Here is a 72,089-nt window from a genome sequence, read left to right on the forward strand (position 1 = left end):
AGTCAAAGAAAAGAAGGAAGCGTAATAAGTGGAAATTGACAAAAAAGAGTCAAAAAAATCCAAAAAGGAAAAGAAGAAAGCAAGAAGAAGAGTGAGATGGTGAAATTAGTGGAAGAAAATCTTAAGATTTTGGGAGCTTCTAAGTCAGCATCCTAGTTTAGGTGTGCGATTTGCATGAAAAACCATCCAATAGAGGTTTTCTGGTACAACCCATATGGCTGAATGAATTTGACAGAACAAGTACCCGGACGTTGACAATAGGAGCCAATCAAGTAATGATTGATCTAGCAGGCGGTAAGAAATGTGTCACAGATCTAGCAGAGAAACAATTGAAATTAGTGAAGCAATTGGAATCAGAGAGGTAATCAGAATTTGCAAGCAGTAAGGAGCCACCAGAATTTGGGAATAAATAACTTGATTGTAAGTATTGTTTGGAGAATGGGCACCGTCAAGGCCCGGATTGGACATTGTGTGAATATCGTGAGGACTAGAAATTACACGTTGCACCAAGATGTGAACTACCTCATTAAAAGAAACCATCATTGCAAATGAATGAGGTGTTGATTGAAGAATGGGGGACACATAAGTATGTCGGACCAAGTGAACTGCTCACTGATACAAGTTATAATGATGTGATTGCTTAATGAGTGCCATGAAGGGAAAGGTACAATATATGGAGCTAGAGAACTATAATGTGTATGCAGTGCAGTGATGTGGTCTAAAGGCATCCTCTAGGAAGTTGTAATGGAGGCGCTACCAAAGAAAGAAAAATGTTTGAAGTGGAAGGACTAGAAAGATGTTTGAATGACATCCTTGAAGCAGATTGAGAAGATGCAAGCATCCAGCAACCAACAAGAGAAAGGGCGACAAGTCACACCAAAGTTACGAGAAGCTCAACCAAATTCTCCTAGAATGGTTGTAGTACTAGCCTAGGATATAGAGGTAATACCTATGGTCCATGTTCATGATTAAAATCCTGTATTAGAAAGCTTTTCAGAAGGGCTATTGACAGCCTTGAAGAAGGCAAAAGTAAATATCCTAGTAGATCGCCCGTTACAAAAAGTGCAAAAATTGAAAAACAAAGTCTATGCATTAAATGTAAAGTTGGTAAAGATAGAGGAATTAGAGCCAATAGGATTTTTAGTTCAAGGGGAGTTAGAACATTTGATTAAAGAGGAACCTAAAACTTGCTCTGCACATTTTTTGTCTCCTGTTAAATATTTTTCTACTTTTACAACCCTTTGTTAGGGGAGAATTGGGGTCTCCAAAGGGTCCCCAATTAGTGTTTCCTAATTTCAAGGGATTAGTGAGGTATTTGAGGTGTACCAATGGGAGTGCTCCTTTTTGTGGGGCGATGCCATGTTGAGGTGGAGGGTGGGTAGACCTGCAAACAGCCCCTATTGGCTACTCCTCTTACACCGGGGACCACTCAAACCATCCCCCCCCCTCAACCCCTGCTTGACCCTCCTCCCATATGCACCTCCCCCAAACAACCCTACAAGTCATTCAAGAGGCGGTGGGCCCTTCTGGGTGAATTTCCCCCCCCTCTCAGTGCATTACAAGACTGCCCCCTCTGAGAGTGCTCTCAACGGAAGCAAGAACGGAAGAAGGAGAGAGAGAGACAGAGAGCCACATAAGTTTTGGTGGATACAGAACCACCCTAATCTTCTTTTTCATTCATTTATATATGTGTTTGAGTATTGTACATAATCGGGGTAAAGGCATAGTGGCCTTTAACCCCCACAACCTCCCACTTAAAGGACAATGTGCCTTTAAGGGAGAACAACCAGTGAGCATACTATCCAATGCCCATCAATACACGACAATACTCAAACCGCTGACTAGGTAGACTCTTCGTCAGCATATCTGCAGGGTTATCATCTGTATGAACCTTGACAAGCTCTATGCGCTTGTCCTCAAGTACCTCCCTGATGAAATGGTACCTGACCTCAATGTGTTTGGTCTTTGCATGAAAGACCGGATTCCGTGCTAGCTGAATAACACTCATGGAATCACTATGCAATGTCGGTACACTTGTATGAATCCCCAAATCTCCCACTAGCCGATCAAGCCATATAGCCTCCTTGCAACCCTCTGTGGCTGCAACATACTCAGCCTCTGTGGTAGACAAAGCAACGCACTTCTGTGCGTGAGACATCCACGACATTGCACCACCTGCAAAGGTGAACACATAACCAGAAGTGGATCTCCTACTATCCACATGCCCTGCATAGTCTGAATCTGTGTACCCAAGTACATGCATGTCTCCTTTACCAAAGCAGATGCACATCTCCTTGGTACCCTTCATGTACCTCATGATGCACTTAACTGCCTCCCAATGCCTCTTTCCTGGATTAGCCATATACCGGCTAACAACTCCCATTGCAAATGCAATGTCTGGTCTAGTAGCTATCATAGCATACATAAGACTCCCAACCGCTGATGCATAAGGAACCTTGGCCATCATGGCCCTCTCCTCATCTGATTTGGGACTATCTGTATGACTCAGTTTCACATATGGAGGCAATGGAGTACTCACTGCCTTCCCCCCCTCCATATTGAAACGCTGTGATACTTTTGTAACATACTCCTTGTGTGAAAGCCAAAGGAGTTTCCTACTCCGATCACGCGTGATGCGCATACCAAGAATATGACCTGCAAGTCCCAAATCCTTCATATCAAAGGCCTCATGCAACGTGGCCTTTAATGCATCTAGCTCATAAGTATTCTTGCTAGCCAATAGCATATCATCCACATATAGTGCCAAGATTATCAGGCTATTATCCTTAGCCCTTTTAGTGTAGAGGCAGTGATCAATTTTACTCCTTCTAAAACCATGGGACCAAATGAAAGCATCAAAATTCTGATACCATTCTCTAGGTGCTTGCTTAAGACCATAGAGACTCTTCTTCAGCTTGCAAACTAAATGCTCTTTGCCCTTTTCTTCAAAGCCTTCTGGCTGCACCATGTAAATTTCCTCATGCAAATCCCCATGCAAGAAAGCTGTCTTGACATCCATCTGCATAAGCTCCATATCCTCTGCTGCCACTAGTCCAAGCATGCATCTAAGTGTGGTGATCTTCACAACCGGAGAGAATATCTCATCAAAGTCCACACCCTTCTCTTGCTTGAACCCTTTAGCAACCAAACGGGCCTTGTATGTAGGCACATCATCACCTGTGACCTTCATCTTGTAGACCCATTTACATGGCAATGCTTTCTTTCCATGTGGCAAAGAAACCAAGTCCCAAGTCTTATTCTTCATAAGTGAACTCATCTCTGATTGCATAGCATACTCCCACTTGCGTTGATCCTCACGCATCATAGCCTCTCTGTAGCAAGAAGGCTCCCCGCAATCAGTAAGCATCACATAGTCTACCCCTGGAACAAACCTATCAGGCGGTCTAGACACTCTAGATGATTTTCTCAAGGGCATTTCAGCTTGCTGTCCCACTTGCATATTAGCCACATTTGGCTCATCATTTCCACCAATAGATGACCGATCATCTACCCTTGATTGTATACCTGTGGGAGTACTTGGTGGTACCATTTCTTACACATTTGGTGCATGGACAGCTTGTTGTCTATCAACATATGCAGGTGGATTCACATCCTGGAAAGTGATTCTCCTCATTTCCACATCCCTCATGGGTGCCTTATGCATCTTCTTCTCATTGAAGACTACATCATGGTTGCGTATGATCTTCTTTGCTTCTGGATCCCAGAGACGATAGCCCATCTCTCCACTTTCACCATAACCCAGAAAGATGCATTTCCTAGACTTAGGATCTAGCTTCTTTCGAAGCTCTTTTAGCACATGTACATATGCCTCACACCCAAATATACACAAATGAGAGTAAGAGGGCTTCTTGCCACTCCATGCCTCTTCAGGAATACCACCATCCAAACTCTTACTAGGTGATCTATTGATCACATGCACTGCAGTCTTCATTGCCTCAGCCCAAAAACCACCAGAAAGACTTGCATTGCAACCTTTCTTGAATGGTACGGTTCATCTTTTCTGCAACAGGATTTTGCTTTGGAGTACGAGGGGATGTGAGCTCCCTCTTAATCCCATGTGTATCACAGAAATGCTGAAAGTCATGAGAGAGATACTCTCCACCATTGTCAGTCCGTAGGCATTTAAGAGTTATACCTGACTGATTCTCAACCAAGGCCAGCCATTTCTGAAATACCTGGAACACATCACTCTTCCGAGCTATAGCATAAGCCCACACTTTCCTAGTTGCATCATCAATGAATGTCACATAGTATTCAGCCCCGCCTAATGACTGTGTAGGCATGGAACCACATACATCTGAATGCACCAAATCAAGTTTTTCAAACTCTTTCTTTCCCCTTCTTTTATGGGCTGATTTAGTGTGCTTCCCATAGAGACAGTGCTCACAAAATTCAAAATCAGAGAAACTCAAATGCGGTACATAACCCAAATGGCATAAAAGTTTCATTCCATTCTGGCTCATGTGCCCCAACCTGCAATGCCACAAAGAAGTGCTTGGCTGCTCGGTTATTGCAACAACATGATCGAATACCCCTGATACATGTAAGGGATACAAAGTCCCACACTTGGCACCCCTGGCCAAAAGCATAGAGCCCTTCTGAATTTTCCAAGTCTGAAAGCCAAAAGTGGTGTGAAAACCAGCATCATCTAGCTGACCCACTGAAATAAGACTCTTGGTCAACTTAGGCACATGTCTCACATGTTTCAAAACAAATGCAGACCCATTTGCAAAAGAAAACTTTATGTCACCTGCTCCCACTATGTCGCATGCATAGTCATTTCCAAGATGCACACAACTTGTCTTTCCACTGTCATAAGTGGAGAACCATTCCCTATGGGGAGTACATGGAATGAAGCACCAGAATCCAAAATCCAATCCTGGGAATATGCTCGGAATATGCATCATCTGAAGTGGTAAGCAACTCTGCAGATAAACTAGACATGAAGAGAACGTCATTGTCACTATCATGTGTAGTCGCATTGATCTCCTCGATCTTCACTTTTCCTTTGTCCTCCCTTGGACTCTCTTTCTTTTGATTTGCACCCCAATTTGCATTCTTTTTCTTATCCTTTTGCTCTCTTTTTAGCTTGTAGCAATCCTTTTTCATATGGCCCTTCTTGCCACAGTGGTAACACTCAATGTTCCATGCCCTGGATTTGCTACGAGACTTCCCTCTTTCTTGGGACTTCCCCCTGAACTGTGATCTGCCCCTTTGCACATTTAAGGCTGCATCCTGCTTGTTGCCATCCATAGACTTCCGTCTAATCTCCTCGGCCAACAAGCTACCCACAACATCATCAAATTTCAGTACTCCACCAGGTGCAGAGTTACTGACAGCTGTACAGAAGGTATCCCATGAGGATGGCAATGAACATAAGAGAAATATTGCCTTAGTCTCCGCATCAAAATTCATCTTCTGAGCCTGAAGCTAGCTGAAAATAATATTGAATTCATTCAAGTGAGAAGCAATGGAGACCCCTTCCTTCATCTGCAGCTCAAACAACCTCTTCATGAGGTAAACTTTATTAGAGGCAGTTTCCTTCTCATAAGTGGCACACAGTTTCTTCCACAAATCTTCCGTAGTCTGCTCATTTACTACTGTGAAATAAACTGAATCTGCAAGATGAAGTCTAATAGTAGACTTTGCTAATGCATCCAACTCATTCCAATCATCCTCAGACATATTTGCAGGCTTAGCTTCAATCCCTGCCAAGGGTTTAATCTGCTTCTTTTGAATAAGCACATCCCTTATTTGTTCTTTCCACAAAGAAAAGTTTGTCCCATCAAACTTTTTAATGCTGAAAAACTCCTTTTCAGACATGGAAGAGGATGCCATGATGCAAATGAAACAAAATCCCAAATGCTAGTACCTGCAAGAGAGAATCACACCAAATACGAGGTGCACCCAAATGTGTATGCCACAATAGAGTGAAATATCACCAAAACTCAAAGCTCAAAACATCAAAAGATGCATCTGACTCATGTGCATATACTATGCATCCATATGAGCAAATCTGGCCCAAAAGAAAATGCCAACTGCAATGGCAATCCAAAATGCCAATAAGTGCCAAATGACTCAAGCATAAACACCGTCCACTGGCATATGCATCAATAATGTCTCATCCAAGAGAGCATAGCACTATCGGTGCATCACCTGCAATGTGTCAAAGCTGTCCCTCAGCATAAAATAGCATCCATGTGCAAAGCGTCCATAAAAATAGCATCCCACAAGGCAATTTGGGCCTATCAGCGCATCCAATAAGGACCGCAATGCATCCAAATGGCCTATAAATCATCCACTGCAACCCAATGCACACCACAAATGAGCGCACACTGCTCAAACTGCAACCAAAGTGATCTGCATAAGGTATGCTCAAGAAATCATGGTCCCACGGTAATGACCGCTACTGAAAATAGAACCTGAGATGCCTCAAAACATGGGCGCCATTGCATAATCGGACTCAGCAAGGAAATATGCAAATATCTCTCTTCTGCCGGAACTCCAAAATCCCAACCGATGGGAGTCAACACTTATCCACTGCCATGTGGCATAAATCTAAGGTTTCAAAACCTTAGAATGAAAAATGCATAACAGAGAGACGAAATGGAATACACAGAGATCTATAACTCTGAAAATCCTCCACCGAATTGCGCAAGAACTGACAAGTAGGGGTTTTTGGGCATCCGAAACGCAATGGGACAGATGGTTTTGGAAACCGTGGTCTCAATCACTGGGTCCAACACACGGACTGAAAAACGTTTTTGGAAACAGAGCTGTTTGTAAACTCCACCGGAGTGCGAATGATGAGCAACATAGAAGTTTTGGGACCTCCTGAGTCCACCGGAACTGACAGATCTGCAAATGGTTGCTCCAAACTTGAGTTCCAACACCCGGGCAAAAAACGTAGAAACTGACACAGTGAGTCAGAAATCCGATGAAATGATCCCAGATTCAAGAATGAAGGTGTTTCCAAGCTCTTGAAGTGAAGTGGACACCAAAAGCAAGCAATAGTTGCCTCTACAAGTCAATAGAGAGTCTCTATTGAACGGAACAGGGAAAAGCTCAAAAAACGACTTTTTCTTTGAAAACACTTAACAGGCTCTCAAAACCACTTCGCGAAACCAAAGTGACTTTTCCAAAGGTTCCTCCAAGGTCTCTACACACTCGGATGCAAGTAAAGTCACCCACAAAGCTTCCCACAGAGCTTCTCCTTCCTCCCACAGAGTTGCTAAGCTTCAAGCATTCACACACGCTCAGCTAGATCACCCGAGCTCTGATACCAGTTGAGAGTGCTCTCAACGGAAGCAAGAACGGAAGAAGGAGAGAGAGAGACAAAGAGCCACACAAGTTTTGGTGGGTGCAGAACCACCCTAATCTTCTTTTTCATTCATTTATATATGTGTTTGAGTATTGTACATAACCGGGGTAAAGGCACAGTGACCTTTAACCCCTACACCCTCCTCTTCTCTGGTCCACCTCCATTCTCCCTCCATTTTTCAAATGTGGGAACTCATTTGGCAACTTCTCTACCCCCTCCTGATCTGGTCCACTATCTTTCTCCCTCTCCAGCACCTCCTGTAGCAGCTGCTCATTCTCTCTCCCATTCCTAGCTACAACACCTCCTATAGTAGCATCTGCATCTGCTCATCCCCCTTTGCTCTTTCTCCTTCCATTCCTAGCTACATTACCTCCTGTAGTGGTTTCTCATCCCCCTCTTCTCTTTGTCCCTCCATTCCTAGCTACAATACCTCCTGGAGTAGCTGCTCATCCCCCTCTGCTCTTTCTCCCTCCATTCCTAGCTACAACACCTCTTGGAGCTTCTCTCAACCTTCAGCTGCACCCTCTATACCTTCTCCCTCCCTCTCCCTCTATTGGAGCTACTCTCTCCCTCCAAGCTGCACTTTCTAGTCCACTATTGTTGTTGTGACATCTGTACAAGCATGGTGAGGAGACCATACATGTACTCTATGTCCCACAGGGGCAAAAGTACACTGGGTGAATGGGTGCCTTGCACCTACAGCTTGAATGATTGTATAGTCATGAGAGGATCTGCCAAGGGTCCACATAAGCTTCCCAAGAGCAAAAGAGAAGATCCTTTGCATGAATGGAAGGGCTGCATCATGAAGTTCAAGCTTGGGAAGAAAGGATGGCTTGCAAAGGTGCAACACATCTATACGGGGAAGGACACATGCCTTCCTCCATCAAGCAATCAATCGACAATACGATCGAATTGTAAGTCTACATTTTGTGTAAGATTTCTAAGTGTAATGAGTCAGTTTGAAATTGTATTTTGAAATAGCACTTGTGCATAGCAGATGTATTTCCTTGAGACTGATGAGAGTGGGAACTAGTTGATTGCTTCTTAGGTAAGTTTACTGCCATTCATGAGGATTTAGGAAGGCAAATGCATGTTGGAGAGAAGTCCTCTGCTTTGAAACAGAGAAATATCTATTGGTATAATGCCAAGTGCATTACTCCAAGGACGGCATCAGGCTATGGCCATCTTCAATGCATTTCTACACCATAACTTGAAGACATGGATTGCAGCATGGTGGACACAAGAACAGTGCAATCATACAAGGAAAATATTGCAAAGGATGTGGGCATGGCCATGAAGTTTACATTTGGCTCTAAATGGGTAAGGTTTTCTTGGTTTAAGCCTCTGCACATTTTTTCTTTTTGTTTTCAGAATATGCAGATGCATAGAACAAAAACCATGTGGTCATGCAAGTGCCTACATGAGAATGCCCTTGAGGAATTGCTTGGGGTGAATTGGGGAAGCAGGTCAAGTGAACAAAAGGGTGATCTGTTTCAATGCCATGTATGTAAGAACAATGTGGTTGTCAAGTACCACATCTCCTGCCAAATGTTATATTTTTCTTTCCAATATAGGAGCTGGAAGAAAACAGGAGGCAATTGGCTCCCCCTTGACTCTAAAGACAATGATAATATAGGGGTAAGTTTATGTATTGATTCTCATTTAGGAGATGTCAAGAATGTGACTGTCATGTCACAATGGTCTCAGGGACATGCGGGAACACCTATTGGTCATGGAGGATGGCATGTCTGAGTCCTTTTACATTATCTTAAATGGTGAAAAGGTAGGAAAGCGTGCAGAGAAGCGCATGCATAGTGCCACTTTTATCCCTCCTGCAATATTGAAGATGGTAAACCATTAGGGGAGAATTGGGGTCTCAAAAGGGCCTCCAATTAGTGTTTCCTAATTTCAAGGGATTAGAGAGTGATTTGAGGTATACCAATGAGAGTGCTAGAAGGTGTGGGGCAATGGTATGTTGAGGTGGAGGGTGGGCAGGCTTGCAGAGAGCCCCTATTGGTTGCTCCCCTTACAGTAGGGACCACCCAAACCATCCCCTCCCCTCTTAACCCATGTTTGACCCTCCTACTAGGTGCACCTCCCCCACATGAGCCCAAAACTACCTTCAATGGGATGGTAGGGCCCTTGTGGAAAATTTTTCTTCTCCCCTCCCTCTTTCTAGGCCTCTGCCCCCCACTGTTTTGGTCCAACCTGCCAAATCACTCAAATTTGAACCAAATCCCATGCATTTTCCCTCTTCCCCCTCTTTCTCTGCTCCCTCTTGCTCTGGCCTGCTTGCTGCAGCTCCTCTCTCTCTCTCTCTCCCCTCTCCCTCTCCTGTGCGTCTTTTGGAGCTGCTCTATCCCTCTCCTTCTCCCTCTCCTGTGCCTCTATTGCTGTTGCTCTATCCCTCTCCTTCTCCCTCTTTTGTGCCTCTATTGGAGCTGCATTGCCTTGTGTAGGAGTCCCATTCTTGCTCTTGCAACCTCTGCAAGCATGGTGAGGAGAAAGGCTACAAGACCATGCAATGTTGTGACCTCTTGCGTCTTCCACAACACCAGAAATGCATTAAATGAGTGGATCTCTTGCACCTATAGCTTAAATGACTGGATAGTGATGAAAGGATCGGCCAAAGGTCCACATAAGCTTCCTAAGAGCAAGAGAGGTGACATCTTGCATGAGTGGAAGGGGCGCATCTTGAAGTTCAAGTTTGGGAAGAAAGGATGGCTCACAAAAGTGCGACATGTTTACATGGGAAAAGATATGTGCCTTCCTCCATCATTCAATCAATCTAGGATACCATCACAATGTGAGCCTTTCTATCTATGTATCTTTTTCACCTGTAAGTGTAATGAGTCCATTTGGAAATTTTGTGTTTGGTTTCTAAGAGCTCTTATTCATGGTGGCAGATGTTTTCACTTCGGGCCTTGAGGAGTGGGAACCAGTTGCATCATTCATAGGCAAGTTCAGTGATTCATGAGGATTTAGGTAAGCAAATGCATGCCGGGGAGAAGTTGGCCTCTTACAAATGAAGAATGTGTATTGGTATAATGCAACATACATCACTCCAACGACATCATCAAGCTATGGCCATCTGCAAACCATTGCACCACCACAACTTCAAGACATGGATTGTAGCAATGTGGACTCAAGGACATTGCAATCGTACAAGGACAAGATTGCAAATGATGTGGGCATGGCCATGAAGTTTACATTTGGATCCAAATGGGCAAGGTTATCTTGGTTTATGCCTCTGCACATTTTTGCTTCTTTATTTCAGAATATACATATGCATAGAACAAAAACTATGTGGTCCTGCAAGCGTGTAGATGAAAATGCTCTTGAAGATTTACTTGGGATGAATTGGGGAATTAGGTTAGGCGACCAAAAGGGTGATGTGTTTCAATGTCACGCATGTAAAGACAATGTGTTTATTAGATTCCATTTGTCACACCAAATGTTGTATTTAGCTTCTCAGTACAGGCGCTGGAAGAAAACAAATGGCCGGTGGCTTCCCTTAGACTCTAATGATGAAGACAATACGGGGGTAAGTTTGTCTATTGATGTTGAAGAGGGAGATGTCAAGAATGTGAATGTCACATCGCAATGGACTCTAAGGGATGTGCGAGAACACCTATTGGTCATGGAGGACGGCATGTCAGAGTCGTTCTACTTTACCTTAAATGGTGGTAAGATCAGCCATCATGTGGAGAAGTGCATGCATAGTGCCAATTTCATTCCTCCTGCAACTTTGAAGATTGCTAACAATGTGTTTGACTAGTGCAGCATTTAATTTTTTGTCTGTCAAATCCTAGTTATTGCTTCAAAATGTTATTTCTTTTAATGTTTTCTCCTTTCAGTTCATGGTAAATGTTTTTCAAAAAATTTGGGGATTTTATGATTAATTTACAATTTTAGGGTTTTGATATATATTAAGGGGTAAGAGCCCTTTTTACATCACATTCTCACTTTCACATTTAGAGAGCCATAGAAACTCCCGTCCTTAGAAGTTACTCCCTCCATCAACTGCTAATTGCCATGGATTCAGCTAGAACTACGTTTCATGACTTCATCTCACGAATTGCATTTGCAAGTCGTGAGGAAGAGCTATTTTTAATGTTTGATAGGACTTTAGATGTCCTAGGCACATATATGCAATGATTTCTCAGATCTCATTTCTCAAATTTTGCCTATACACTTGACCACACTTCAAAGAGATGGGTTCCCATAGATTACATAAAGTATCTGTTCATAGAGGAACCCAAATTTGTAAAGCACTTGGACCGCTTTTGTGACAACCTTACAGATGAAGGGTTTAGGATAGTCGAAGTTCAAGACATCCTAGATGTAGGGATCACAGGAAATACAGGCACCAAATTCCTTTCATGGGAGATGACATTCATCTTCCTTCTCCAAGAAGGAAATTTAGAGGAAGAAGCCTCATCGTCTAGAACCCCCTCTAGTAGAACTGCTGATCTGGTCATCCCTAGACTAGACTCAGACATCTACATGGAAGAGAGTCTTGATGATCCAAAAGAGGGGATGGAAGCAGCTCAAGCATTGAGCCTACTTCAAGAGCCCCCAGTAGAGCAAGAATCTGCATCGGAGACCGTTGACCCAGACTCAGAATTATGGTCCTTGTCCCCCCTCATCATCGATGGAGAAGAGTACGTATTCCTCCATGACATAGAGATTCTTTTTGGACTATGAGAGGATGAGGAAATCGGAGTCCTATCGGGGTTCGATGTTGATACAAGTGTCAAAGATCCCAGGGTTTTAGGTACCGAAGACTAGACAATGGAAGACTTTCTCTTAACGACGCTGGTTTCAATGAGGGATGCAGACATGTCCATATACGACGCACAACCCTCTCATGCAGAAGCTTCCACCTCCAACACAGGTCAGGAAAAAGCGTCCACCTCCCAAATGGAACATCACACAGCACCTAGTTCCATCAACATTGCAAATGAGGAAGGGATAGAAGCCGACGACGTTGTAGTGGTAAGTTCGAACAATATTTTTTATTTTGATGTTCTTTTAGTATAATTTGTTTTGTCAGTCTTCTAATTTTTGTTGAATTGTTGTAGGATGCATTTGAGCTTGATGAATTCTCATCTCGACAGGGTAACGTTCACAGCACATTTGGGAGAGATCATTCTTTGGCCCATTACCTTGGCAAAGTTGCAGAGCATATTGTGGTCTTTCACAACAAATTTTCTCCTAGAGGTCCTTTGGAGTTGCTGAAGTGCAATGCATTGTCGCGTGCTACTGGATACTCCAACATTACTCGGAATGCTGACAAAGTCATTTTGGTACACCGCTTGGCTGCTATCAATGCCTTTGGATCAAACGTTCATGACATGGCATTGACGGCAACGGCTATGTCTTTGGCAGCAGGAGAGGAGGATGTTAGTGCTATTGTGGTTAGATTTATATCTAGGAATCCACTAGGGGATTCAAAGACCCCTATTCTCGATGTACTCGAACTAGCCAAGAAGAAAGATAGCTTGTGAGGCCTTTTGTATATATAAACATATATTTAAATGGATACATGACTACATGTCTTTATTATTTGTTTTAAGTTATCATTGCTCGTCATGAATTCCATTGTATTTTGTTTAAGTCGTTGATGATATATTTTCTCCATCATTTTAATTGTGTAAATTTAATAAATTTCTAGCCAATTTGATATCATTTTTACCAATTCTGGGTATCGAGAGTTCGTTTCTATCAAATCCTGAAGGAATTCTTGGTCGCGCAGAAGGGAAAAGTGTTCAGCATGTCGCCAAGATCCAGATAGCCCAAAACCCGCCAATTGGGCAAATTCACGCCGTGGCGGGTTTTGGGCTTTCTGGGGTCCTGGCGACGTGCCGGACACTTTTCCCTTCTGCACGACGGTGAAATTCCTTCAGGATTTGATAAAATTCAAAACTTACATTAAAATTATTAGTTACTGTAGTCATAGAAATGGAAAATACACAACAATGCGATAGTGTAGAGAATGTCGATATATTTTATTAAAAAAAATGGGCCCTTGGGCCTTAGATACAAGATAGTGCCTTCAAGGGCAGGGGGTGGTCTAAGTCCTAAGAGTGGGCTACAAGAGAATCTAGGGCTTCAAACTTGGGTCACTCCGCTTCGCCAAAGCCATGTCCTTGTCCATGATCATGACACGCTTTGCATAGATGGCACACAAGTTGGCGTCCTCGAACAGAGTAGTGATCACTTGCTCTACAACCTCCTGGAGGGCCCCCATAGCTCCTGTACTGAAGTGCACGTCGTCCTTGTATCCTTGTGCTATCTCCCATACCACACGTTGGAAGGGAGCACGCGAGATCAAGTTGTCGGTGGTCTTCTACATTTGCCTGATCTCCCTCAGGGCCCGCACTCCTGGATTTGCTCTGTACAGCTTCCTGACTCTTGGTGGGGGCCTTACAGGTACCCAAACACCTTTCCACGGCCTCCTGTCTGCCTTGAACTTCTTTCACTGCTCTTGTTTGCGTTGGTCCTCCTTCGAGTCCTCCTCTCGCTGACGTCTGGAGCTTTGGCCTTCTTTGGGATGGGGCTTCCTCGGAGTCTGCTTTACCCTCCTCATGGGCATAGGGATCATCTCTGCGATGGGCTGTATCTCCAGAAGAGGGAAGATGGTGCTCTTCCTGGCAGTTTGTTGGCCCTCATGAAGCCTCTCTATGTTTGGGAGGTTATCGAACACATTTTGTTCGATCAGGAGAGGGCTCTCATGGGGAGGGGAAGGCCGAGGGGAAGGCTGAGAGGAAGGTTGAGGGGAAGGCTGAGGGGAAGGTTGAGGGTCAGGTTGAGGTTGAGGCTAAGGGGAAGGTTGAGGCTAAGGGGAAGGCTGGGGAGAAGGTTGAGGGGAAGGCTCATGCTCTTGGCGTTGGGGAGTGGGTTCACGAGACTAGGGAGTGGGCTCACGGGACTTGGGGGAGGGCTCACGACAATCGTGGGAGACCTCACAAGAGTTGGGGGAGGGCTCACGAGAGTCGAGGGAGGCACCACTAGACCCGAATAGGTTCATGTGTGCGGATGCCATGGAGGTGGTGGAGCTAGAGGAGGAAGGGTGGAGGCGATGTCCAAATGGTCTAGAAGTGTTCTTCACTCTTGCCATTGAATAATGAGAGTTAGGGTTTTTACAAACATTTTATAAGGGCCCATCATGTTTTGACATCCCTTTTAATTACATTTAGGGTTTCATCGTGCCCCCTGCCCCCGCCCTAACCCCTCCAACCCCCCCCACCCTCATCGCCCTCCCCCCCCTTTGCCCTCCCCCTACTTGCCCCGCCCACACCTGTCGCCCTCCCCCATACCCCCCATCCCCCCCTCTCCCCACCTTTGCTACCACTCCCTATAGTATCCTGGAAACAACCAGGGTCGGGATTCCTCAATCTATAAGAGTGTAAAAAGTACCTGCAGGATTGGCCTCAATAGTTCATTCAAGAACAACTCATTAAATTGTTGGTGGTCGAATACAAAGATGCACTTGCATAGCACTATACAGACATGAAGGGTGTAGACCCAAAACTTTGCCAACATAGAATCAATGTCAAAAAATATGCAACCCCAATGATATAACATAGATACAGGATGCGCCCCAATTTTGCCAGACAAGTGAAGGAGGAACTAGACAAACTACTCAAAGTTGGATTCATATATCCCTTGGACCATGTAACATGGTTATCTTCACTTGTCATTGTATCAAGAAAGAATGGGAAACTTAGAATATGTGTGGATTATAGGAAATTGAATGCTTCCACAATCACTGATCCATTTCCACTCCCATTTTGTGACTCATTTATAGATGCTATTGCAGGCCATGAACTTTATACTTTCCTTGATGTATTTAGTGGCTACAATCATATCAGAATGACTCCTGAGTACAAAGACAAAACAACTTTTGTAATTGAGTGGGGAGTATTTGCATCTAATGTGATGACACTTGGACTAAAAAATGCACCACCTACTTTCCAAAAGTACATCCAAAATGTATTTGCAAAAGTACATCCAAAATGTATTTGCAAAATACATAACAACTTTTATGAGAGTTTTTTTGGATGATTTTTCAGTGTTTGGAAAAAGGCATGAACACCTTGATCAATTAAGGCTATGCTTTGAAAATTGCAGGTTGGCTAGGCCCCTACAAAATGTGCATTCGCTATCAAAAGAGGAGTCCTATTGGGACATATCATATCAGAGGAGGGGATGGAAATTGATCCTAAGAAAGTATGTGTCATTCAGAAGGCAAGTCCACCGAAGAATGTGAAACGATTACAAAGGTTTGTTGGGCAAGTCAAATGGCATTGCAGATTTTTGAGATACTTGGCTGAGATATGTTTTCCACTTACAAAGCTAACAAGAGAATCAGAGCCATATGTATGGGGGAAAGAACAAGATAAAGCCTTCAATATCCTAAAAAAGATTTTGGTTATAACACCCATCTTGCAACAACCTGATTGGAGTTTACCATTTGAGGTCTTTGTGGATGCATCAAACACAGCTGTTGGTGCAATATTAATGCAACAAAAGAAACACAAATGATTTAGATCAATGTACTATGCAAGTAGGATCCTCACAAAGCATGAGAGGAACTATGCTACCACATCGAAAGAGAAGCATTTGGGATGGTATATGCATTGCATAAGTTCAAACACTATCTGCTTGGCAGCAAGATTAATTTTCATGTAGACCACCAAGCACTAATATATTTGGTTAATAAACCACAACTCATAGCAAGACTTGCTAGATGGATCCTCCTACTAAAAGCATTTGACTATACAATTGTTCATAGACTTGGAAAATAGCATTCTATTGTAGATTATCTCAGCAGACTGACTATTGGAAGATACTGGCTAGTATTACTACTTAGTAGATCTAGAGGGCCAGATGCATAGATGCTATTTATGGTTCTGAGGTCCACCCTTCTCATACCTTGGTCAGTATTTGGGCTGATACCATTCACACTCTAGTGGCTAGTTGGATGGGCATGCAACTTAGGGTCCTCCAGGGCAACCTCTTCTAGGAGGGTTATATTCCTTACGGAATGGAGGGGCTCCCCTTTTTTCTTAGAGACTACATCAAGGTAGAGGTAGCATTTTCAGCCTCAACCTTAGTTTCTCTCTAGCTCTTTTTGAGTTTTTCTTGCTCTTCTAGAGTGTTTTTTCTCACGTCCATCATGATGTGTTTCCGAATTGAGCTTGCTCTCATGGGTTTTTTTCATACTCAATTGAAGTCTCTCTCATGAAGAAAAAAAGTTAAACACTCTCTGAGATTAATCTAGCTTTCAAATATCAATTATACTTTGTCACTATTTGAGCATCCAATTACTGAGACCAATAGATTACTTGTTCTCTTGGAGAGTGGTGTACATACCTTAGGTATCAAAATACTCCCTTCAGTGTAGCAATAAAGAGACTAATTACTTGTTCTCTTGGAGAGTGGTGTACATACCTTAGGTATCAAAATACTCCCTTAAGTGTAGCAATAAAAAGACTAATAATGCGAGTAATTCTATTCCTATAAACAATCTCTTGGAAAGGTGGTGTAGATATATAGTTTCTTGGTCTAAAAATAGTGTGCGATCAAGGGGTATTAAAAAAAACCCTACCTACAGATTTTTATAACCTTTATGTACCCCTTATGTAAATTTTGAGATGATTAAAGTATCCCTTGTGTATGAAATTTTTTTCTTTTTGAATAAAGAAACCTGTTGCGTATGTATATTTTCTTTAACTCCATAAAAATATAAAACCCTTTCCATTAATCGCATGTGATATCTTACATATTTCTTAGTGGCCCCCTTGGGGATCCTCTCCTACATCCTTCTCATTGCATTCCTGGAACACATTTATAGATGTGATACGTTGTCTAGTATCGGACTCAGCCACAAATATATTACATGTCAAAGGGTGGGGCTTCCACATTTGATGGTCAACCATCACAATTTTCTCATCTTTGCACAGATAGATTCTATTGGAGGACCAATCATACACTAGACCTATTGCATGCATAAAGGGTCTTCCTAGAATTATGTCATATCCATCCAACTATCCATCGAAATCCACCATGACAAACCTGACTTGTAGGTGAGGGAAAAAGTTTTAATCTTGATATGCCTCAAGACTCCTACTGGTAGGGCTATCGCTCTAGCCAATAGCTTGACCACCCAGATTGGTACTTTCAATCTCTTACACTCCCCACTTGACCAAGAAATATTTTGTGACAATGCTAACACCTCCTCCTCCGTCCAAGATTGTTGTGGCACTCTTGTTTTGATAGGTGATTCGGAGTACGAAATTAATGTCATCTCTTTTGAAGTACTAGTGTAGTGTATTGATCATCGTCAGTATCTTAAGGAGGTTTGGCACTTCTACAGGGGATTCAACTAACTTGGTGGGCATCTCATCAGGGGTGCCCATCTTTCCATTCATCCAATCCAAGAGATCTCTACAAAGTATGGGATTCCCTCTTAATAGGGCTGTTATATGCATTTTCACTTCCATGGACAAGAATGCGGCTAGCCTAGCCTTATCTTGAGGCTTGGTGATAGGATCTCTTCCTTTTGACTGTGGGTTTTCAAAGCCATAAAAGGACATAGGGTCCTCCTCTATAGCCTGATGCCATGTGCGATCCTATTCAAACATTTTGTGCCTTAAGAAAGATGTGGTACCCAATCCTTCCTCATCCACCATTTTCCAGGGTGGGAGAGCCTTATGGGCTCCATTTAGAGCATTGTAGTTTGGATGAGTAGTATCCATGCCCTTGCTGGTCTTGAGCCTTTTCTCAAATTTATCTTGACAATCACCGACCACAGCCTTGAGGAGTTCACTACACAATATGTAAGATAGCACATGAGTTCAACAGAATGGGTTTTATTTCTTTATGGAGTTAGAAGAACTTGTTACGTGGTGGGAGCCGTTTGGTACACCAGGATGTATTGTTTGTATTACATGATATAATGGCTTATTCATATTGACTCATATAGGGGATTGTCATATGATGAGTCATTTTTTTAAGGGGCATAATCTGGATCCTCCCACTCACTGGGTGGCTCCTCAATGATAAAGTGGCTCATTAGGGTGATCCAAGGTGGTGGAGGTTTCGGGCCTAAAATGGGTAGTTTCAATGGGAGGTTTGAGACCTATATTACCATTGGTTTGTCAAGAAGGATCCTTGAATATGTAATTATCCTTGATTATGTCCTTGATTAAATTGATTTGGGGGTGTGAGTAAGGTCAACGGTTGCCTCTGTTGGTGCATTAGCTGACGAATAACCTTAGGATATCGACACTAAGATATATCATGATTTCCCCATCTAGCACAATGAGCACAGTAGAGGTCCAGCCTAGCCCTAAGGCGAGGGCACTCATTTGTTGGGTGGTTTCCCATGCAAATACCACACCACAAATTATCTCTTTTGGGGACTAAATGAGGGTTTCTTGCACCCTCCCTGATCAATCGCCCCTTGAGTTGTTGGTCCACGCAGTTCAAGATATCAGTGGCCACCTCTTATATATTTGCTCCCTTGGAAAGTGGAGTTGCCTCCTTCTCTTCACCTGTGCTAATGGTTTGGCTTGTGTGAGACGCATCAGATGAAGCCACTTGCAATTGTTCCATTTGGGCCTTGTCTTTCATGTTGTCATCTAGGAGCACATAATTCTTGCTGCACAACTCAAATGATGTGGGTTTTAGGGTGAAAAGATCATATCATGAAGCTTAGTGTCCCTTCGACCAATGAGGAAGTGTGGCAACAATCATTCATCCTCTCGTGAGGTTTGGAGTAGTGGGAGATCAATGTTTGAACCTTGCAATATATTCTCATAAGGTCTTGTGGTCCTTCTAATTTACCTCTTACAATTGGTCGATAGGGATCCATTTGGGACCGGTAGGGGCGAATCCCACTATGAATGCTTTTCTAAGAGTTTCCCAATTGATATTCTCTTTTGTGCTCAAAGCCCTACCATCAAGGCTCAGGTTGAATGAATCTACTTTCTCCAAGTCACCTATATCACCAAAGGTCTCACAAATTTGCTCAAACCTCTCTACATGGGATACTAGATCTCCTTCTTCTAAACATTTTGTAATAAGGTTGGAAATGGTGACTGGTCTACTCTTTGATGTGCTGGTGTCCCTTCCAACAAAGGTTGGGCACATGGCCCCCCTTCCTAGTGCTTGCACTAGGATCCTGAAAGCCTCAGCTATGAGTATTGTTTGTGATGCATGAGGGGTTTCTTTTTTTTTTTGGGCAAAGAAAAGTTGATTATATGCTAATCATATGTTTTGTACAATGGTGTCAAACTTTGACAAGATGTTCTCATCTAGAGAGGAACGACTGTCGTGCATACAAGAAAACCACTGTCTAAAAGTGGGAGACATCAAAACTAGTACAAAAAATAGATATGAGCCTCAGTTTGACAGTTGTAAATAATAACATATGCTCAAGTGTTGATATGCTTGTTGAAGGCTGGCTTTGCCACATAATCTGAACCTAGGTTGCATCTTTGTCTATCCAAAAAAGAGACAATGTGCTGCAAATGACTTTATGCTCCACAAAACTACTGCTGTTCTGGCAGCCAGTTCTGGCAGCCAACAAGGCTGTAGCACTCGTGGTATCCAACATTACTGTAGAGGACCTGGGAATAGATGAGCAGCAGCGTTGACACAGCATCCAGTAGAGGAACTCTAATCAGTAAGTTCTGTTTTAATTGGAAAGAGGGATAGAAGGAGTTGAGCTTGCATATCCACTCTTGAGTTGGAGCATCTCCCTGCCTCCTATATGTGTTCTTCTAGCTCTACCTGGAGTTGAGATACTTGGTCATTGTAATTGTGATATTCTTGGTTCAATAAAAACTTGAAGAGACCTAGTAGCTAGCTAGGAACATAATGGAAATATGGAAAGCATAATGAAAGGCAAAATGGAAAGGAAAATGAAAGAACAAGTGTTAGGAAATGATAACCAAAATACTCACATGATATAAAGCTTGATGTTGATTGATTGTTATAGATAGTAGACAAGTACAACACTATATAGTGTGCCACTAGACTCTAGAAAGTCACAATGTCTATAGGATATCTCCCAATATGACACATGGCATGTCATCCTCGAACTCGGCCAGGCCTGATAACGAGACCTATTAAAGCCAATACATATGGTTCCCACAATACATCCCCCCTTGGCTTTATAACAGGACATGTTAGGAAGCCACACACCAAAATAGGAAAACCAATACATCTTTTTAGGAGGACTATCCAAGGCAAAGGACCTTTAGACTCAATGAAAATCGAACACTCATTCATATCATTTTAGGGGGACTACCCAAGGAAGACGACCCCAAAATACATCAAGTTGTGGGAATAATAAAAATAGATCTCTTAGGAGTAAGAGATGTCCTCCAAGTAGCTAATGCACATGTGTGCACATCCCTGCGAGTCGATGATGATGTCAATGAAGCACTAGGCATGGATGCCCCAAAATATGTGTCGGTGAAGTCCATGGGGTAGCTACATGGAGCAGTCACATGATGACTCTCAAAATGGGGTAGCTACATGGAGCACTCACATGATGACCATGGGGTAGCTACATGGAGCACTCACATGATGACTCTCAAAATGCTAGAAGGAGAGTCACCAATGTTGAAGTAGAAGCCTTAGGTACCACGACCAATTGGGAAGTCAATCTATGCGAAGTACCTTAGGCACCGATTGAATAAGCAATGTTGAAGAAGTCACTTGTTGATGTAGAGTGGTCTACATCAAGCTCGAGGTAATGCACTAATCGAAAAGATCACTGTAGTGGAGTGTGTTGGAGTAGGATCAAGGAACTCACATCTAGCTCGGGAAGTTTTCACCAATGTTGGAGTAGTCACGTGAAGGAGTCACCGCAATGTAATGTCAAGAGCTCATGTCAAGGTTGGAGAAGCCGACATGGGCGTTAACATTGGCGATGGAGAGGGTAATGATGAGGCAAGGGATGTGTACACTTGTTGACAAGGGAGAGGAGAATCAGCATAGCAGGAGCAGCATGGGCAGTAGCAGCTGTGTGGGCAGCAGCATCAAAGTGGCATAGATTTCGAGGTTGTTTGGTACGGGCCTGTTGTACTAGTGCATGCATTTTGAGGCTGGAGCAAGAGCAGCAAGTGTACATGCAAGCTGTACGGGCAAACTAGTATGGCACAGGACTGCAAGGCAATCTCTATGTATGGACATATGTACGGCAGGTACGGGCTATTGTACAGTGCACCAGTCCGTACAGTCCGTACAGCTGTATGACTGGCTGTAAGGCTGATGCTGAGGCTAAGGAAGTAGGTGATGGTGAGGCATGGGTAGGAAGAGAGGAGCTCAAGGTGGAGAGGCAAAGGAAGAAGAGAGAGTGCTCAAGGACAGAGAGGAGGAGAGGAGGAGAACTAGAGTGGAACGAGCTAGCCTCTCCATAGCTTTGAGATGGGCTTCAAGGCCTCCTCATTCCTTGAAGAAAGCTAGCTCTGATACCATATGAAGAGACCTAGTAGCTAGCTAGGAATGGAATGGAAATTTGGAAAGCATAATGAAAGGCAAAATGGAAAGGAAAATGAAAGAACAAGTGCTAGGCAATAATAACCAAAATACTCACATGATATAAAGCTTGATGTTGACTGATTGTTATAGAAAATAGACAAGTACAACACTATATAGTGTGCCACTAGACTCTAGAAAGTCGTAATGTCTACGAGATATCTCCCAATATGACACGTGGCATGTTTAGGATTCACTAGACTATAAAACTACACCTAGACCACCTAGAACACTCATTTTAGACTCACTTTGGCTTCATATTCCAACAAAACTTGGCTTGAACCATAGCACATATTGATCAGTTAGTAAGAACATAGAATTCATACCAATTAGCAAAGATATGTTCAGCATGCATGACCTCATCATTGAATTGAAAAGCATTTTTGGATATCCAAATAAACTATAGTGCATAAGCCCTGATGTGTGCCCATGTAGCATAAGGTATTTTGACTTTCAATTTATAGGTTTACCTATTCTTAATTGCACATATTTCCAAACTTTTCTTGCTCTGGTGCAAGCTATAAAAAGATGGAAGATGTCTTCCTTAGTGCCCACACAGTGTTTGCATGTGCCATCTCCCTTACCAATGCTGAAACTTCTACAATTGGTCCAGACAACCTTGTGTAGAGTTAACTATAACAATGTGGACATTTTCTCAGAGATTCTTCTATCCCAAAATCAGCTCAAACCTGATAACCCATTTTCTTTCATTGTCAGAACTGTTCCACCTAGAGTTAAGTTTAGCAACAATCTCCTCTATGTCTTCAGATGGAGTGGGTATAGGTAGGAGAGTTGAGTTGTCTACCCATCCAACTCTCTAGGGAAATTAAGAATTCTACCCCCTTTCCATGTGATGTCCCCCTCCCACAACTGAATTTTGCCCATTTTCAACTCTTGGATTGCATTGTGGAGTCTGAATTCTCTTCTTATCTCCAACCAATTCTTCCATCTGAAATTGGTCTTGTCCCCATAAATCCCCCCAACAAGATAGCCCTTTTTTCACCAAGTGCCATGCCCTTAAAAAGTCATTGTCACTTAGCTGTTGTTTTGATAAAAAAGTAGAAACCCAGATTGAATCTAAAGCCATATAGCATCCTTTCCCAAAGAGAGTGATGTGGCTTTTTATCTATTCAAAGGCCCCCCATAGGGTTTCCCATAGCTAGCTCCTTTTGGTAGTGCAAGGTTCTGGGTTCGCAATGGCTGCTAAAAGGGGATAATCCTACCATCTGGGAGCTCTGTGAGGCCTTACATATGGCTGCCAGTTGTATATTTATGACACCCAAGGCTCCTTCCTTCCTTGGTCTAGTGCAAAAAGCCCACTTAACCTTAGCTATCCTTCTTCTAGTGTCACTACCACCCCATATGAAGGATCTGCAGATCCTTATGAACTTTTCTAACCTTGTTCTGGAAGGACACCAGCATGAGAGATAAAATATGGCAATTGGATTTATGCAATGGTTTAGTACTACCCTTCTTCCTGCCAAGTTTGTCTGCAATCCCCTGAGACTGTCTATTTTCTTTTTGATATTTTCTAGGAACCACTCCCATCTATCTTTCATCTTAACATTGAAACCCATAGGGATACCTAGTAGTCTAAATATCTGCTCTAGGGGGTTCTCTCACAATCAAGCTGATCCAGAAGGTTTTGGTTGTCACCACATAACAATGCATAACCTATCTTGGAGTGATTTATTTTTGAACCAGATGCATTACATAATATATCCATACAGTCCATAGCTCTTTGTATGTCTACATGTGTGTTTCTAATGGGTAGTATCATCTACAAATTGTTGGTTTACAAGCTGCTTTCTTGAGGGGAGCTCTATACCATTGATTTCACCTATAGTCACTTGTTCTTTTATCAACCATCCCAAAGCATCAGCAACTATAGCAAATAAGAGAGGGGCTAGAGGGCAACCTTGTCTTATAGACCTTCTCAACCTCAGGGGGGTCACTCATCATATGTAACCCTATCACGTGAGTTCAACAGAAGGATTTTTTTTATTTCTAAAATTTACAGAAATTAATATACATAAGGGACCATTTAAAATAGTTGTCTGCAATCCCCTGAGACTGTCTATTTTCTTTTTGATATTTTCTAGGAACCACTCCCATCTATCTTTCATCTTAACATTGAAACCCATAGGGATACCTAGTAGTCTAAATATCTGCTCTAGGGGGTTCTCTCACAATCAAGCTGATCCAGAAGGTTTTGGTTGTCACCACATAACAATGCATAACCTATCTTGGAGTGATTTATTTTTGAACCAGATGCATTACATAATATATCCATATAGTCCATAGCTCTTTGTATGTCTACATGTGTGTTTCTAATGGGTAGTATCATCTACAAATTGTTGGTTTACAAGCTGCTTTCTTGAGGGGAGCTCTATACCATTGATTTTATCAACCATCCCAAAGCATAAGCAACTATAGCAAATAAGAGAGGGGCTAGAGGGCAACCTTGTCTTATAGACCTTCTCAACGAGTTCTCAACATGAAGCTTTGAGACATCTCTCCATTCACACACACCTTTGCAAAGGCATTAGATAGTAGAAGAGCTACATAAGATATGAACTTGTTTCCTAGTCCCAAACTGTTAAGTGACTGAAGCAAAAGATCCCAATTAAGCCTGTCATAAGCCTTATCAAAGTCTATCTTAATTAGACAGATCTCTTGATTGCTTTCTTCAGCATGATTGCACCCTTCCCATAAGTTGATGATTGCTTCTAGCAAATTCTTGTTCTTTATGACACCTTAATATTCCTCTAGAATCCACTTGTGCATTTTGCATCTTAGTCTCAGAGCAATTGCTTTGGCATATATCTTGTAGGAACAATTTAACATAGTGAGGGGCCTCCAATTTTTTAAAACTGTCCTGTCCCCTTCCTTAGGTATAAGATTAATGACCCCTCCATTTAAATGCTCTGGAACCCATCTTCCCTAGGTGTTTTGCCATTAGCCATTACAAAAGTAGCCTCTTTAAGTTCCTAAAGGGAGAGGTCTATTTCCAGATGGTTTCTTTCTAAGTTGGATATAGTGGTTTGTCTAGTTGAATGGCACCCATTTCTGGCCTCCAAGACATTATTATCTATTAAGTCCATTGTACTCAAAAGGTTTTTGAAGTGGCTGACTATGACGTCCATATTTTCTGCTTCTGATTTCACCAATTCCCCATCATCCTTCTGCAATCAAGGAATTTCCTTACTTCTAGCTCATTGTTCAAGTTCACCCATTTCTGGCCTCCAGGACATTATTATCTATTAAGTCCATTGTACTCAAAAGGTTTTTGAAGTGGCTGACTATGATGTCCATATTTTCTGCTTTTGATTTCACCAATTCCCCATCATCCTTCTGCAATCAAGGAATTTCCTTACTTCTAGCTCGTTGTTCAAGTTCTTCAATATCCTTCTTAAGCTTGTCCATTCTTCTTGCCTTGATGGCTGCTCTGCTTTTTCTGGCTTCCTTTAAGATTGTCTGGACCCTTTCAACAACATCCTTCCAAGCCTGGGACAGTGAGTCAGCTGCTACTGCTACAAAAGATAGGTTCCAATTTTCTATAACTATCTGCAACTTGAACAAGGAAAGGTCAGATTTAAACCATGAGTTTCCTTTATTCCCACTTCCCAAATTAATACAAGCTAACACTTGCTTGTGGTCTGATAAGGTGAGAGAGGAAAAGGTGGATTGCTTGACTTCTAGAGCTTGGCCAATCAGAGATTGAGCAATATACACTCTATTAGCTTGGATTCTCTCCTCAAATTACCTACCTGTCTGTTGCTCTAAGTGTAGCTACTGGGAGTCCCAATGTTAACAACTTGCATATTTTCTTTGAGGTCTTCCCAAATTTGTTGTTCAGGACCCCTGAGTACTGATCCCTTCTACATCCATCTGTCTTTCACATTCTCAACCATATTGAAATCCCCCATAATAATACATTCTCTTCCTAAATTCAGCATTGAATCCCAAGTGACTCTTCTTTCCATGGAACTTGTAGGGGCATAAACTAAAACAGTTGTGAAAGAAAACTTTTCATTTTGCATTCTAAAGCAAGCCATCTGTGATTTGAGTCCTACAAGCATCTGATGTGACAATATCCCAATTGCAATGCCACCTCTTCCTTCCTCATGATTTATGAAGTACCAAATTCTTTTACTGTCAACCGTTTTAAGTCTATTTTCCAGAGTGTCATTGGTTACTTTCACCTCTTGTAACACAAGAAATATAGGAGACAGAGAGCTATCTCTCAGCCACTTGACTAGTTTCTGACTCCTCCAAGGGTCAGTTAATCCATAGACATTAAGCGTAAGAAAAGTGAATGGCTTATTTACCATTATTCGTCTTCCCATTTTTAGCCTTAGGGGTTGGGCTTTTGGGTGGGGCACTCTGACCCTTTACTTGGGAGATCCTTCTCTTATTCAAAGTAGTGGCTTGGTTAGGCAGGGGGTCCAGTAGGAGTACTCTATTTTTGAGCCATAGGGAGCTCTTCCTCTAAGTCTCCCAACTCTCACTCATATTGGCATCTACTTGATTCACATCCTCCTCAAACTCTCTGGACCACAGCCAGGTTTGATTTTAGCTTCATCCATTTGTGCATCCTGTATCCACTTCTCAGTTTCTTGGTCAATAAGAGCCTCAAAAGTGTTGTTAGTTTCCAGAGGAAATGTTACCATCTCCTTTTCTTGCTATATAGCAGGCTTCTTCTGATCACCTGCCTTCTTGTTTGAACTATTATCTGCCACTATTTCTGCAATTTTCCCCAGGTCCTAGTTTTTTGGCCTGCCTTTGACAGTCCACTTTGGTTTGGGAGGGATATTGGCCTGTTGTTGAGCTGGATCCTGGATTGGTTTAGGACCATTTCTCTTTAAAGGGCAGCTTTTGACTATGTGAGTTGATAACTGACACAAAAAACATGAGTTAGGGAGGTTCTTGTAAGGTTCTTGTATAGCAGGGGCCGCTCCATATAAACACTCCCATTCCTGTTGACTATCACCAGAGTATTTGCTCAGTATTTGGGAGCTCCTTAGCAACATCCAATCTAACACACACTTGAGGGTGGCCTCTAGGATTAATGAATTGCTCCTTTTCAACATCTATCACTTGCCGTAAGCTTCTACAGAGATTAGGAGCTTGGTTCACTAAAGAAAAGGGAAGGTCGGGGAGCTCTACCCAAATAGGTACAAAGGTGGATTTGGGCTTATCAGGGTTGAAGTCTTGGGACCAAAACTCTAGATATAAAGGTTGATGCCTTATGGTCCAGAGGGCATGGTGAGGAGCCTTCTAGTCCATATCCTCAGTTTCAAAGAGGAAAAAGAAGAACCCTTTTCTTAAGAATCTAACACTAGTGACCATAAGCCCTTTCCTTATCTAGTTGTTTCTAAGCCATCTCTCTAGAAAAGCAGCTGGAGGTATAGGACCAAGAAGATATCCTATGAAGGCATGTAATTCAAGCCAATCTATGGATTTCTCAAGCCTATCCTCATCAAGAAAAGCAGCCACTTTACCGTTAGGAGATGGCTTCCCCTCAACGTCAAGCTGTTGAGTCTCCGATTGATGTTGTCGTGGGTCCTCTGGTGCAATGATTTTAGCTTCTCTTCTAAAGTCTAGTGTCTTGGTTCCTCCACTTGTGTTTGCTGCCTTGGGGCCTCTGCTTGTTCCATCCTTTGAGAATTGGGGGGCCTACCTCCTGCATCTCTGTCTGCATTGGGCCATCCGTGAAGTGGGGAGAGGTGCTCTTGATGGGCACCTGTATATTCTCTTTTTTTTGGCTTGAAAGAAGCCCATCAACCTCTGCATTGGCATCAAAACAACTTGACCTTCGTTCATGGAGGGTCTTGCAACTCCTCAGGAACTCTAGTTTTCCTTGCAAAGGGTTTAACCAAATCCAAACCCAAACCTTCCCATGAACTGGAGAGCAACCCTAGGGGGGTCAATCATAAACATCATGCTGGAAATAGATGTACAAGTCAATGGTTTTGTTGTAGATTGGGCATCAAGTGTTGATGAATGTGAGAATATGACATTCCAAGTTGCAAATGTAGTGGGTATATCTAGAGGTAATGTGGAAGATTCATGACATTAAAAGCAAATGGTATGAGACTAGGGGTAGGACAAAGTATATGGATAACAACATATTGTATACTAATTGTACTAAAACATAATGGGTCACAAAACAATCATAGTGTCATGGAAAGAAAAGAATAAGCAATCCAAGAATTTGAAAAAGAAGAAAGAAGTATGTGGTCAAAGAGAAAATAAGAATAGAAAAATAATACTAATTTTTTTGCATTAAAATCCATTATGTGGAAATACAATGATGCACCATCATGTGACAAGAATAGGTGATGAAATATTTCATCTTTTGTTTTAAGCTCTAGAAAGACATGGATTTACCAAGTTTCTTTCATGAACTTGTACTACTTATTCATATAGTATTCTGCATCAAAGAATATCAATATGTCATGTATACGTAAATATATAATTATAAGGACATTTCTTGTCTTTGGGAAAAGAAAGAGTCTTTAAACTTCTTTTTGTATGTTCTCCATGTGAATTTAAGACTTTGAGATAATTTATTTTTTATGTTAAAATTTCTATTGGGAGGACTTAATAATGTTGTGATTCTTTACATGTAAAATGCAATGTGATTCTTTAGAGAAATCCCTTGTGAATCTTTGAAGAGCTACAAGATATATGGGGTTTTTATATGTAAAATAGCAGTTATTGGGCATGGTTAGGCTAGTTAAAGAAATCAAACCACTATTCTTTATGCATACTTGTTTCTTTTCTTGAAACCTTCAGTGGCACAAACGAGTTTACTTTCATATCCTAATTTTTTACTTATTATTACAAAATTAATATGGCTTAAAAGTAATTTTTATATTTGGGAAGCATTTTAAGGATTTCTCCACTAGAAGCAAAAAAGAAGTCCAAAATTACTAAAATACATGTTTAATACAAAATGGTTCAAAATTATCTACATTGAGTGTTCAAAATTAACAAAGATACTTGTGGCTTTCTTTATCATACACTCATCCAGATTTTAGCTAAACAAAAGTGGTACTTTTGTTCATCTTAACCATGTGAATAATAAGTACCACTGTGAAATCAATTATTTAAAGCATCCCTTGTATGTTCATAAGTGTCCTACTTAATAAAAGCACAATGGTGCAATTTTTCATGCAATGGTCATATGTGGTCTAAGTTGTTGGCCAAAGTAAACCAAATTTTAAAGACAAATATGTGGACATAAAGATGCCAATGCTTCCAGTTGATGTGTCAAATGATGTAGAGGATGGTGATGATTGCCATTCATTACCTTTTGAGGAGACCACAGCTAGTACATCTTCTAATGCATTCAAAATATAACCATCACCATCAAAGGAGGATTTACCTTGTATACATTTTGATGATAAGGTTTATTTAAGCAAAGAACTACAAATATATTTGTTTGGCATATCGACTTAGTTGATGAGGATTCCCCATCATAAATGTGATTTCTAAATTAATTTATCATAGAGAACGATTTTAGTCCTTTTCCCTTTTAATTTATGTACATTATTAAAATTCATTTTTCAATTTGGTGACTAATACATTAATATATAATTTGAATGGTAAAGTGCATGTAGATGTGCTCAATATTTCAATCTTTGAAATGATTAAATTTTATGACACTATGATTTTGTAAGCTCCTAATTAATTCTTTGTATAAAATTTTCTACATTGCCAGTGTGTTAATAGTATTTGATATATTCATCGATATACATGTCAAAAATATATGATGATATGAATTTTGATAAACATGGTCCACCATTGAGTATTCTGACCTAAAATAGTATTTGTTGCTAACATAAATACCAATGGTAATACTAATAGGAAATTTTCGCTACACTTTTTAATGATTGAACATTATTTTTTATGCTATGCCATTGGATACAAAGAAACACTCTAAGTATTGGAAACCATCTTAGGAAAATGATAAAAGTGGCCCATGGGAAGTAGTGAATTAGTAGTAGGTAGCCAAGTATTTATTTCATGTTCAAGTGATTAAACATATGGAATTATTGGAAAGTGAATTTTTTGTGAGCTTTCATTATCACTTAAAGATGTTTTTGAATAGCCAAAACGTTTTCGATAGCATACCATTTTTAAGATCATAGTTTTAAAGGACTACAATTGACTTGAATATGACAGGTCAAAATGCACTAACATTGGACTCACATACATTCACAATAGGCAAGAAATGCACACCTCTACATTTTGATCAATGTAAATAAAACAATATATATTGAATGGTAATAAGGCACTTAAATATCCTAAGGGACTACTGGGAGGGTTCACCTCAGAAAATTTTAGTGTACAACATGAATCCAAAAGGAGGGGTATTTTAATTCAAGCTTTGCAAAAACTTTAACAGGATTACAATAACATGCTCAGTGTTATTAAATTCAACTTTAGAAAAAAACAAGTTAGTTCATAAGAAAAGCAGGGCAGTGTTATAAGGGAGAAAATTTTAGAGGGGTACTAAAAATACCCTTTGAATGCACGTGATTCATAGCGTTTCCATCAAAAGAAATTATGTCTATTTTTCCATTACGCCCTTCTACAATGAGACCCAAATAATTCACTACACTATGTTTCCATATAAAAAATAGAATATATATACATGGGACCAAAGAGACTGGTCAATTAGTATACATCAATATTTTCCCATCTCCTTTATTGAATGGTCAAAATATCGATAGATAAATAAATCTTTTAATTTTTACAATTGTCTCAAAGTGCGCATCTTGTAGGCCAATCTATCTGTGTGGGGGGAGGGGTAATGCATCCGAGTGCATGTGCCTGCATGTATATAAGCATGTGTGTGCATGTGTATGTGCAGATCCATGTTAGTGAATGTACACATGCACCTCCATCCTAGTGCCTATCAATGAAATAAACATGAAGACATAGGTGCCTCACACGTGCACACACACATGATACACCCACACCCACACACACACACACACACACACACACATAGAGAGAGAGAGAGAGAGAGAGAGAGAGAGAGAGAGAGAGAGAGAGAGAGAGTAGTTGAAGTCAGGCAACATGAGGTTGGAAACAAACTCATTCCTAGAATCTACAAGTACTAGACTTTTAGACTCTATACAATCAACATTCATAGATGTGATATATGTTGATTGATCCTAGTGTTTTATATAAAATGGAGCTTAGAGCAGGTATGATAGGAGCTCTATGTTATGTATTCCCTCCCCAAAAGGAATGGACCTTAGAGTGGGTATGATAAGTTATCTATGTTGTCTCATCCTAGCATTTTATATATGGATCTTAGAGTGGGTATGATAAGACCTCTATGTAGTGTATTTTTCATTCCAAGAAATAAGTTAGGGGAGCTAAATACTTCTCTATATGATTAGTCTATGTTTGGTTACAATGCCATCATACGTTGCATCACATCACTATTACTATATGGTGTGATAAGAACCATGTGCAATGAAACAATTTGAGACCAACAAGAGGTGTAACCTTTGGGGGTGCACTACTAAGAAACCCTATCTGTCATGTGCGTTCAAGGGGTATTTCAAAAACCCAACTAACATTTCCCCCCCAATAAAAGCACCCCTCTTTACTTGTGAACTAATGGATTCTTTTCTAAGATTCACAAAAAAAACTCCTTTTGTTATTTTTCCCAAACACTAAATTAGAATACCCTCCTCCAATATACTAAATTTTGTCAGGTGAACCCCTCAAACCTTCTATAGCGGCAAGGAAATTATAGCATCATAAGCCCTTAGGGCAAGAGTCCACTTAGCACATATGTCTTCTACCAATAAGGTTATATACACGACAAAGCTAAACATAGTTGATGCAATTTGGTGGCTATTTGATTAAATCCCATGTGGAGGAAGGAAATGCTTTTTAATGAAAAGAAGTTGGTGTCATGGCAACTTAGGTGCTATGTTATAGAAATATATGCACATGAATGCAAGATTGGAATCATTTAATAGACCTTTTATAATTCAAATAGATTTAATTCTACATTTCCATCTCTCTTTAAATACATGCATTATGCATTGGAATAACCATATATAGAATATATGAAAGAGCCCATAAATCATTGCATGAGTTTTACATGAAAGACTTAGAGCTTAACACTTGCCCTTCAATAAAGGATGCACTATGTTTCTAATAAGCAAAACTAGTGCAAGCCCACATCACTTTCTTGTTGTTAGTTCTTTTCATGAGTTTTGAATTTAAAATGACCCTATTAGCGCTATCCCATCTGGGGGGGTTGCTAAGCACATACAACCAATATACATACATAAGGGGTTTTTTGATTCAAAAAGTAAAAAATTTCATACATAAAAGGATACTATTATAATCTAAAATTTAGAAGGGTAGGCTAGTTTTAAATTTGTTTTGATTACATGTGCTATATGGGGTTTTCACATAGTGACCCTCCTAGTTGTCGCGTTAGAGGATTGTTTGGTGGTTTAGTATGTGTTTACTTCCTTCCCCTGAGTTACCACTCTCACTCTATCTCCCCACTATCTTCTTTCATATGTTAATCACACCTAGTTTCCACTCCCAATAAACCAGTTTAAGTGTGTCAATCACACCTAATTGTCAAAGTCATGGGGTTAATGATGTACTAATCATTGTCATCTAATCGGGTCACCATCAGAAGTGAAAGTCAAATCTACAAGCTTTCTTTGTCATTGTTAAGTCTAGTTATGGCTCCTAAAGCATGGAATTTATAGGGGTCTATCATTATCATGGGATTGCTGTTGTCATTCTTGACGCCCTCTCCTAGAGTCTGTTCCCCAGACATAAAAAATGGCTTGCGAACTCTTTTTGCTCACTATTTTCTAAGGCGAAAGGGCCTCCACCCTCCCTCATCTGCTCACCCGAGGGATGCACTACTAAGAGACCCTAGATACGATGTGCATTCAAGGGATATTTAAAAACCCCCTTATTTGTAAATCTTGTATGGATAGGAACCCCTTTGTCTATGTAAAGGTATGGTTTTTGTTTTAATGCAAGTAAAAAACCCCATATACATTTTTGTAAATTTACCTCAAATACTTCGTCAATGCCATGGGCCTCCACTAGGCTCATCACTACTCCAACAAACCCATGTGATGACCATATATACTCTCTTGTTTGACATGCAAGATCAATAGGTAAGCAACATTTTGATGGAACACTTTCCATCTTGAGTAGTTTTCAATGGCAGTAAAGACGGGCAAGCCAAACAAGCCAAACAGCTGCCCATGTAACGTGTGAACTACCGCTGCCTCCCCAATTCTTTCACAGTCACCGACAATCTTGCAGCTTTAGCATCCGCAAAGACTTTTCATTAGATCCAATGTGTAAGGATGATCCATTCGCCATTCACGCTTTGCAGGCATCTTTTTCGACTCCTGTGGGTGGCAATTCATCAGATCTATTTCTCGTTTTGAACAAGGCAAAGAGTGCCCAATTCAGATTTTTCGAGGTTGAGTGAATGTTTTTCATTCCGAGCGGAGAAGGACTAGCTCGGTAGGATGGAAAACAAGGAACAGGGGAAGGGGGGGGGGGGGGAGAGATACCGATGGGGTTCTGTTCAACTGATTGCATCGGAGTTCCGTTCAATTGGTTGCATCAGACGCTGGAGAAGATATAGGCTGTTGAACGGCTGTCGATTGGAAATGCAAGGCTTAGCGGAGATGAATCACCTGAACGATCTTATCTAGCTTATTAGCTGGTTGTGCAGGAGCTGCCAAACGTAGCGATATAGCTTGTAGATGTCGAAACACATTTACATGAATGCAACCTTGCGACTCCAATACATATATATTCACATTGATGCTCGCTGATTGCTTGCGGTGTAGTGATCAGACACCAATCCTACAGCATTACGAAGCCTAGCCCACGGCAAGCCATGCCACACCTTCTGCCTCTCTTTCTGTTTGCCCTGTTTGCTCTCAGTTGCGGCGCATCTGTTCCCCAGCCCACTTCAGATCATGGCCGTAGCATGCTGGGCAATGGACTCGCAATCACTCCTCAGATGGGGTAAGCTTCTCACAAATTTCCGTGCCACGCCTGTGAGATCATATTAGCAGTGTTCTTCTTGATTGGACGTGCATGTGCAAATAATATCTCGTCGATCGACCTCGACGTATTCTCTCTATAGACGACACAAACGCAGAATCTCCACTCTAACAGGCTCCCATTCACAGATGGAATAGCTGGAACTACTTTGGATGCGGTATCGACGAGCAATTGATTCGTGACACAGGCAATTGTATCGCCAATGCTTTGTATGGCCCCTTATTATTCTCGGCAAGGTATTTAATTCTTCGTATACCATTATTCCTGTTTCATCTATGCAGCTGCTGCAATAGTTTCATCTGGGCTGGCCGGACTGGGATACGAGTATGTTAACATAGGTATGCGATTTCTTTCGCGTTTTCGATACGTGAAGACCTCATTGCTTTTGAAGGCAAAGCAAAACTTTGTTAATCCAATTAACTATCGATTTCTCCCCGCAGATGACTGCTGGGCGGATACAAGCCTTGTTAATCCAATTAACTATCGATTTCTCCCCGCAGATGACTGCTGGGCGGATGCAAGCCGTGACAGTCAGGTGATTCTTTGTTACATGCTGGGGCTCTTCTTCTCCACAATCCTGAATTCCATTTCATAGAATTATTTTGTGCCAATCCCCTAGCTTGCGCTTCCAGCCGACGAGGACTACCTTTAATTTTGCAAATGATACCGATCCATCCAGCAGGGCAACCTTGTTCCGGACGCTTTTACATTTCCTTCCGGCATGAGTGCCCTTGCAGATTACGTGCATGGTTTGGGCCTGAAGCTTGGAATATATTCGGACGCGGGGTATATTGTCCTTGCTTGGCCATTTTGAAGTGGAACGTTCAACGTAGTTACTCTGGTCTGTGCTATGTTCAATCACTTCTCTAATCACATTTTCTTCTTTTGTTGGAGAGTTTTCCTTCTGCAGATATCAAACTTGCGCAGGGAGACCAGGTTCTCTCGGTTACAAACAACAAGATGCTGATACATTTGCTTCTTGGGTATAATCTCAGCTCCTGACTTCGAAAGTTTCCTCAGCCTGTGCAATTAACAAAACACCACGCAATTTCGAAATTTGTAACGTAAAAGACCAAATGGTTCAAAATCTGCCATGTCATATAAATTGTAGGGAATCGACTATTTGAAATATGACAACTGCGACAATGATGGCACATCACCCGAAGTAAGGTCAGTTATCTATATTGAGGCTTTCTTGCTTCCAAGCTCAAAAAATTGCACAACACCTGAGGCTACAACACCTGATAATGCTGCCTTTCACTACCTCAGATATCCAGTTATGCGCAACGCACTCCTTAACAGTGGTCGGGCTATTTTCTTTTCACTATGTGAATGGTGAGATGCCTTCCAGTCGAACTGCATTCTGTTCCAAGGTGTAGTCTTTTCATATGCACTAAACATAAGGACGTTTCAGGGGCCAAGATAGCCCAGCGACATGGGCTGCACCGGTCGGAAACAGTTGGCGTACAACAGGAGATATCAACGACACTTGGGTGAGGTGAGCAGAGATCCTTTGAGATTGCCGTGGCAATCCTGACACTGGGGTGGCATTTATTCTGCTTGGACATGCACTGAATCTTCTCCGGAGCTATCGCTTTGGACCACGAACGCCTGTGGTCTCCGTGGTTGAGAGGATGTAGATGGCTGCGAACTATGGAGGGGGTCCCGTGGTTGAGGCGGTGGGCTCTTTCTGCGCATCCTCTTTAGTGGCGACATCTTTTCTGAACCTGCATCCATGTACATGTAGTGTACCATTGATCATTACATGGATTGGCATGCCTGTATGACCTTTCTGTGTGTGTGTGGGAGAGAGATCCTTTTTTTTTTTTTTTAAAAATAAATATAAAATACATCTTTTGAGAGCGTGGAATGAAAGTGTGTGGTACAATTATTCATGCAATCATCTATGTGTCTAAGCGAAAGCGTGTGAGTGCACGTGACCTAGTAGCTAAGTAGGGACTAACTATATGCTTTTTTGCTGGGATTTTCATAGGGCAGCTAGAACTCATTCACCAATCCTGAGCTCTAGGTAAAATCGATTGAGGCTACCTATATGTGCGAAGACGTACATATGCAAGTGAGTGCTCGTGAGACAATCTAATCCTAACTAAGGAAGACTTGGTTTCCCAAATCTTCGTTTTTGTCGGGGATGGCTCGCGTGTTGATGTAGTAGCACTTCAGTCGGCTCCCGTTTATTGTTGTGTTGAATTGGACTCCATCTAGTGTCTCAAGTAGCACAGCTCCGATGGGATTCATTTTTCGTACTCAGTAGGGTCCTTGACCTAGATACTTCAGTTTTCCCTTGTGTACCTTAGCATTGTATAACAGGACTAAGTCGCCTTCCTTGATGTCTTTATCTTTCAGATTCCTGTCAAACCATGCCTTTCTTCGGCGTTTTTCTGTTGTCATGGCATGATAGGCAACGAGTCTTGTCTCTGTATGCTTTTCCAACTGACAGAGCCTTTCTTTCAAGGACGCATGATCACCCATGCGTTCCTGTATTGCGATGCGTAGACTTGGTATTACAAATTCGAGTGGAACCACGGCTTCAAGGCCGTACACCAATTGAAAAGGTGTGTTCCCTGTACTGATCTTGAATGTGGTTCTGTATGCCCATAAGGCTGCATTCAGTTTCTCTGCCCAATCAGAACGCTGTGGTTCTACTACCTTGGTGAGGATATTGCATATGATTTTGTTTGTGGATTCTGCTAGTCCATTCCCTTGGGTGTAGTAGGGTGTGCTTTTTCTATGGATGACCATGAAGCCAGACAAGAGTTCTTGGATTACCTCATTGACAAAATGTGTGCCTCTATCCGACACAATTTCAAGGGGGCATCCGAATCGGTTGATCACATGTTCGTACAAGAATCTTGCTGTGCTTTTGGCATCTGCCTTTCTGACTGCTTTAGCTTCAGCCCATTTTGTAAAGTAATCAGTGGCCACAATGATGTAGCGTGCATGTGTTCCTTTTGCTGCTGGATGTATGGGACCCACATAATCAATCCCCCATTTTTCAAATGGCTGTTGTGCAACAACTGTTGTTAGGGGATTGAAGTCTTTGTGTTGTGGTTTAATAGTTCGTTGGCATACATCACAGCCTTTTACATATTCATAGGCATCTGCCCACAGTGTTGGCCACCAGTAGCCTGCGAGGAGAACTTTTCTTGCTGTGGCTTCCCCTTGGAAGTGTCCTCCTGCAATGCCTTCATGGACTTCACTCAGGATTGGCAGGATCTCATGAGGCATTACACATCTTCTTAATATCTGGTCCTTGCCCATCTTGTATAGTTGTCCTGCAATGAGTTGATATGGTGCAGCCTTTAGAATCAATTTTCTGGCATCTACTGCTTTCATGTCAGGGGGTCGTCTTACTGCCATCAAGTACCCAATGATATCTCCACACCATTTTGGAACAGCATCTATTTGAAATAGTGTGGCATCTGGTAAGTCATCTTCTACTCCAGTGGCTTCTTCTCCTGTCTTAACTCGAGATATGTGATCGGCAATGTAGTGTTGGGCACCTTTGCGGACCACGATTTTGAAGTTGAATTCTCGCAGCAAGAGGAGCCATCTGGTTATTCTTCCGGTGGTACACGGACGGTTCACAAGATAAAGCAATGCTTGATGGTCGGTGTAGAAGACAAAATCATTTGCGAGAAGATAGTGCCGAAATTTCTTTACACTGTACACCATTGCTAGGGCTTCTCTTTCTGTGGTTGTATAGTTGATCTCTGCATCATTGAGTTGTCGACTGGCGAAGTAGACGGGGTAGTCTTTCTTATGTTCACCAGGTTGACAAAGCACACTCCCAATTGCATACTTGGATCCATCAGTATGAACATGAAAATCAATATCCCAATTGGGAGATATAAGGATGGGTGCTGTGATTAGGCACCACTTTAAAAGCTCAAAGGCTTGGTCGCACTCTTCGGTCCATAAGAACTCCACAAATAATTTGTAAAGTGGCCTAGCTATCATGGCATACCGCAATATAAATCTTCTATAATAGCCGGCATGTCCCATAAAGACTTGTACGCCTTTGGAATTTGTAGGAGGAGGCAATTCCATGATGATTTTGATTTTGTCCATGTCAGTTGCAATCCCATGTTGAGAGACGATGTGTCCCAAAACAACTCCGTGGGTGACCATGAACTGGCATTTTGTTGGATTTAGGGAGATGCCATACTCCCTGCATTTGATTAGTACTTCTTCCAGACATTTGAAGTGGTCCTGTTTGGTTGAATGGATGCACAAATCATCCAAGAACACTTGTAAAAACTTATTCAAAAATGACTTGAAAGATGTGAACATGACTCGCTGGAATGTGGCTGGGGCATTACAAAGGCCGAATGGCATGACTCTATATGCAAAAATACCCCATTCTGTAGCAAATGCTGTTTTTGATTGGTCTTGAGGAGCAATTTGTACTTGGTTATAGCCACTGAAGCCATCCAAGAAGCTATAAATTTCGGATCCTGCCACCTTTTCCAACACTGTTTCTGTTAAGGGTAGGGGGTAGTGATCCCTAATTGTGGCGGCATTCACATTTTTCAAGTTTACGCATATTCGGAGCTTCTTGTTGCGTTTAGGTACAATGACAATGGGTGAAACCCAATCAGTGTGCTCTATCTCGTAGATGAATCCGGCATCTAGGAGTTTTTCCAGCTCGTCATAAACCATGGTGCCATATTTAGGATTTGTGCGATAAGGTCCACATACCTTAGGGCGAGCACCTTCCCTTATAGGTATCGTGTGCACTGCCACTTCTGGTGAAATTCCTTTCATCTCTTTGTATGACCATGCTAGGCAGTCACGGTATTCCATTAGGAGGTCTTTGAGTTTGATTTCATCTTCTTGACGGAGCTGTTTCCCAATGAAAACCAATTTTTCTTCCTCCCCTTCAAGGGCGAGGTTTATTGTGCGTGTTTTTGCCGGTCCCTCATAGATTGGAGTTTCTCCAATGCTATCGGTTTCTTGAACTTCAGATTCTCTGATTGGTCTTGGCATTGCTATTGGTGCACTGCCACTTGTATAATTCTTAAAGTATTCCGGCACTTCTCGAAGATCGGCCTCTGATGGGGTTGAACTAGCCTGACATGTGTCATGAGTACTGGGTGGCCTAGTTGGATTTAGTAATTTGTTAGGCTCTTCTTTCCTTTCTTTTTCTGAAGTCTCTTGATCGAGCTTCATCCGAACATGTGGCTTATATTTCCGAAACTTCTTACGTTGGGAACTGTGGGGTAACTTTTCCACTGGTAAGGTGTTTCCAAGTAAGGGTTCATGTGCTGCACATACTCCTTCCAGTCCCTCAGGGGACCATTCAAGAGGTGGTGGTATTGATTTGGAGGGAACTGACTTTGCAAGGTACAATTCGACAATCCTTGTTTGGACTCGTTCGAATTCATTGAAGTGCTCGGCCTTGGCTTTTCTGCGATTTCCTCCTGCAGCTTTCTTGCGGGATCTTCTGCTGTTATTCAACTGTGGAGGTTCAACTTTTGGGAGCTCAACTGCCATTAGGGCATGGAGAATGGCTAGGTCATTATCAAAGATTTGATCTTCAATCTCAGCATTCGCAACCTCTGTTTCAAGGTCCCAAGGAAAATCTGAATCATCATTGGTATGGGTACCTTCTTCAGGTTCATTATCCCATTCGAGGTCAGCCATAAAGAATGGCATCTCTAGATCGATTGGTTCTTCATGTGTCGGTGGAGGATTGACCTGTAGTGCGTTAACATCTATCTGTGAGAAAATGGGGTCTAATGAATGGCAGTTGTCGATGGTTGCCAATGTTTGTATCCAGTTATTGACATTGCTTTGTGAGTCACCTACGATGGCATGCTGTTGCAAGGGATCTGATTTGCTCGAGATTGTCGTGGAAGATGTGTCATTCAATGCTCTAGGAACAATTGGTTTAATAACTCCTGTCCCCACATTCACCCTGACTGCAGTGTCTCGATTCTGGATTGTCAATCTATCCGTTCCCTAGTCATGGAGGACTGATGCTTCCCGTAACCAAGGACGTCCCAGTAAGATTTGATAGGATTTTTTGGGGAGATCCAAGATTGTGAATTGAAGGGAAAAGTGGACTCCTGCGATCTTTGTGGACACGCCATTCACTATTCCCAAGGGTTTAGCCCATGAATCATCGGCAAGGCGTATGTTGAAATTAGCCTTTTGCATTGGTGGGAGACCCCATTCTTCGTAGAGCTCCTTTGATAGGACATTGACACTTGCTCCACCATCCACTATGGCTTGGACTTCATTATATGCTTTGTGGATTAAAGGCACAGTGATGTTGCGCATGTCATCTCTCTCACCCATCCGCACAGGGATATCTTCAATGTCGTTCATAGGTGGAGGGGGATTTGCGAGTTCAATCCATCCTTTGAAACTCTCCCAGAGATTGGGACAATTCCGTAAGAGGATTCCGATGGGAATTGACACAGGGCAACTCAGGATGCTAGAGAGTGCAGCTCCTTCAAGTTGACGTGGCGGTACATTCTGTTGTGGAGTCTGTTGTTGGAACAAAGGCTCGAGTACAGTATCAATACTTTGTGGGGCCAAGTCATGGATTGGGTCTTGAGCTTGTTTCTGAGCCTCAAATTGAGCTTGTTCATTTTGAACCCATTGCTGAAGTACCTGAAAACGAGCCTTCTCCACCTCTGCATTCGGGAATGGAGCTTCTTGTATTCGAGGCTCAGGAGTGGATGTGGATGAGCTCGGCTGCTCATTGCTTTTGGCGGAGGGGGAGGCACTTGTGCTTTCTTTCTCAGAAGTCGCTTCGGTTGGATTGGAATGATAGGGTCCTTCGTGGCCTCTTTCTGTTGGTGTGTAATTACATTGATAGGTTGTGACCTTAGACTTGCTGGACCCAGACTTTGATGGTCCACCCCAATGATGCCGATGGGGACGTCAGGCTTAACCTCTGTTTGTTCTGGGACCTTATTTTTCATGGGACAATCCATACAGGCATGTCCTATGCCACAATCTCTGCAAAGTGGTTGGAAAGTAGCGGGGCTACCACGATGAGGGCACTCTGCGATCCTATGATTTTCGCCACAACCGTAACACTTGATTGGTGCTCGAAATGTGTTGGGTTGCACTTGATTTGCATAGACTGGTATTAGACCCTCTGCACCTTCTACATAGTACACTGGGTACTCTGCTTCATACTCAAATAGCGAGTCTACTTCCTCGGCTTGTAATTGATGTATGGGAACTGCCTGAGGAGCTGGATTTGGTGCTCTTGGATACGGTCGTGGATTTGGATTCCTGAGTAGTTGTGGGACTTGTGTCCGAACGGGAACAGGATTTAGCCTCGGAGCTGGGGGCGCTTGTGCAAGTGCCGGTTGCCTGTATACTGGCATGGGTGCCGCTTGGTATTGTGGTGGTCGAGGCGGATTGTTGCGCATGTTGAAGATGCAACTGGTCTCATCATGGCCGCCGACAACACAGATATGGCACCACAACCGTGGCGGTGGATTTGCTTGTGCAGTGAGCCTTGCTCATAGGACTGGGCATTCATTTGCTGTATGATTTGCCAAGCAGTGTGGGCACCAGACATTTTCTCGCCGTGGATATGTTTGAGTTGGCGGCTGAGACAAGTGGAGTTTTTGATCCATGGCCTGCATCATATCTTCTTTCAACTTCAAGGTCATGGCCTCTAGGCGATCTTCATTGGATGTTTCGGTAGTGTCCTTTGATTTACCTTTTTTCGAGCGTTTATCTCGTGTATTTGATCTGGCATCGTCACTGCTAGTGTCTGAATCTGTCATACCATCTTCGATGTCAATGGATGCTGCATGAGCAGCACTGAATGTTTCATAGCTACTTATCTTTTTCATATCCTTGCGGATTTTCTTTCGTAGACCTGCTATGAACCATGCCGTGAGGTACTTTGCATCTGGGCGTGGGTCACATTTGGCGATCAATCTCTTCATCTTTCCCAGGTATGTGCGTACATCTTCCCTCCGGCCTTGTTCGATCTTGCTGAGTTGGAGAGCGGGATCATCTTGTAGTCGTTCCGTTTGAAAGCGACGTTTGAATTCGGTTTGAAGTAGGTCCCATGTAGCATGTTCTTCCACAAGAAGGTCGAGGTACCATTCTGACGCCTCATCAGTTAAGGCCATTGGAAACCAAGCCACCTTAGTTTCATGGGATTGATCACCACCTGCTCGACATGCGGCATCAAAATGTTGGAGGAAGCGAGCAGGGTCTCCCCTACCATTATATTTGGGAAGTTCCAGTTTTCCCAAGGGGCGTCGGCCGTGATTGTTGTGATTTCGTCGATTGAAAAAGTTGTCAGCCTCGGCATCGAGTTCGATGTCCCCATCATGCTCAGGACGGCGGCCAGCCATGTTGGGGCGTGGAGGAGTTAAAGGGAGTTGTTGAATCTCAGGGGGGGATTCGGGGTTGAGGATTGGCGGGGGCGGTTGTTGCAGTGGAGTTAGATGCGGATGGGGCGAGCGTTGGAGTCGAAGTCGTTGGCTGGACTGTAACTGCATGCAGATGGTGCGTGATTTGCCAAGGGTATCGCTACCCCAAGTGTGGGTGTGGAGGTGGTGCTGTTAGGAGAGTTAGAGTGATGTTAGTTTGTGTAGGGACCGTCGTGTTAATAATGTGCCTAAGATTGTCCTACGTGTGTAGGGAAATGTGCCGGTGCAGACGGATCGTTAATCGGAGGTCGCGGCGTGAAAATACGAGTGAAGTAATGCAAAATAAGGCCCACACGGGAGCACGAATGAACGTGTGCTAGGGATGCCGAAATGGTGTGCAATGGGCTGGAAAAATACCCCGTAACGTGGTGTTTCCGTGTGTGAAATCTGGGTTCAAACGGGGTTCAATTTGGGTCCCAAACGGATGAGTTTCGAGGGGTTAAAGGAGGGGTAAAGTTGGCGTTTGGGGGGGTCCTAATGGTGGTGTGAATGGACTTTAAGTCCAACCGAGGGGTTGAAACCAAGTGACTCTAGTTAGACTAACCAACCGAGGTCCTCCCAGTTACTGTAACTGGGAGGTTAAACTAACTGTAGTTAGATACTAACTGAAGAGTTAGTCTAACCTAACTGAGGGTTAACTAAACTAACCTAACCTCAGTTACTACTAACCAAACCTACGTAGCTAATCTAACTGAGGTTAACTAACTAACCTAGGGTTAACTAACCTAACCTAACTGTAGTTAGTACTAACCTAACTATGGTTAACTAACCCTAGAGTTAATTTTAGGTTAGGTTTAGTTTTTTTTTTTTTTTTGGTGGTTCCAAGGGGGGCTGCCCGACGGCGGCGCCCTGGGGGGCTGCCCCCGAGGTGGTGCGGGGGCGGGACGGGGTGCGCGGGGGGGCGGCGGGGGAGGTGGCGAGGGGGGTGGCGGGGGGTGCGTGGGGGAGGGGGCGGGGGTGGCGCGGGCTGGGGGGCGCGGGGGCGGCGACGGCTCTGCGGAGCGCCGCCGCGGGGTGGCGCGGGCGGGGGGTGGGAGAGGAGAGGGGGCGGGGTGGGTGCGGGGGGTGTGAGGGGGGTGCGAGCGCGGGCGCGGGGCGGGGGAGGGCGGGGGGTGAGAGAGGAGAGGGGGCGGGGTGAGTGCGGGCGGGGGTGAGGGGGGTGCGAGGGCGGGCGCGGGGCGGGGGAGGGCGAGGGGTGAGAGAGGAGAGGGGGCGGGGTGAGTGCGGGCGGGGGTGGCGCGGGGCGGGGCGGGGGTGGCGCGGGCGGGGGGCGTTGGGCTGCGGGGGTGGCGCGGTGCGCGCCGCCACGGGGCAGCGCTGGGCTGCGGCGAGGGTGGCGCGGTCGAGGGGCGCGGGGCTGCGGGCGGGGGGGGCGGCGGCACTGCGTGCGTCGCCGCGGGCGAGGTAGCGAGGGTTGGAGGGGCGCGGGGCGGCGGCGCTGCATGCGCCGCCGCGGGGGGGTAGCGGGGGCTTACAGAGAGGGGGGGGGTAAGGGGGAGGGGGTAAGGGGGAGAGAGAGGAGAGGGGGGGTGGAGGGGCGAGCGTAAGGGGGTGGGGGAGAGAGAGAGAGGAGCGAATGAGAGAGAGAGGGGGTGGGGGAAGAGAACGAGGGGGAGGGGGAGAGAGGGGGATGGGGGGGCGAGGGGGTTAAGGGGGAGGTGGAGAGAGGGGGATGGGGGGGCGAGGGGGGTAAGGGGGAGAGAGAGAGAGAAGGGGTGGGGGAGGGAATGAGGGGAGGAGAGGAGAGAGTGAGAGAGAGAGGGGGTGGGAGAGAGAACGAGGGGGAGAGAGGAGAGAGGGAGTGAGAGAGGGGGTGGGAGAGGGAACGAGGGGGAGAGAGGAGAGAGGGAGTGAGAGAGGGGGTGGGGGAGAGAGGAGAGAGAAAGGTGAAAGAGGGGGATGGGGGAGGGGGAGGGGGGAAGGGGGGAGGGGGAGAGGGAGAGGTGGAGATAAAGAGGGAGGGGGAGGTGGTGGTGGAGGGGGAGGGGGGGGAGGGAGGTGGAGATGGAGGGGGAGGTGGTGGTGGAGATGAAGGGGGAGGGGGGAGATGGTGGTGGAGATGGAGGGGGAGGGGGGAGATGGTGGTGGAGGGGGAGGGGGAAAGGGGGAGAGGGGGAGGTGGAGGTGGAGGGGGAGGGGGAGAGGGGGAGGTGGAGGTGGAGGGGGAGGGGGAGGTGGTGGTGGAGGGGGAGGGGGAGGTGGTGGTGGAGGGGGAGGTGGAGGGGGGAGGTGGAGATGGAGGGGGAGAGGGGAGGTGGAGATGGAGGGGGAGGGGGGAGGTGGTGGTGGAGATGAAGGGGGAGGGGGGAGATGGTGGTGGAGATGGAGGGGGAGGGGGGAGATGGTGGTGGAGATGAAGGGGGAGGGGGGAGGGGGAGGTGGAGATGGAGGGGGAAGGGGGAAGAAAGAGGGAAAAAAAAAAAAACTTGATAGACTGAAATCGAAAAGCAGGGAGAGGTGATCACCTGATCGCTCTCCAAGTCTTTCTCGATGTAACGGGATTGTCGCGGAACAATGGACGGTGGGTGGAAGGCTAGGTCATCGCTGCGAGAAGGGCTCGATGTCACTTACATGGCGAGGATAGGAGTAAGGGGGCGGTCGATGGAGAGGGAGGAATGTCTTGCGTGGGGCTCGGAAGGAGGAAGAGAATGGAGGCAAAAAGTGAAAGATGAAGAATGAGGGGGGGTGGAGTAGGTTTTTATAGGTTTGGATTTTAGGTTTAGGGTTTAACCCTAAACTCTTCCCGAGCCATAACTCTTTATGGAGAGCTCGGTTGGCCTTTCTGTAAAAAGGTAAAATGATCGTAATTGAAAGCTCTACGCAACCGTGTCCACTACCTAGCCTAATTGTACATCATGTGGCTTTTATTTAAGAAATTAAGAAAATTTCTTAAGGTAGTAACCCAAAGTGGATGTTTGGGGTTGATATGTTTGGCTAGATTTGGAAAAATTTTTACTCTCCTTGCCCTTGAGTGTTATCTTCGTGAAAGTTCAAAGTAGTGTCTTGTTTTACACATACCTACGTATGTTTTACTCACTACTTGAGACGCTAGTCTCCCCGACAGCGGCACCAAATGTTGGCTCTTTCCTACTGCTTTCGTAGGAAGAGCTGGGTATTCTAGGTTGTAGTGTTCCGAGGCTTTTTGTCACCTACAGATATATTGGGATTGTCGTTGTAGTATATGTGTAGCTTAGGACCTCGAGTCGTGTTCCGGTGAGAGACGTAGGCTTAAGTGTGGTAAGTAAACAAAATGCAAGCATGTGTAAAAGGCACGTAAACCATTGTTGTTGGGGTAATGAAGGCTTTCGCCTTCATTGGGGGTTGTAGGGTTTAGGAGGAGTTTAAGGGTTCAGAAGGAGGTTGTAGGGTTTAGAAAGAGTTCAAGGGTTTAGGAGAAGTTCCAGGGTTCAGAAGGAGGTTCCAGGGTTCAGAAGGAGTTCCAGGGTTTAGAAGGAGGTCCAAGGTTTAGAAGGAGTCCAGGGTTAGAGGGAGGATGCAAGGTTCAGAGTAGAATACATGGTGGAGAACTCGTCTCCCTCGTAGATCATGGAGTATAAGGGTTTAGGAAAGCATAGGAGTGGGAGAGGAAGAAGGTGTAAGAGCATGGGTGAAGGAAGAGAAAGAGGAGGAAGGAGGAGGAGGGAAGAGGAGGAGGGAGAGGGAGGAGAGGGGAGGAGGAGGAGGAGGGAGGAGGAGGAGGAGGAGGAGGAGGAGGGAGGAGGAGGAGGAGGAGGAGGGAGGAGGGAGGAGGAGAGGGAGAGGGTGGGTTGCAGGGTTGGAGGAGAGGGGAGAAGGGTTGCAAGGTTAGGACATGCTTTTGGACGTGCAGTGCAAGGAAGCATGGACACTTGAGACAAATGCTTGGAATACCAATGTAGACTCAACACAATGCCCCAAGAGTGTGGGCTTCATTCCATTATGGGGTATTTATACAAGTTGGAGAGCTTCTCTCCCTGCATGTAACACAAAGTCGTATCACAAAGTTGTTACACAAAGTTGTGTCACAAAGTCGTAACACATTCTCTCTCTACATGTAGAAGTTGTAACACAAAGTGGTAACACAAAGTTGTTACACAAAGTTGTAGCACAAAGTTGTTACACAAAGTTGTAACACAAAGTTGTGTCACAAAGTCGTAACACATTCTCTCTCTTCATGTAGAAGTTGTAACACAAACTTGTAACACAAAGTTGTTACACAAAGTCGTAACACAAAGTTGTGTCTAGAAGTTGTAACACAAAGTTGCAACACAAAGTTGTATCACAAAGTTGTAACACCTTCTCTTTCTTCATAAGTTCATGTTGGCACAGAGTCAACAAGTAGTGCAGATTTTTACAGCTTCCTTCTATAGTTATAGCTGCAACTTGATGTGTCTTTGGCATTAGGTAGAACAAATGAGTGACTAGTTTTGGGTATCTGATGTGTCTTTGACATTAGGTAGAATGAATGAATGAATGATTGATTCTGGGTATATGATGTGCCTTTCACATTAGGTAGAATGAATGAATGACATGTGAGTTAAGTAGCTACATTTATAAATGTGATCTGACTTCTCTAAAAAAAGTACTTTCATAACCACTTGACAGAACCAATTTACTTTAAACCATGTTACAGAACCACTTTCTAACCCACTTTACAAAGCTTAAAGTAAACTCTTTCTAAACCACTTTATAAAGCACATAAAGTACTTTATGAAGCTTATAATGTAAACCACTTTGCAAGGCCTATAACGTACTTTAAAGTAAATGGAAAGTTTCTCAAGAGTACTAAAAGTACTTTACATGAAGATAAAATACTGGGAGCAGCACTACTTTGGGAAGGAAGGGGTAGCCTTTTTTTCCATTCTCTACATGTTCAAGACTCCTCGCATTTTCTAGAGGGTCACGTCCTTGATCCATTGCATCTACTATAGCTTCCTTGTGTTGCCCACTTGCATTAAAAAAAAGATCATTAAACCCTGTCTTACACACTTATGTCCACAAAGTTGCAAGACAAGACATCGTTTCAAGACAAGACAAGACAACCCTATCTTACACAAATGTGTCCACAAAGTCTAAAGACAAGACAAGGTGACATACTAGCTTCACCATCATTTTTTTTCCCCCTTTCTCCTCTCTTCTTTGAAAAATTATATGCCAATTGCTGAAAGTTTTCCACCTCTATGTTAGGGCTATAATTGACATCACTAAGTATTTTCGAAGCAACATCCACACCAACTTTTGCTAAATCATCTAAATGGGAAATCTCCTCCTTCAGTCTTCTCCTTCTTGTTAGCACTCTTTGTTGCATTCTCTTTCCCTTGCCCATCAAATTCTGTTGCATTGTCCAAATGAGATGTCTCCTCCTCATCAGTCTTCTCCTCTACCTTCTTGGGAACACTCTTCGTTGCATTCTCTTCCCCTTAGCTCCACTCTCTTCTCATACATCAAATGAAATCTCCTCTACAAGATTCTCTCCCCAAGGCACTAAACATTGATGGTTGGGCAAACACTTGGTTGTAGGCAAAGCTCTAGGATTCTCTGGCTTTAGCCAAGATTCACACATGTTGATGTGGTTGTACTTGCACTAGTAATGCAAAAAGGGTGGTATTGGCATCTACATGCTTACCCTCGAACCACATGTAGACACCAACCACATGCTCACCCTCAAAACATAAGCCACAAGCAACACATTCCCCAAAGAAAGTAATGTTGTTGAGAGCCCATCCGGATTATGGGGTGTCACCAACCTTGAGCCGTTGTACTAATGCCTTTGTAAAAGACATTGTCTCTCCGCATTTGCAACTGTGGTCATAGCAGCTTCATATATTTTCTAGATGCACATATTAAATATAAAAGATAATCAGAGAGGAGGAATAGATAAAGAATTTCACTATGCACACACACCTAGAAAATGAGGCAAAGTGAGACTTGCACAGTTATTTAAAGTGATTTCAAAGTGGATTGAAGCACTTTAAAGAACTTTGAAGCACGTTAAGTACCTTGCAACACATTTGAAAACTACTTTGAAGCACTTTCAAGTACTTTGAAACACATTAAGCACTTTGCAACACATTGATGAAGTACTCTAAAGCACTTTCAAGTACTTTGAAGTGCTTAGAAGTACTTTATAGCACTTTTAAGTCTATTTTAAGTACTTTATGTACTTTGAAGCATGTTTAAGCACACAAAAAAGGCACATTCAAGTACCCAAAATTGAAACAAAAGCACTTTGAAGTGCTTTTGCATGCTTGCCAACCCATCTAAGTGCTTTTAAGTGCTATGACCAATAAAGAAAGAGCACTTTTAGATGACTAAACACACTTTCAGGTTGTTGGAATCCCTTCCGAGAAATTTGAGGTGCATGATCAAGTACTATGAAATGCCTTAATGTGCTTTCCAACACATTGAAAAGGCACTTTTAGATGACTAAGGCACATTTAAGTGCCCATAATTGGGCCAAAGTGCTTTTAGGCTCTAAAACATGATTGCTAGCACATTGAAGTGCTTTCAAGTGCTATGACCAATAAAGAAAAAGAACTTTCAGGTGACTGGAATCCCTTCCATGCAATTTAAGGTGCATGAAAGCACTTTTAAGTGGCTAGAAGGACTTTCAGGTGTCTGCTACTTCCTATTGTGCTTGCCAATAGCATTTTCATACATTTTCAAGTGTATCCCATACATTTTGCTGGAAGCAACAATTCCAATTTATGTAAGGACTTAAAAATGCTGCTTTCAAGAGGTTTAAAGCAAAATAGAGAAGCATTTTGAGTTTAGTTACCTGTACTGACTCTAAATTTTCCTTTACTAGTGAGTGGTACTCTACGTCAACCTCGCAAAACCCCAAGCCCTTCTCACATAGTTGAATTTGTGCCTCTACCTTTTCGGTGGCCACTAGGTTGGGCTGTGGTGATGCGCGTATTACAACCATTTGTGTTTTCAACATTTCTAGCTCTGACAAGAATAATTTAGCTGTACTAGAAGAACCTTCTAGCCAAAGCAGAGCATCTCTTTTTTCTTTGTACTCAACTTTTTCTATCCTTGAAGCTTCTTCATTTCTAGAAAAGATGAGCTTTACACTCGCAAGCATTGCCTCCATGAGCTCTACTTGTTTTACTGAAGGTGGTTTGAGCTTCTTATCTTTCACATGCAAAGGCTTGCATTCTAGAGTCCCTGTGTGGGCATTGACCTCCCTGCCCTTGAGTAAGACTTTACTAGCCCATTGGACTTCCTCCAATTGTCTAGCTTCCTATTGAGGCCACTTGCTTAGGCCATAACCATCTTTGAGAGCTTTTCACCAAAATTTGCCCAAGCAATTTGGTTCCCTTCTGGGTCATCTTTGGTCACTTTGCATTTTTTAAATGCAAAGAACTTTGTGGACTCGGTGGTGAGCTTGTTGTTGGGCACAATCCCCCGCTAAACTGTTTTACAAAGTAGTTGGAACTCATCCAAAAACTCAGGCAAAGCATGCTAATAGGAAAATTTTGTTTCCCTTTATGTGGCTACTAGTAGAGAACATCATCAACCATTGAGTCTCTAGGAGATCAGTGTCACTTATATGTATCGAGAGCTTGCCTGACAAGCTAATTACATACTCTGCATTCAATTTGTTGTCTATATAGTGAAATCAAGTGATATTAGGATATTCAATTTGCTTAGCACTTCCTGCATGAAACCATACAACAAAATGAAGAGTCTGACTATCTGCCTTTGTTAGAATCACATATGAACAATGAAGGATAGAAACACCTTACTTTGCAAAAGGGATTTTGACAAAGACACTTATGCTCCAGTGTCATCAAGGTGAAAATACTTGCTAGGCACACTTTTTGTGTGAAGTTTTGATTGTACATAGCTATCCATTCAAGATGTCATGAGAAAGAGAGTCTTAGAACAACTATAGATGCTTGCTGAGAGAGAGAGAGAAGCTCAAAGTGAGAGTAGAGTGAAGTGGAGAGTACCGTGAAGTAGAGAGTAAAGTGAAGTTGAACATCTTGTGTCACATTTGGGACACCCTACACTTCTCGTCACACCATTTTTTAATTTCTAAAACTATTCCCCTCACGTTGGAAATTACTTTCTTTTAAACCCCAAAAACCACCATGTGAAATCCTTCAAAAAAGGAGAAAAGTGGTACCTTCTATCCATGCTTTCACCCTGATATGCATCTTTGATTGCGAGTATAAATATTTGATTGAGTCGGAAAGACTCAATCATAATTTTGTTTCCTTGCAAAAGATCAAATCATTATTGGAGAACCTAATAAAGGCTAGAACCTTATGGAATCCTTGTAGGAGGCCTTTAACCACTCTCCAAAGAACCACCAGTAAGGAAGAAGCTAAAAAACTAGTCCAATTCTACACATGCCTAAGTGTGGTCATACCAAGGGAAAAGTAGGAAAGAAAAGCTTCAAGGTGGTAAGGGATAGATACCAAGACTACACAAGAATTATATTTTGTCCTGATAATGTGTTCTCCCAAATACTTAAGGTGTGTACTGCATGCAAAAATGTAGATATCACTTATGAAGCACATGCTTTTATTACCAAAAAGGCTAGAAAGAGTGAGAAAAAAGAGGTGACCACTAGGATGTGGAGACTAGTAAAGTATTTTTTGAATACCTACACATCTATGGCAGTGGAAAAATCATGGAAAGTAGTGGTTTCTTGGAAAGAAGGGTAAAGGTGACTACATGGAGGAGTGCATCAATTTGCAGGTAAAGCATGTCAATGCAATGTATAGTGCTGAAAAGTATCTACTCTTTGAGAAGCACATTCCCATAAGTCAATGTAAGATTGATAGCTTACTTGTGAAGTAAATGGAAGCCCATTTACCCTCATCCAAGGAGAAAGCATGGGCGCACATGGTGGGTCAAGGCATAAGAAGATAGATCAAGAGAAATTACTACAATGATGACAAAGGATATTCCACAACGGGTGCATCTATATGTAGAGAAGCTCATGAATGAACATCAAATGAGGATTACAAGAAAAATGCACCACGGCTTCCAATTCAAAGAAGATATAATTTTTGAATTAGGAAAGCAGGTGGAATTTAAGGGAGTTGCATGAAACAACTTTCTAAGTGATGACACAGTAGGCCTCATCTCTTTTTCATTGATTAAATACAACCAATAGATATTTCACAATATACAATGATATAATATTGCATACCACAATTACTAAAGTGGGATACAATATCATATTTGTGAGTAAAGAAGATCAAGAAGCCATGCTGTGTATTTTACAAAACCAATATGGCAATGAGCTCAAAATATACACTAGTGTGTATGCAATAAGAAAAGATAAAAGAGAATATGGCTTGAAGATACAAAATTTTGAATCATTCATTGTGCTTATGAAGACTATTCACCTTGACCTACAAAGTAATGTAAGAGACAGTGCAAAGCGGTTGCATCTCATGCTTGAATAGTAGGCCACTCCTAAATACCATCATCACAACCCGCTTTCCTATTTGAGTCCATCCAAAAGTGGTAGTTTGTTGCTTAATATGATGGAATCTTTATAGCTGCCAAGATGGGAGGTTACCTTGATTCAGATGGGATATTTGTTTACAGATCTTCTTAGAAAAGGAAATTCCACAAATATGGAAGGAGATTGCATGAACTAATATGATGTGCAAGCTCGTGTGACCACAAAATATGAGAAAGATCTTAGAGTTCTTGATGTAAATGATGAGGAGGAAGAGAACGACAAAGTGAGACTCAACATAAATGACAAGGAGGCAAATGATCACATCAAGAATCTTAATTTTGGCCCTGATGATGATGATGAGAGCGATGATGAGGATATAGGGACTGGGGATGATGATGAGGTAGAGAATGGGGATGATGAGGATGTAGACAGTGATGGAGAGGATAGTAATGATGAATGACTGGCTATTGATGCATCACAACATTACATAAAAAGATCACAAAAACTTGTATAGGTATGAAACCATAATATTTTCTTTATTTTTGATATTGTTATAAATACTACTTAAAGATAGCACCATAAATTTCTAAAGCCTTTTATTTAAGAGTAGTTAATATATAAGTATGAATTTAGTGAACTTTATTGTTTGTTTATAGGTGGAAGAGGAGGATGAGCAACCTATGTTTGTAAACTCACAACTGTAGAATGATAATTTATTGATGCTTTGTGAGAGCATCAATGAAGTGGTGGACATAAAAAGTGCTCCAAAATCAAATCTTACGATAATATTGAAGGACACACTTCAAGGAGTTCTTATTTCCTCTTCGGTTCTTACTACATCTCTTCTAAATGCTCAAATATTGGCTAGTCAGGAACCTAGTAATGGTTATGGTATAAAGGAGACCGGGAGTAAGGATTTCGTAGGACTTGAGGAGGAGAGAAGGACAGACAAGGACAAGAGAGAGGCTACAAAATATATGAATTCTACAAACATGGATTCATTGGTGAGAATGCAGAGCTCATTCAATGTGTTGTTTGTCATTGGACAAACACCTCAATATTTTCCATTTGGTGTAGAGGAGATTTTGATCCTAGCAAAGAGGTCAATTATAAAGTGATGATGGCCATTCTAAGGTTGGATACAAACACCCTCATGACTTCATACTTCAACGACACCCTTAAATCTAAGCATCTAATGTTCATTAATTTTTGTATGTAGTGTCACCATAACACCATTACTTGTATCAGTACAAAGCCGAGTGTGTATGATCGATTCTCTCCTTTCAGCAATACTTATAAAATTTAACAAAAAGACCGAAATAGATTTTTGTAATTGGTTTCCATCTATGAATTTCCACGACGTGCGAGTTGTCTTTATGGCATATTTCCATAAGTAACATTGCATACTCATTTCTTTGATGCATTGACAATGCTACCAAATACTAATTATTCTTCAATGATGGTGTAGCTTGCATTGGAGTTTGTTATGTGTGGACTTGAAAGCCAGTGAATGTTCCTTTCTTAATTCACTGGTAGGCTATCATGGCATAGTGATACAGTAAGTATACAGTGAGTGTTAAGTACCCTATGCATTGCCCTTGCTGGGTATACTATACATTATCCAGGTTGTGTTGTCTTATATATTATCATGATTGGAAGGTCTACAAAAAAGTTGATATATGCCATTGAAGTAGTCATGGAGCGACAAAGAGGTGAATTAGTTGATACAATGGATTTCTTGTAATGCACAATAGTACACCAAAAGGACGGTCACAGTTGTGCATCAAGAGTGTGCTATAACTCCATGTTGCTCCAGAAACACCCTTTTTCTCTAAACTCATACCCACCATTTTCCTCATATACAAAGATAGATCTACAAGAATTTATGACTGTGAGTGTTCAAGACCTAATTGCTACTAGTAGGGAGCACCCAGTAGTTTGAGAGGATGATATTATCAATATAGTTGAAAATGAAGAGGATGATGTCATGACTATACCTAGAATTCAAGCGGAGGAGTTTGAGTTTATACGTACTATTAAAGCAGAGGAGATGGTTATCGTACCTCCAATGCAAGCAGAGGCAATTTTATTGAGACTTGCACTTGAAGAAGAGAAAATTGATTATACACCAAGAGAATCATAGGCTTGAAAAGAAGCAGCAACTAAATCATAGTCTCTGCACAACAATGGGTCAACTCACAATTCCATTGACCTCTGTCGAGCAGGATCACCAAAATGTTGATGCTTCGGTTCACAACCCTACTAACTTAAGGTGCTCAATGATATCTCAATCCTTTATAGTGCTCAATAAATATGCTCACTCTTACAATCTGTTGGAACTTGGGGAGAGAGGAGAGCTTCATCATGGAGGTGAGTGAGAACACATGAGATATTCAAATGGGTGTTCTATTCATTGTGAGAGGGAAGTACCTCTTCTATAGAAATGGAGACAGGGTGTCTTAAATCAATGGAGCCTCTCCTACATCAATGGAGGTAGCTCCTGAATCATACTAACTCCACAATCATAAGCATCACCCCATGTGGGGGCCTCTGCATTACATCATCACCTGTGTCATGGTCTATGGCACTAAGTGTGCCTCTTCTATACACACACACACAACCATATGACTGTTAGTGATGCACACATGCACCTAGCAAGCCCTTGATCACACATATCCCAACATACCCCCCCTCAAGGGTTTGCCTCTTGCTATGTCAAGGATTCATCTAGTCACATAGTTTCTCATGCCATCTCATGGTGGTCAAAGATAAATCTATGGCTAGGATCTCATGCTATCCAAGGTGCCCAAGGGTCAAGGTTTATAAAAATGAGATAGACCCCCCCAAATGGTTATCTCTCTTGCATGCACAAGGATTAATCATAGGCCTTTGTGTGGGCCTAGTTTCTCATGTCTCTATAAGAGGTACCATGGGAGCAAACACACATCACATGGCCTACATCATATGGTGACTAGAGGTGATTTACAAAAGACAAAACACATAACATTCTTTTTGGAGTACTATTCTAGGCAGAGAACCTCAAAAATTAACCAAGTGATGATAAATAAATTCAAAAGACAAAGTGCTCAAAAGGCATAGTCTTTATCTTCTACCACAAAGTTTGATTCTTCATTTGTTGATGGAGTCTTTCCTTCAGCAAGATTTTCTTTGTTGTTGATGCAGCTCTTCTTCACATGAAATGCTTCATTCTCTTGGGAGTCATTCCTCTCCTCTTCTTGGGCTTCTCTCTTGGAGAGCACTTGTAGAGAAAACCTTTTTAGGTGGCAATACTCCATAGTATAATTGGGTACTCCAAAGAAGGCACATATCTTTTTCTTGGTGTTCACCTTGATGAAATATTCACCATTATAGGGCTTTTCTCTCATTCTAGGCTTATTTTGGAGTTGTTTCCTCTAAGATACATGATCAATGTTAGAGGAATAATATGATGAAGGCATATTGAGAAGGTCTTACCACTAATGTGGCAGTGTCTAGTCCCTTACAAAGAAGTCTCCTTCTCCACAAGTATAATTGGTTGGAGAGATAGTTAGATACCCCAAACTCTTAGCATAAAGGAAATACAGTGCCTATTGCTTCAAAAAATAGCATTCAAGCATATTTAAATCATAAATGCATTATGAGCATTTACTAAAACTGTCAAACTGCAGGACAGTGCTCCAAAGATAAGACTTAAAAATGCCTCAAATCACTTCCAATGGTCAAACATCCAAAGACCAAAGATAACTGAGATAATAATGAAACTTCCTAGCACTTAACCATATTCAATGGTTCATTTAAGAAGTAGATATCACTGTTACCCCCAAAATGAGCAGTCTAAAATTGGAGGGTGCAATTGAAGCTGAAGAGAAAAGATTTGAGAGAGCTTTTAAAGGAAAATGGAAGCTCTTACTGAGGACTACTTCCAACACAAAGGATTGCCAAAAAAACGTGCAGCATTGCTCATGACAATAGTGCATTCTCCAATTGGTCTTTTGCTTGTTTCTCCTTATTCTAGGAAGCATTTGAGCTCAAATTTCATGAGCAGCAATCTCATAGTGTCGCCCATCCATGGCTAAGAGGAATTGGCAAAATATTGCATCAGTAGGTAGAATTGCTTGAAAGTTTGGCAAGTAGAGATCATGTCTGCCTGGACTGTAGAGGGCATCTCTCTCTAATTTCTTGGTGTAAAGAGGGCTCTAGGAAGGGTCGCTTAATCGAGGAGAACGGAGCTAAGCAAAATTTGGAGAGAAAGAGGGCAAAAATAAAGAAGAAGATGGAGGGTGGAGAAGAAGATGATGTGTCATATTGAAGCTACAATGTTCTAGGGACTCAAGGAGGCTCTCATACCCAATGTTGGAACTTGGGGAGAGAGGAGAGGTTCATCATGGAGGTGAGTGAGAACACATGAGATATTCAAATGGATGTTCTATTCATTGTGAGAGGGAAGTCCCTCTTTTATAGAAATGGAGAGAGGGTGTCTTAAATCAATGGCACCTCTCCTACATCAATGGAGGTAGCTCCTAAACCATAGGAACTCCACAATCATAGGCACCACCCCATGTGGGGGCCTTTGCATTACATCATCACCTGTGTCATGGTCTATGGCACTAAGTGTGCCTCTTCTACACACACACACACACAACCATATGACTGCTAGTGGATACGCACATGCACCTAGCAAGCCCTTGATCACACATATCCCAACACAATCCATAGTATAGCATGCTCAGGTGATAGAACAGATGATAGTTCATTAAGCACTTGCAGATTAGGGCTAGTTATTGAAAGAAGAACCGTATGGTGATGTGAGAACTGATTTCACATTACTTGGGGAAAAAACACTGAGTGCACATCACCATAAATGAATAGGCAATGTAACAATGAAATCAACCGGTATTGATATGCTTCTTACAACCAAGATACCTTGTCTTACAATCACACTTAGTGTACAACACTACTCTATCTTGTTCTTTGAGCTTCTCCCTATTACAAAGCCTTCTTCTAACTATGCAAAATGCCTTCCATAAGACCTCACACTCGGTGCACCACACCGCTACCTACTATTGGTTGAACCACTGCAATCAAATATACCTCCAACTATAAATGGTACTCGGTCCATAATGTTCTCCCACTACTTTCAAGTGAGTCTGTGCTTGATAACTGCGCTTAGCCTTAACTCTACCCATGTTTGCCTAACCCGAGGGCTAACATTGAGAGTTCATGTTTGGGAGTTGAGCAGTAGCTCCTTGAGGAATACGTGGTTGGGAGTTGAGCAACAGCTCCTCCAGGAATACATGGTTGCACCCCCGTTTTTCAAGTCTCTCTCTCTCTCTCTCTCTCTCTCTCTCTCTCTCTCTCTCTCTCTCTCTCTCTTTCTCACTTGGATACCTTCTAGTTAACAGGGAGGCATTTCCTTGTTCACACTTGGCACTCCCAATCTTTAGTTACCCACAATCCTCAAGTGAGATATGAAGTTTCCTCATTGCTGTGACATTTAGTTTCTAAGGTTCCCAACATATTAAATTTATAAAGGCATCCCATCTATAGCAGTTTGACATGCACAAGGCTTGTGTCATGCATGTGCAAACTTAGAACATGAGAAGTATGACTTCTGCATATGCCACAAAGGAGGTGAACCATAAAAGACAAACCCAGCTTTGCACATTCATTGCATTGTCTCTTGCACCAAAAGACCAGCTACTACATAGATCTTTAATTGTATCTCGAGCATGCCTTCTTGTTGTCCCTTAGCTCTCCAACTAAAGATCCTGGCTTGCATGCATCTCATATTTGTAAGTATTTTCTTGTTGATGGGGTCACCTTTGCATTGATTGACTTGGTGGCTACATCCCTTCCTAATCCAAGGGCACAGTAAGCAAAGGCAAAGCACCAATGAGATCTTGTTTGTAGGTTTTGCAATGTCATGAATGGCAAAAAGCTTTTTGGGTCTGTCATGATGCCCACACTATATGTGCAAGCAAGCCAATAGGTGGATTGGACTTGCTCAAATATTTAGCAAAAATATTTTGGCTACTTGACTTATGTGCTCTCAATTGTACCTGAACATTTCTAATGCATCAGAGAAAATTCAATGGCTAGTTGCTATCCACAACTCCCATGAAGTAGAGGCATCCCCAACCAGACGTCTCCAAAAATTGACAAAATTTTCGACCACTTTTGCTAAGATATCATGGTCTTTGAGGCGTCTCCAATGACCCCCTCCTACTAGAAGACACGATTCAATAGGTGTTGATGCTCTATTTCACAAGCTAGATCTCCGGCATCCACTCACTATCTCCTCTAACCTTTTGTTTTGCATCTTTAGCTGAGGTAGCCTTGCCATCCACTTGGATCAATGGCTCCGGCGTCCACTCACTATATCCTCCAACTTTCTGTTTTGCATCTTTGGTTGAGGTTCCAACACTCATGCTCCTGATTTGTAGCCATCCCTCTTACTATCCCTTCCCCTATGCCTATCTATAGTCTCCTTTCCACTCCCATCTTGCTCTGTCAACCCCAACTTTTTTCTTGCTCATCTCACACTTCATAGCTCTCCCTTCAACCCCCCCTCTGCTCTGATACCATATGCAATCTGGATTTCTTGCATATGTAGATCAAATGATCGTCTCCTGCACAGCACTTTGTTAATCTCCTCCATTATTTGCCATCTACTTGGCTATTCGGCTCAATTTCTGGCTTCCTCGTTGAACTTAGCCTATGCAAAAAGAAGAGCTAGGTATAAAAATTCCTTGAGCTCAATGAGGACACTGACTTGTCTTTGTACTAAGGCATTGCAACTCTAACCCCAGCGGTCGCATGACTTTAGTTTAGCAAAATTTGTATTAAAAAAAGTCTTCTACAGTCTGCGCACACTTGCTGCGCACACTTGGTAGGATTCAAACCGTTAACTAATTTGTCTTAAGATTGACATTCATGCCTTGGTAAATGAGTGGGCCCATTAAATATATTTTGTGAACCTCTTCTTTGAGAGCTATGAATTTATAAGCTAGTTTTCGACTCCAATTTTGAGCTCTGTTCCAGGCCTCTTTTGGCCATCTAGATTTCGATTATCAAGCGATTATCAGATTTCCATTCACATTTCACCCATCCATTTTTTGTCTCTAGTTTCCAAGCCTCAAACCCTGACCTCCCGGCCTCTTTAGGAGTTTGACTCCAACTTTCAGTTTCGGTCACTTTTTTTGATATTTTGTTTTCTTACATTGTATTTTTGAAACTATGCCGTGGGTTTGTCTCCACTCTGGGTCAAAAGATCATCGAGAAAAATATTGTCCATTTTGCTCATTTTTTAAGAAATTCAAGCATGAAAGAAAGCTCTACCCAAGTCGTACATGCACACTTTGTCATGTCCTTAGCCAACAATCCAAACATTGCCCCATCGACTTTGAGTAGCGTTTTAATTTAATATCACATGTAAAGTTTTGCATATTTAGGAGGATTTCCATGAGGGGATTGTAGATGCAATTGATTGGTATGCACAAAAGGGTGAGGCATATGTTTTTGTGAATTAGCAATACTCTATTGAGAACCTTTGTCAGCTACATGCCTACATTGCTACACATTTTGACATGCTACGCACAACCAAGGATAGAAGCCACAGTTCAAGGTTGGAGATGGCAATATATGCTTAGAGATATGCCATGTCAAAATTAATGTCACATGAGAGTGTTAGATATGCTCAATGCCCCACCCTCCTAGTAACCACCGGTGGTCCAAGGTGCTCAAGTTGTAAGGCCCCCATATGAGGAGAAGCCATGTGTGAGCCCGAGACACTGGATGGATCCTGACTTGCATGTCAGATGAGGTTTATCAATGAGACCGTTGATGGTAGAAAGATGATTGTGTGGGAGCCCCTTATTCTTGCTGGGGCTTGGATATTCCCTAAATATTCCATGGACGACTAGTCAGTTCCACCAACTAGGTTGACTGGTTGGCTCCACCGACTAGGTCGACTGGTCGACTCCACTGACTACGTTGATCTGACTATCGCCCTCATAGCTATAAAGAGGCGACCTCCCTAGTCCATTGCATTAGATCAGTTCATATTAGATCAAATCTTCTAGTTAGTAGCTCTTCACCTAGTATCTATCTAGATCGCCATCTAAGCTCCACTATGGGAGTGCATGGGTGGACGGAGCCATCATCTGTACTACATCAATATTGAAGGAAAAGTTTGTCCCTCTCCAGTTTGCTGTGTACTCTCTATTCTTTTTCAGTTTTTGTTTTGCTGCGCTGTGTAATTTAACATGGTATCAGAGCCCAGGCGGCTCTAAGGATCAAAGAATAGAAGAGAGGTGAGGGCTTCAACAGCATACGGAGTGATGGCAACAGGAAGTGGCTCAATAGGAAGCAGCTTGAGTTCAGCAGGTGCTACTGCACCAACAATCCAGGCGTTGAGGATTTGCCCACCAGCCTTCACTAAAGGCAAGCTAGATGGTACGAACTACACTATGTGGAAGTTTAAAATTACTACTATTCTGGATTCATATGAGCTTCTGGAGACAGTACTGGGGACTGTGACCCAGAACCACAAGGAACCCCCAACCCAACAAATCCGGGGAGTATGATACCTCCTAATGCTGACCTTCTATGAGCTTGGAAACGCAAGAACACAGATGCTCTGTGTGCCCTGGTTACAAGTACTACTGATAGTGTTTTGACCTTGATTCATCATACATCTAAGGCAACTGTGGCTTGGAACATATTGAAGAGTCAGTATGAGACACGGAATCAGACAAGGATCCAGACTTGGAGAATTAGCTCACAGCTAAGAAGTTTAATGAAGGAGAGACAGCAGAGGCGTTCATAACCCGAATCAAAAATCTATGTGACCAGATGGCTGGTGCTGGGATACAAAAGACTAGCAAAGAGCTAGCTCGGCAGTGTCTCCAGATATGTCCACCAAGGTTTGATGGATTGGTAACAGTGATTAACACTCAAGTGATACCCCAACCATTGTCATTTGAGGAGTTCTGTGCTTTACTTATGGAGGAGGAATTGAGGCTTAAAGCTCGAGATGGAGGCGGCAATGGGGATGCTGTGTTCTTTGCCACTACGAAAGGCAAAGGTGGTTCCTCCACCAAAGGTGAGTCCTCTACTAGTGGTGATAAAAAGAAGAAGGGTGGCAAGAAGAAGTTTCAGGGAGAATGCTTCTACTGCAAGAAGAAGGGCCATATGATTGCAGATTGCCGGGTCAAGAAAGCAGATGAAAAGAATGGTACCCTGAAGAAGACAAATAAGGGGAAAGAGAAAGCTAACACAGTAGAAGCAGAGTTGGATAGAGTGTTCCTCAGTTCAAGAAGCTTCAACCACTGATTCATGGGTGTTGGATAGTGGTGCCTCTCATCACATGACCTGCAAGAAGGGTCTATATTGTTCCATGTAGCCTCTACACGAACCCATCACTGTGACGGTTAGTAATAATGCAAAATGCCCTATTGAAGGTACAAGTACGGTTTCATTTGTTTCTATAAATGGAGATGTTAAGAAACTATCTAATGTGCTGTATGTTCTACAAATCAAGAGAAATTTGCTATCAGTTGCTTCCATAATTGACCTTGACCATGAGGTGAGGTTCAACAAGACAGGAGCAAAAATTCTGGATAGTGCAGGCAATCTTGTTGGCACAGGAGTAAGGAGGAACAACTTGTATGAGCTAAGCGCTCTTACAGCCACTGCTGGAGTGGGCACAAGCAGACTTTGGCATGAAAGATTCGGCCACATCGGATTTGCAGTGCTGAAGGAGATGCAGAAGCAAGGTATGGTTGCTCACTTACTTGCAGTCGCAGAAATAAAAGAACCGTGTGAAGTTTGCATGATGGGCAAGCAACAGAGAAAGGCATTCCCACAAGAAAACAAGAATAGAGAAAATGCTCCTCTAGAGTTGGTGCATGTTGACTTGTGCGGTAAGATGCCTACACAGGCCTTGGGGGGATCTTCCTATTTTTTATTGATTGTTGATGACTATAGTAGGAAGATGTGGGTGCACTTTCTTCGCAAAAAGGCTCAAGTCTTTGGTAAATTTAAAGAATGGCTACAGCTTGTTGAAAATGAAACAGGGAGAAAAGTGAAGAAAATTAGATCGGATGGTGGTGGTGAGTTTGTTTCGATAGAGTTTGGAGATTTTTGCAAGAGCAAAGGGATCAAGCGACAAAAGATGACACCACATACGCCTCAGCAAAATTTGGTTGTTGAACGCCGAATGCAGAGACCACCATCAAGATGGGGAGGTGTATGTTGAAAGGTGCTGGACTGCCAAACCACTTTTGGGCTGAGGCTGTCAATACTGTGGTTTACATCCTTAATTGCAGCTATACAAAGGCACTCAAAGGTAAAACACCACATGAGGCTTACAGCGGTAAGAAGCCATCTATCTCCCACTTTAGAACGTTTGGGTGTAAATGCTATGCACATGTACTAGACAAAGAGAGAAACAAGCTACAACCAAAAAGCACCAAATGTATCTTCTTAGGCTATTGTGATGAGAAGAAATCCTATACGTTGTATGACCAAGAGGTAAAGAAGATCATAGCGAGCCACGATGTAGTGTTCAGGGAGCATCCACATGCAATGGAGGTAGAGAAGAGCTCTTCCACTTTATCATCAAGTGAAGAGGTAATTCACTATGGACCTATCCCAGGAGCTATAAAGGAGGAGGAAATATCAGATGATGAAGGTATAAGTCACCAACCTATTGTTACACCACCAGAAAAGCCATTGCCACGATGGGTAAGGCAGCTCACGACCATGCTAATCAGATGTCTATGTCTGTTGAGCAGAATGCAGATGGACCAAGGCAGTCTCAGAGAATCGAGGAGCAGAGGAGGGCTTCTGCTCACATAGTCAAATATCCTTGATGGCTGAGATTATTGCAGAAGTAAAGGAGCTTGCGAGTTTGGAGGAAGCACTTGCAGACCGAGATTGGGAAAATGCTATTCAAGTAGAATATGACAACATCATGAAGAATGAAACTTGGGAGCTGGTAGATCAACCACCTAACAGAAAGGTTATTGGCACCAAGTGGGTTTGGAAGGTAAAGTACAAGGCCGATGGGACTTTGGAAAAGTACAAAGCCACATTGGTTGCACAAGGATTTTTGTAGGTTGAAGGTTTTGATTTTCAAGAATCTTTCGCTCCGATTGCCAGAATGACCAACTATTCGCACAGTACTATCGGTGGCAACTAGCATGAGCTTCTAGATTCATTGTGGAGGGATATGTGGATGCTAAGGGCTGGGTTTTCAATGAAGTCTCAGCGTTAAAGGGAAGACATTTGGCATAATATTCAAAAATTTGTAAAACCCCCTCCAACATAACTCGTCGATGAGCTATATAGGAGGGGACCTACCAAAAACTAAGAGAGAGAGAAAGAAGAAGAGAGGGACATTGAGAAAGAGAGGAGAGAGAAAGAAAAAGAGAGGGACAATGAAAGAGAGGAGACATAGCATAGAGAAAGAGAGCAAGAGAGAGAGAGAGAGAGAGAGAGAGAGAGAGAGAGAGAGAGAGAGAGAGAGAGAGAGAGAGAGAGAGAGAGACTTTTATAACCCCTTCAGCATAGCCCACTAGCGAGCTATGTTGGGGGGGTCTCCAAAGATAATCTCTCTTGTATTTCTTCACCCCTTCGACAGGGGGTTTCCATTTTTCGAGCGAAAACCCCCGAGCGACAAGCAGACAAAAGGTGGGAGGGGTCAAAATATATAGGCTCAAGTCATTTTTGGGAAGCACAAAATTCCAAATTATTTCAAGGAATACGTAAGTAAATATGAAATATTGATGAACAGAGATAGATATAAATATACCTTTATATAATATACATATATAATGTCCAAATGGTGACTTATTTTATGACTTTCAAATATCCTTGCTTTTCCTTTCACCATTCATTGGATCATGAAATTTTGAGCAAATATTCCCTTTACAACTCCTTAGAATGAGCTAAAATATATATATGATGTCTTTTTAATAGACCCTTTGAGTGTATTCTACTAGTGGAATATGGTTTGAAGAGCTTGCCCCAACTCTATTCCATCGGAGGAATTGGAAATTTCAAGATGTATATAAGAGTTACAACTTTTTCCTAATTCATATTATGGTAGGAACGAGTTCAGTAGAGACCACATTTCCTTAAAAGTACTTAGGATTGGAGAATTGGAAATATTTTGAAAATACCTCCCTTGCCTTCCCATATTTGATAATGTATTAGAGATTAATTTATGATCGATAATAATGGCTTCAATCATGAGATTTTCAATATCCTTTTCCTACTCATCTAAGGAATATGGTATACATTGTTACATGAGAGCTTCTCGATACTTCAAATATGGGATTGCTAATGCTAAGGGAAAACCTTTTAAATCAATTGAATTACCATAATCATCAAAAGAGAGTATGGTAGGGAGGGATTTATAGGAGTCTCTAAAGTGTTCACTATTTGTTCATATATAGATGACGTTCTCTAAAATGAGGGTTATAATGATAAATAAGTAAGTATATGGTTCCATAAATGAGAAATTAAGAAAGAATTGTATATTTCTTTGAGAAATATACTAGCATGGTTGGTGTTAAACATTATCGCTCGGACTTTTCTGCTCATAGATTTTTGCTCGAAAAATGTGCACATCCCCGACAACATAGCTCACTGGCAAGCTATGCTAGAGGGTCTCCAAAAAAATATCTCTTTCATTTCTTGGCACCCCTCTCACATAGCTTGCCGGTGAGCTATGTTAGAGGAGTCTCCAAATATCATTTTTGTTTTATCTTTGGCAGCCCTCCGACATAGCTCGCCGTGAGCTATGTTAGTGGGGGTATAAAATCTGCTTTGCTTTCTTTTATTTAAGTAATGGGCAAAGATTTTTGCTCAATTTCTATGCTCATATATAGTAGATCTACTTTGTTATTGTAGTGTAAAAGAAGCCTATTTCTAAAATACTAAAATTTTAAACTATTTTTGGCTGCTCGTTGCAAGCCTATCCATGAACGACATGTAAATACTCTAGGAATCTTTTCCATTGTATAAGGGATGTGCAACAATTGGATAGATGATTGTTGGGTCTCATGAGTTAAATGAGAGAGAGAGAGAGAGAGAGAGGGGGGGGGGAGGGACATAGAGGTGTGAAGGAAAAATATTATTACCCTCGATACAGCTCACTGCCGAGCTAAGCTAGAGGGGGACTAAAAATCTAGTTTTTAGGAAATTTTTAATCCCTCTCCGACATAGCTTGCCGGCAAGCTATGTTGAAGGGGGTCTCCAAAAATCATCTCTCTTTTATTTTTGGCACCCCTCGGACATAGCTCGCCGGCCAGCTATGCTAGAGGGCTAATAAAGTTTATGGTGACATTTTTTGTATCTCTCTCCAGCATAGCTTGTCGACAAGATCTGTGGGAATGGGACCAAAGAGAATGAGAGAGAGAGAGAGAGAGAGAGAGAGAGAGAGAGAGAGAGAGAGAGAGAGAGAGAGAGAGAGAGAGAGAGAGAGAGAGGGTAGTAAAATAAGTTTGAGCTTGACTCTTTTGTGTAGAATATATTTCACTTTAGTGAAGCATGCATTTCATTTTGAAATAATTGAATTACTATTGTTTTGCATGATTAGTGTAACGAAAGAAGGGAAGGCTCTTCTCTGGCTGCTCCTCATCAATCCACTCCCTGGGGTCCCACTATAAGAAATTTATGGGGACACCTCCATAGAGCCAGAATCTCCATGAACCCAAGGCAATAAGAAGTAGGTCAGGATCAAGGTACCACTGTGAGTCAAAACCATGATCCACAATCTTGTGGGATAGACTGACCAAGATGGCTAGGTTCATTCCAACAAAGACTAAAATTTCTATCCCACAGCTATAGCACAGGTGTTTGTGGTGAAATTGTTTAGTCTTTTGGGCCTTCATTTGTTCAATGGGTTATATTGTTGTAATTCCATTAACTAAATGTGGACAAGATGCCATATGGTATGGGTGGTCATGGATAGACTAACCAAGATGGTAAGTCTTATTCCAACAAAGACTATGAATTCCAGTGGTGAAATTGTTTAGTGTTTAGGGCTTTCGGTTGAGATTCTCAGTGATTGTGATCCTATATTTACGACGATTAATTCTTGATTGGGAAGAGTATCTTCGCATGGCTACATTTGCATATAATCTGCAAAACGTGCAGCCCCATTTGTCTTAATGTATGGACTCTACCCCAAGGCTTTAAATTGTTGGTCTACAAAACATAGAGCTTTCTATAATTGTAGTAGTACATATTACAATTTGTAAAGGAAAACCTTTGCATGCCCATGTGATAGAGCTTAGCTAAATATACATATTAGAATTGCTCACCTCAAATTTTGTAGAGGCCTAGTTTCTCTATCTTAGAATCCCCGAATTTCTAGAGCTCCACCTACTTGCAAAGTTTATAAGCTATTAGCTTGTTGTTGCATCATTTCAAGGCTATCCACATTTGGAGCCGAAGGACCTTGTTTGGAGGCCACTTGGAGCCCTAAACTCGAGGGATACAATTATCAAAGGGGGTGGAAAAAGGGGTCTCTCCGAAGCCGTTTTGGATGTGCACTAGTGCGCATCAAAAGGACCTTGCAAGAGCACCATTTGGAGGCCACTTTGAGCCAAAGAAACCCCCATTCAGAGGCCAATTGGGGCCCCAAGAGTAGGGGCTACATTGACCAAAGGGGGTGGAAAAAGGGGGCTCTTCGAATGGATGTTTCAACATTGAAAAAGACAATATTATAGCTCAGTTGAGAAGGGACAATGCACACATTGTGGTAGCGATGCATGACGTAGCAGGAGATAGGCTATCCTCACTCTTTCTCTTGCTCAATCTGCAGGATGATGCACTTTATACGCATAGTGATGCTGTTGATGTGAGTGAGAGAATTAGAGGGAGAGAATGTAGTGGACCATCGAAGAGGAAATAGATACAATTGAATAATGAATGCCCAAAAGGATGAATGCAACTATATGAAGGGGCTGAAACCCTCACTACAAAGCTGGAAAGACTAGACTACGTAGAGGAGGTGAATCTTCACTAGATCTTTGGATAGGCTGAGGCACCCTGCCGGACTATAGCGGGGAGGTCTAATTGCTAGTGCTATCTGCAGAACTGAGGCTCTGATGCCCAACTATGGGATGGAGAATGAAGGCCAAGGTGGCTAACTTTTATAGGCCCCCTTAGGCCTAGAAATGCACCAACCACCTTCTTGCCATCCATCAACCTAGTAGACTACAGGCCGACTTGCTGGCTACACTAACCTACCACATGATGTGGTTACTAACATGCTACTACCTATCCCTTGCTAATGTGGCACATTTATTGATGTGTTGCCTGCACTGTACTAGCTACTACTGAGTTGGTTGTTAGCTACATGGCAGTCCACATGACAACCAATTCATGTGGTTGCTTGTGAGCAATCTCAAAGTAGTTACTAAAAGTAGTCACAAAGCATCACCTCAGCTACCACATCATCATTGCCACGTGGCACTGACCCCTGCAAGCATAGTTCCCTGCCAGGCACACTATGCACACACTGCATGTGACTACTCCTACCACCTCAGGACAGGGCTCCACAGGCACAATTGCTACTAGGAATAGTCATTGCATGTGACCCCTTGACTGCCACGTCATCATTGAGCACATTTGCACTCCTTTTGCCCCTCCACCTAGATCAAGTCGTATTTCTTGAACCAAGAAGAATTTGAGGGTGCTCCAAAAAGTAAAATCACTTGATTTTTTATGCTCTACGCTCTCGTCACATCAAATACACATTTCAGTGCAAGTTGCACATACTTTTGATCCTCGCCAACAATTCCACTTCCATGACACGCACATCAGCCTCTACATCGACGGATCTGACCCAACACATAAAGAACCAAAGAAAAAGAAAATATTTGCTATTATTTTGATCGATCAACGATTGGTATGAATCTAGATCAGAGTAGACTAGATTGCCATAGAGGAGACAATTTGAATTTCTCCAAGTTGCCAATCTAAGCCATGCCCAAAATTCCCTTCTAGTTCCTACTTGGTCCCTATGCTCACACATAGTTTCACATCATCACATTACCTGATACCTGATGTTCATCAGTTTAGTGAGAGTAGACTTCAAAGTGTTTAGAGGCATTGCCTGATTGATTGGTGGTGGGCAGGTAGCACATGATTTGATTTCACACACACATGCCATCATTGTAAAGCCCGTTCGGCTATTTCATGGCATTGTGCACTTTATTTCAGCCTTGTAAAGCCTCTTGGCTATTCCCGACATCATTTGCCACAAGCCTTGTAACATATTGGATTATATATTGCAGTCTACCTTCACCGACAGTTCAAATCTCACTTGCTATAGTTAGTGTTTTGTAGTTCTTTTAGACAATGATTTTTACGATAGTTTGAGTACTTTTCTTACACATCCAATTGTTTCTTTGTCTTCAACTGAAGCATAATATAGAGCACTCACTACATGTGCATGTGAGGCTATATGGCTCAGAAGACTATTGTCAGAAATAGATTACTTTTATGAATCAAAGCCAACAACAGTATACTATGATAATCAATCGGCTCAAGCATTGGCCAAGAATCCAGTATATCACCCTAGGACAAAGCACATTGACGTCAGATAGCACTTCATCACAGAAAGAGTGTTACTTGGTGACATCACACTGCAGCATTGTGATAGCAAAGAGAATGTTGCAAACATCTTTACCAAACCACTTGGTAAAGAGCTTTTCAAGAAACACTGAGAAGCTCTTGGTTTGACGTAGAGGAAGGACATTCTCATTAAAGGGGTGTGATGGAATGTAATGTTTAGTTCTTCTTTGATTCCCCAGAATCATCATCTTGAGAGAAGTCCTACTTCATGATGTTGATCTTGAGGGAAGGTGTTGAGAGACCACGCTCAATATCATGTGATTACATGTGCATAGCACTAACACATATAGAGTGCTATAAAGGAAAGGGTTAGATTCCTTAACCGTAACCCTAAGTGGGTTTGTATATATTCTACATTTTTAACTAAATCTACTGTATAGTGGTGTGCTCTCTAGCTGTGCCCTCTCTCTTCATCTCCACTCTTCTCCTCTCCGCTCTTCATATTTTGTCACCCCGCCCTTCCCTTCCGCCTCCCCTTCCCTTTCCCGTCAACCTTCTTTCCTCTCTCTCACCCTTCCCTTCCCTTTTCCTTCTTCCCCCCTTTCTCTCCCCCTCCCTCCCTTTAAATCTCTTTCACCTTCCCTCCCCTCCCTCAACAACCAACAACCGTACTATGAATCCCACACCAACGAAGATGAACTGTGGAAACTCCCCATATGGCTACACGTGGTACATGATAATCTAGCATTGACTCCATGATACACCTACACGTGGCACATGATAATCTAGCATTGATCTCGAATTTATTGCTTGCAATGTGTGCAAGGACAAGGCAACCTTTGGTTAAGCCACTCCAAGATCCCAAGATTTGGCCCTTCATTTGATAGGTTCCACTCATACATCCATTTGCTCACATTTCATTCAAAGCCATGCCAATTATCAAATCCAAAGCCCAAAAAGAGAAAAAATTAGACCAACTATGAAAAACAATTTGTGTCGATATTTATATTTATATTTACTGATGGAAATATCGATCGCACACTGACACTATGGATTTCATAGCATTCAATGGAAATATGAACAACAAAAATATGGACTCTAGTAAAGTTTAACATACAACGTTCAAAGATGCAAGTGTATCATTGTAAAATTGATACAATAGATGGCGCTGCCTCCCAGCGGTGTGCTCCTGTGTGAGAAGCTTCGATGGCATGCTGGAAACAGTAGAGGACGGAGGCTGGATGCTAAGGAATCAGGGTTGCTATAGCCAGTGATGAATATGGGCTTCACGAGCTTGCTCTTATATAGCCACCAGTCGTAGTCGGTTAGACCCAATTGGGAGATCGACCCAGTTGGACCAAAATGGTCGACTGGTCTTACGCCACCGACCACACGACGTTAGAACCGTTTGGCCCAGAGCCATCCGAGACCATTTGGGGCTCCAAATGGGCCCCGTAGCCCGAGAGTGGGCTGCCCCGACAAATGCTCCATCTACCCTCAGTGCGGTCAGTCATGGGATGCCTTCCCACACTTGCATGTAGCCTAGTTGGTAGTGTGCCAACTCTATCTGAAGCCGTCCAACCATCAAGCCACACATGGCCCCCATCTCGTGTCCAAACCAGGACCTACCAGATAACCGAGCTACTCAAATGCCTTCTCCTCATATGGGGGGATTACAAGTAGAGTTAGCTGGCTCCCACGTAGTTACACGAGAGTGGAGCATTGATATTTAATAGAAAATCCATATGTACAGACTCAACAAAAGAATATTAGTTTTAGTGAAAATATCAATTCAGGAATGCATTGTGAAGGGAAAAGTAACAATATGGGATGCAACCAATAGGTAAGTCCAACTATGCCTAGTCATTCTCTAGATGATGATGGCATGTAGGATGTGGATCCAAATAGTTGAGCCTTTAAATGCTTACCAACATTTTTTTTGCTTCAACTTAATAATTGCATATCTGAGAATAAAAACATATATGAATCTTCTTTTTTTTCATTGCTTCTTGCTAAGAGACACTTTGAGATTGGTTTCAATTGGTCAAACACATGAAGACATTGATGTGCTATTTACTTGACTCTCATAACGTCTTAAAACAAGTTGCACAGTCACATTTTTCCATCTAATTAAAAACTTCAATGAGTGCACAAGTGCAAAACGTGCCCCTTTTTTATCAAAGAGATTCTTGACTTGAAGGGTTTTGTGGATGGTTATTTATGTGGTAAGAATAATAAATTGATTCGACACTCTAAACCATTGCAATATTTATTCTCCATGCAAGAAGTTGTGCCATTAATTCAATACAATTGTTTGGAGCTGAAAAACCACCATGAAAATATGCAAAAATGCAACTATGGGAAGACCTACTGAGGTGTGAGAGAAAGAACAAGAAAATCTTTGCTTGCAAGGGAATGTTAATGATGAAATTATTTTGTGGGATTGTATTTTGTCGATCCACCGTAAAAAAATGAAGTAAGGGCTTCCTTTACATGTTTGTGATGGCAACAAATTAACTTCTTTCAAATGTTTCTAATGTTTACAAGGTGGATTTGGAGAAAGAGGGGATTTGAGTGCCTAGGATTCCAAGGTTTGGTGCCAGGGGGGAGTTAGGATTCAGGGTCATAGCCAATAAATTTTTTCCTAGCCAATCAAAACAAGGGAAATTTTAGTTAAGCCAAAATTTCCATCTCAAAACATAAACATTTGCTGATTTATTCACGAAATTATTCAAAATATTTCTTGCTATTATCAAGACATTGTATATTTTAGCCGGTTTACGTCAATTTAGCTGGTGCGAAATATGCTAAAGGATGAAATTTTCCTATCATGGTTTGGAAACCAGGTTTGCCCCACGACAGCCTCCTTTGGGATCTCCACTTTGATATTTTCCTACATTGGTCACTCAGTGGCCTCCTCAAGGATCTCCATTTCACTCTTTTTGAATTCTTTTGGATTCATGTAGAGCAAGAACAAGGTGTGCCCTAGGTACCAGCACCCATTCTACCTCACCATTCTTAATCTCATCATATTGCCTATATAGATCCTGCATCTTCTCTACTAATTCTACTTTTATAGGGGCCATTCTAGCCATGTTAGTTGCTATTTATGGTACATGGACTTTAACCATGCCATATTGATGGATAATGCCTTGAATTCATCTAGGTCTATGCATAGGTAGGGTCCCTTCTATCAATGTCTAAAACAAAAGAGTAAATGTAATCTCTCTCTCTCTCTCTCTCTGAGCCTTCATGTCCATGCAAGCTGAAAGATGGTGGGCTAAGGAAAGAGAAGGGGATTGGGAAGAGCAATCCAAACCTGCTGACTAGAGTGTGTAGGGAGATGAAATTTGTCAAAGCAAAGAAACAATCGATAAGAGCACATAGGAAATGAAAAGATCACATCTATGAAGTTCAACAACATGGTTTCTTGGATGATAGTGAGAGGTGGTAGAGGGGTGAGGGAGGGGTCATAGAAGATGGATGCAAGGGGGAGAGGGCATGCAAACGAACATTAAGAAATCTAGATTTTTCCAACTTGGGCTATGAAAGACAAAAGATATTTGACCACGTTAAATATTTACTTCGTTGAAATCTTTCTAAATTTTATTGGGTAATTCATCATGTTTTTGTTTATGTTGGTCCTTTTATA

General features: G+C 42.4%; 1 protein-coding gene across 1 annotated transcript; it reads left to right on the forward strand.

Moving 5' to 3' along the window:
• The first annotated feature begins 33,830 nt into the window (after positions 1–33,830).
• On the forward strand, positions 33,831–52,304 carry LOC147894584 (alpha-galactosidase-like). The gene is made up of 10 exons (XM_087385341.1): positions 33,831–33,961; positions 34,129–34,187; positions 34,282–34,338; positions 34,501–34,535; positions 34,683–34,786; positions 34,911–34,983; positions 35,112–35,170; positions 35,270–35,335; positions 35,415–35,493; positions 52,113–52,304. The coding sequence occupies exons 1-10, from the start codon at positions 33,831–33,833 to the stop codon at positions 52,302–52,304; spliced, it is 855 nt and encodes a 284-aa protein (XP_087241467.1).
• Positions 52,305–72,089: the final 19,785 nt, after the last annotated feature.

This window comes from Dipteris shenzhenensis, chromosome 14, assembly GCF_047967505.1.
Source record: "Dipteris shenzhenensis isolate YYH24624 ecotype China chromosome 14, Dip_SZ_1.0, whole genome shotgun sequence".
Lineage (NCBI taxonomy): Eukaryota > Viridiplantae > Streptophyta > Polypodiopsida > Gleicheniales > Dipteridaceae > Dipteris > Dipteris shenzhenensis.

Coding starts and splice junctions, on each gene's coding strand:
- LOC147894584 (XM_087385341.1), top strand. CDS start 33,831: ATGCCACACCTTCTGCCTCTCTTTCTGTTTGCCCTGTTTGCTCTCAGT. Junction 33,962..34,128: donor GCAATCACTCCTCAGATGGG/GTAAGCTTCTCA, acceptor TCCCATTCACAG/ATGGAATAGCTGGAACTACT. Junction 35,336..35,414: donor TTCTTTTCACTATGTGAATG/GTGAGATGCCTT, acceptor AGGACGTTTCAG/GGGCCAAGATAGCCCAGCGA.